A 54188-nucleotide genomic window follows, 5' to 3' on the forward strand; every position below is an offset into this window, starting at 1 on the left:
AGGACCCCCTCCACTGGCCTCAGCACTGTGAAGACAGAGGGCCCCTCCCACACAGAACACAGCCTCCCAGGGAGCAGGGTGGGGCCACGGCTACAGCCGGCTCTGTTCTCCCATCCCCGAATGGAGGAGCAAGTGACCGACCCCTGCCTGCTATGGATCCCACCCGGCTGGCCCCTTTCTTAGCCCATCTTGTTTACACACACATTTAGAACAAAAGTTAAAAAAAAGAAAAGGCTCACCCACATGTAGAAAAAGGGCATCATTTTATCAAATGTTGACAATTCCCAGTGGTCTGAGGAAACTCTGTCCGTGCCTATGCTCAGGGGGCCACTGGAGGAAGGGCACTGTGGCCAGAGGTGTTGGCATGGGGGCTGGATGCAGGCCATTCACCCAAAGTTTCCTTGCCTCCCAGGAGGAGCCAGTCTTCCCAATTCCAGTGAAACTTGGGATTTTGTTTGGGGCAGGAAATGGGAGGTGGCCGCAGCGGGTTTTACGCCAGTGGACAAGGGTGCAAGGGACAGACCGACCCTCAAGACCAGCAGAGGGACCAGCCTCGGGCAGAGATGTAGTCTGGAGACTGGACTGGAGAACAAACGTGTTAGGGACAAGCACAGAGCCCCTCATCCCTACCTAGAGCCAGAGACATCGAAAAACACTTTTTGGCAGTTGTCAGCAGAGCCTCCCAGGAAGGAGAGGCAGGGAAGGTGAGCCCCCCAGAGGACGGACCCTGGATGCGCATCCTCAGCACAGCTCCGAGGGCCTCCCCACTTCACCGGCGCAGCCCAGGAGTCCTGCCTCCCAGGCCAGTTGGTGACTGGGAGAAAGCAGCCATCCAGCTAGGCTTCCTGGGCCGCCAGCCCGGAGACTCCACCCTCTCCGCCGAGACTCCGCCCTCTCCGCTCTCCGCGTCGATAGCACGGGGGTAGGGGGTCTGGTCGTGTCCTCCCTACTCAGTTGGCCTCGCTCTCCGTGAACTCCTCTTTAATTGACTGTTTGCGGGACTTGCAGTCTGGAAGGTCGAAGCCGAAGTCGGCCCACTCGTCGGGCCCCGCGCCCCCGGCGGGGCCCCCGCGGTTGGGGATGGTGATGGTGTGGCGCACGCGGAAGTGCACAGCCTCCATGACCCGCTGGCGCTGAAGTTCCCCCGAGCCCCCGATGGCGATGGTGGCCGCGTTGCTGCTGGAGCGGATCAGCTGCTGGGCGCCGTAGTCGTGGCTCTGCTTCAGGTCCTGGAGGCCCCTCCAGATGGTCATGCGGTACTGGTCGGGGATCTTCAGGGTCCCCAGGTCCTGCAGGAGCAGCTGTCAGGCTCTGCCCTCCCCCCACCAGGGACATCACCTGCCCTGCACAGCCGCTGGGGGACCAGGAGGGAGGGGAGGAGTCCCCATTGTAGGGGGGCAGGGGTGGGGGCACAGAAGTAGACAGTGTCGGATGCCCCTGTGCCAGGTGGTCTGGCCACACCCAATTCTGCCCTCAACAGGACAGGAGAGACAAGAAATGACATGGGTAGGGGTGGGGTGCTGAGGTCATGGGGGCTGCATAGGGCCTGGTTACCCTGATCACAGTCAGAGAAACAGATGGGGTCCCCCCACACCAGGTGCTGGAGGACCCCTGCCTCCCAGCCTTAGGGCCAGGTCCCACCCTTCAGGACAAAGCAGAGCCTCAGGTTCCTGTCACCCCATTTCCTTCCACCCCCGCAAGCAACGCAACTGGTGAGGCCGGGTTAACAGGCCTTGAGCTAGTCCAGTGGGGCCACCAGGGACAGATCAGAGAAGATAGTGGACAGAGGGCAGCCTTGTCCTCTGAGCCACCGGCCCCGCTCCCTCTGGCAAACCCGCATCCTTTGGCCGGGGAGGAGGCCTCTGTCCCAGGGTCGACTGTGGAGCAGGACCAACAGAGACTCCAGGCCACTGAGTTGGAGCCCTGGGATCTGGCCCGACAGCTGTGTCTCCCGGCCTCCAGCTGACATACACTCAAGACAACTTCAGGCTGTACACTGTGCTAAGTCGCTTCAGTCGTGTCTGACTCTTTACGACGCCATGGACTGCAGCCCTCCAGGCTCCTCTGTCCATGGGATTCTCCAGGCAAGAATACTGGAGTGGGTTGCCATTCCCTCCTCCAGGGGATCTTCCTGACCCAGGAACTGAACCCGTGTCTCTTGTATCTCCTGCATTGGCAGATGGATTCTTTACCACTAGAGTCACCTGGGAAGCCCCATGAGTGCTCATTGCTGGGACTCTGGTTTAACCCAAAGACCAGCTTCTGTCTGTGGGTCAGGGGTCAGGATGCCAAGGGTGGGGCACTTCTAGCCCTGCACACCTTGGACCAGACATTCAGCTGCTATGGGTGCATGGTGAGCGGTTTGGGCCTCAGTTCCCCCCGTGTAAACAGTGCTGAGCTAAACCAGCAGCAGATCCCTCCTGGACTTCCCCTTCTGGAATTCATCATGCCTGGAGACAGCCCACCCCCAGATCAAAGGCCACAGGACAGAGACTCAAGTCCAGATGAGGGACTCGGGGCAAGTCCTTTCCAGCCACATGATGCTGGGTGTAAGCAAGTAGATTTGGCTACTTGCAGGAAGAAGTGTTTTCCAAACTCCCCAGCCCCCCTTACATGGTTAGACAGGAAATGGAGGGACTGCACCACAAGAGGAGAAAGTTCCCTGGCCTGCAGACAGGGCCCACGCTGGTCTGGGGGTGGGTTCTCCATGCCTGCCCCACTGGGCAGTTACCTCTATCGTCAAGTTCTGTAGGTGGTAAATGTTCTGTAAGCCCTGGGAGGTGAAATACTCGATGCAGTTTGGACACCCCAATCCTGTTAGAAAACTGCAGAGAATTGGGGAAACAGAGCAGCGTTAACTTGTAAAAACCTGGCTGTATGGCCCATCTCAGTGGAAACTGGCCACCCCCAGGTCTCCCCACCCGGCCCAATGTGGCCACAGCTTCCAGCCCACGCTCACCTGGGCACAGCCTCCAGGGAGCCCCTGGCTTTCTGTGCCCGCCTTCCGAGCACCTGCTGGAGGCTCACTACCCGCCTCCCCCTATCCGCTCTCCAGACAGCGGAGCAGGGACAGCACCAGCTGCAAGGGGCAGCAGGCAGAGACCCCTACCTCGGGCTTGGGGCCAGGCGGCCAGGAGCCACCAGGGCTGAGGTTACTGGGTTTGTGGCAGCACCCAGCAGCAGCCCACGTACCTGACCAGGCTGGGGTCAGCATGGTAGGGGGGTGGTGGGGTACAGTGGGACCCCGAGACCATGGACTGGGAGCTGGGGCCACCGTTCATCTCCCCGTTGGCCGGCAGGGTGTGGCTGTGGTTGTTGAGTATCCCGGGGCCTGGGCAGAAAGCAGGTGGGACAGTCAGAGGGGGGCAGGCCAGGGCAGGTGTCCCAGGCTGTGTGGGGGAGGCTCATAAGGCTCAGCCCTCCCCAAGACCTGGAGTGGACAGAGGGGACCGTGCCTCCTGCTCTCAGGCCAGAACTGCTGGAGGGCCCAGCCAGCAAGAGCCCCGAGCGGTCCTGAGCTGGGCAAGAGGGTCTGGAGCCAGGGTCCCCAACCCCCCACCCCAGCCACCCTGTCCGAGCCACTCACCCATGGGTCCCAGGTTGGGCCCAGCCGCTGAGCCATGCGGGGGAGGCTGGCCCACTAGCTGGTTGACTGAGGGCAGCTTGTTGACGGCCCCGTGTGCTTTGCTCATGGGCGAGAGGACAGGCCCATATGATGGAGGCTGAAGGTGGCTCCTGATCAGAAGGAACAGCAACTCTGAGTGAAGCCCCCTGCTGCAGGGGCCTGGAGACCCCGCCTACACCGGGGTCAGAGTGCATGCCTCTAGCCCAGCCTCCCTGCCTGACAGTGGCCACACTCACTCAAAGGCAAGACCTGGGCAATGGGTAGGAGCCAGAGGGGGGCCATTTTTGACCCTGGAACCAGTTCTGTTCTTGATGGGTCAGTGTCACCCTGACCACCCCTTCCTGGCCTCCACTCAGCAGACTTCTAGGCTGAGATGCTGCAGTTCAGGGAGCCTTCCTGGAGGAGGGGTACTGCCTAGTGCTGCTGTGTTTTCCCTGCTGGGTCATCCAGCCCCATCTTTCCCCACATCAGACAGGTGGGTAAGACCCGGAGGAATGGGGTTGGGGGCGGAGGTGGAGGGGCTGCACTCACGGCCTCTGCAGGAGCTGCTGCTGCTGCTGCCGGTAGGAGTCCACCAGCTGCTGGGGCACCAGCTCCATCAGCTCCAGGCTCTCCTTGACCTTCATCAGGATCTCAAAGTTCTCCCGGCCCCGCACCTGAGCACAGACAAGCGGACCCTCTGCCTGCCCAGGACACGTAGACACTGCCTGGCCCCAGAACCCCCCCACCTCCTGGCGCAGGGGAGTGCCTCTTCTTTCTCAGGGCTCCCCAGCCCCTGCAGCCATGGGGTCCCCTGGTCCTGCTCTCCTCTCCAGAAGTAGGTCTGAGCGAAGCTGGAGGGCTGGCTCCTGTCCATGCAAACCACACCCACCCCTTACTACCCCTGAGTCTTTGCCACACTGTCCCCTCTTCTTAGAGCTCAGCAGACCTGGGGTACTGGGGTGGAGGGGCCCTGGACAAACATGGGGCTTCTAGAACAAGGAACTCATTCTTGAAGGACTCAAGACAAGTCCTTGAAAGACAAACAAGCTCACGTCATGGAGACCAGTCCTAGCAAAGCAGGTGGGGGTTTATCTGTGCCGGGATGGCCGCATCACAGGGCAGCCTATACTCCCGGCTCGGTGATGCACTGGGGCCCACCAGGCTGTGGGATTCCTCCCACATGCTCCCTTGGGTGGGGGTCTGCATTGCCCTGCACACTGTATCACTGTATCCGTCACGAGCCCTCCTGCTCTGGGAGCTCCATCAGTGGACCTGCTCCCCTTGTGGCCAGTCCAGCTCTCTGGGCCCTGGTTCTCCTTTCTGGGATCCACAGATCTTGGGGTCTCAGCTGTCAGGGCATGCTGGATGGCACCTGCCACCCCCGGGGCCCTGGGTCTCCCCCTAGCACTGCCGTGCCCTGGCCTGGCCCTGCAGCCGTGGGACTCACGTGCATGTAGTACACGTCATCGTCACCATGCCGCCTCTTCTTCACGTTGGTGCCCAGGGCAGGAACAGTAGGCGGGCTCTGCTTGAAGGCTGGCAGAGGTCGGGGGCTTTGTGAGCAGGCAGGGAGGAGGCGGGGCATATGCAGGTGAGCCAAGCTAACCCCCTCACCTCACCCCACCACCCGGCCTGAGCCGACCTCCCTGAGGTGTCCCTCATGGACAGACCTGGAGACTAGTCACCCACTTGGATGAGCAAACTCGAGCGGCCACCCAGGCTGGACAGAGTCGACTGGGGTGGCAGCCACATGGGCGGGGCTCACTCTGTCCCCGGACACAGGCTTGCATGTTTCCCGAAAGTCTCCAGACCGGTCCAGCTCGTCCCAAGGGTGGCCTGGCTCTGACAGTCCAGAGTTGCCCTCCGCCCTTGCCCCTGCCCTGAGCCCCGCTCACCACGCTTGCTGGCAGCCCCGCTCTTGGCAGCACTCTCATTGAGGGCCTGCTGCTCACGGTAGTGGTCTTCATCTGCTTTGCGGTCTCGGCCAGGACAGGCACAGATGCGGCCCTCAAAAGACCGGCGGCCCAGCACCTGTCCGCTGTCAAGGGCACAGCCAGAACTGTGAGCTTTAGGGGCCCACCTTCCCCACATGCCTTGAACCCCACGGGACTGGCCTTGATGGGCCCAGGGCTCAGGGCTGAGAGCACAGCTGCTCCAGGACACCAGGTCTCCTGCCTCCCTCCCAGGGTGGTGCCTGCCCCTGCAGCCCCTCCCAGCACATGGCCTGCAAGGCCCCTCCCCAAACTTGCCTCCAGAGCCAGCACCCCTCCTAGGTCATGGCTGTCTCCCCGGCAAGACCCCCAGCAGCACTGGCCCAAATCCCTGCCCTCCCACCTCCCCACTCCCACCTCCAGCAGACTCACTCCCGCGTCTCCAGGGTGATGATGATGAGGATGGGCCGCCGGTTCATGCCCCCCACACAGCTGCTGTTGCACATGAAGTTGTACAGGATGGTGGTGAACTCTGTTCCCACCTGCACACAGGGAGGCGAGGAGGCTGTGGTGTCAGCAGGTGGCCTCAACCCACAGGCGTGGGGGCTCCTGGGCTTCCAAGCACCCATCCCTCACATCTCCGGTGGGCAAGAGGCTGCTGGGCCCTCTGGTCCTCTGCCATCTATCCACCCATTCACCATCCATCTACCCATCTACTTCCATCCACCCATCCTCCTATGCATCATTCATCATCCATCCATTTATCTATTCACCATCTGGCTATCATCCATGCATGTATTCATCCATACATCTATCTATCCATCCCTCAGCCCCTATCCATCCATCATCCATCTATCCATCTGTTTTCATCCACCCATCCTTCCATCTGCCCACCAACTATCCATTTATCCACCCACCATCTGTCCATCGTCTCTGCACCCAGGCGTGTATCCATCCACACATCCATCCATCCCCCATGCCCCATCCGTGCCTGCATCCACTTGTCTGACTACAACCCATCCATTCACACACTACACTGAGTGCCATATGCTGTGCTGGATGTGGGAACCAAGAGAGCCATGGTGGTTGCCTCCACCACCTCCCCACCCTGACACAGGCTGGAGGTTGCCCCGGCAGCTGGGTATGAGCACAGGCCCCTGTGGGCACAGGTGTGTGTTTTGCAGTGTGGGCTCTTCTGGGCACTGCGCTGGCAGAGGGAGGGACCACACTTGTCTGAGTGGGCTCCACATACACTGGTTGCTGAAAGTTTATGGACCTAGGACTTGTGACCCCGGGGGCATCCTAGGACCACAAAATGTGCAGTTGTTGCGGTCTCCCTGGGTCTGGAGGATGGCTTAGGAAACCTGGCCTTTCACAGAACTCCTAGCACGTGGCCGCCACCAGGGGGCGGGAGAGACCTGCTTTCCTGGCCAGTCCTAGAGGTGATAGCTGGGCTGGAGGCTGAGGGCTGGGGGAGGGAAACCAGGGTGGAAACCCCTCCCAGGGCCCTGGTCCCACTGACAGAAGGGCTGTTCCTTAGGGAAGCACGGGGGCTTCTGGGGAACCAGGTACAGGAATGAGGCCCGGAGTGGGAATGCCTAGAAGGCTGGCTACAGCACTGGGGGAGGGGTCTCAGATCCAGGGTGGGGGTGAAGTAGCGCCATGCCCCCGACTGCAGGTCTGCCCTCTTCTCCTTGGGGGGGCCCCCCACAACCCATTCCACCCGGCTGACTCCCCCTGACCCGAGTCCCTCCCTCCCCAGAGCACAGAACCAGGAAGGGGGACAAAGGGCTGGGTTGAGGCTCAGGGGTCGCCAGGCCCACCCCATGCTGTAGAGCTGGGGGTGCAGATGCCCAGAGAAGGTTAGAGGGGCTGCCCCCAAGCTGAGGGTCAGGCTGGGAGGGGCTGATGGACAGACGGGAAGACGAGGGAGGAGCCCACAGCTGGACTTAACTCTGGACACTAAGGAAGTGACGTGCGGGGCCTCTGCCCCCCCCCACCCGGCTCCCTACCTGCGGGGGCTCATAGGGCACCATGACGCTCTGCCGGCCGGTGACTGGGTCATCCACGTACTGCGAGAGGTTGTTGCCCTCCACGCGGATGAGGTGGCTGGCGGGAGCGGACTGTCCTGCCAAGAGGAGTGAGCCGCTTCAGAGACCGACCATGCCAGCCAGGGGCTGCACCCCTGTGCCAGGCACATCGTAGCTGCCTCGGGGCCTCCCAGGGGGACGCAGGCGGCAGGCAGCTCTCACAGATGCCCGGGGCATCTGACCCAGCAGCCCTACCCCGCTCCACCCGCCCGCCCACCCGATACCCAAGGCCCCGGGCAGAGCTGACAGGACACAGGACAGGCAAGGTGGATGCTGAGCCCACTTGTCAGCGCCCTCCCATTGGACCTGCTGCCTCCAAGTAGGAGGCCGGGCCAGCCCTCCCCTTCCCTCCAGGGTGCTGAGGGGCAGAGGAGGGGGCGGGGACACTCACCTTCATTGAAGTCCCGACCGAGCTCGTGGTTGGGGCAACGCTTCACAACCTCGGTCACATGCTCCGCCTTCTTATAGACAGGCATGGCGCGGATGGCGGTGCCTGGGGGCGGCGGGGCGGACACCTTGATCTGGATGGGGCACGTCTTGGCGATTTGGCAGTAGAGCTTCTTCAGCAGTGGGGAGTACTGCAGGGGATGAAGGTCGCAGTGAGGCTGGTTGGCCCAGAGCCACACCTCCGCCTGCTGCGCCCAGCCAGGAGTCCCCACCCTAAGCCCTGGGATGACGGCCTTCGCTGGACACTTCTGGGCATCCTTCCCTCCCAGCTTCTCCCCAGCCCCACTCAGCAGGTGCCGAGTGCTCTGTGCAGCCAGGAGGAGGCGCTTTCTGTCTGGATCTCACTGGTTGGAGAAGGAGGTGCCATTAGGTCCATTTTATGGATGAGAATTGGACCATAAAGAAGGCTGAGTGCTGAAGAATTGATGCTTTCAAATTGTAGTGCTGGAAAAGACTCTTCAGAGTCCCTTGGACTGCAGGATCAAACCAGTCAATCCTAAAGGAATTCAACTCTGAATGTTGGAAAGACTGATGCTGAAGCTGAAGCTCCAATAATTTGGCCACCTGATGTGAAGAGATGACTCACTGGGAAAGACCCAGATGCTGGGAAAGATTGAAGGCAAAATGAGAAGGTGGCAGAGGATGAGATGGTTAGATAGCATCACCGACTCAATGGACATGAGTTTGAACAAACTCTGGGAGATAGTAAAGGAGAGCAAAGTGAGGAGGAGCTGCTGGCGAGCGGGGCTGGGAGCCAGGTCTGGTGCCTCAAGCCTGTGGACCTTAAGCCTCTAGGCCGTAGTGGTTTGAGGAGTGAGGTGCAGCATCCCGTGCTGGGTTTAAAAGCCTGGAGTCAGGTCTTCTGGCATATGTGCAGAGAAGACAGGCACAGGGACTCCCTGGACCATCCTCGGAGGGGCCAGCCCTGCGGTTGGGTTCTGGCCACTGCCAGTGGGGGGCTTTGACCATGGAGCCCCAGGACCCCTAACAGAAACCCCTGACCCAGGGAGGATGGGATGATGCCCACGCCACCAGCAGGGACCCCCAGGGCCAGTGCCCAGAGGTCCAGGTGGCCCACCTGAGGACCCAGGTTGGCTCTCACGAGTCCAAAGTGGCCTTGATGGAAGGGACAAGTGGACACCCCTTGGAAACAGGGGTGTCCACTCATTTCTAAGCTGGCTGTTCTCCAGTGACTGGCTCCTGGGGGCCCATCGGGGGCTCCTCATAGCCCCGTCCATCCACAGAGACAGTGGGGAACATCGAGGTCTCAGAGTCACAGGATGCTTCCTGTCCCTGTGCCACACCCCTGGGTCCCCCCACAAGCCCGGGGGACTTGGAGTTACCCCAGCCAGAAGACTCGGAAGCCCCCAGCACACCACACCATGGTGTGTGGGGTCAGACTGGAGACTGGGCTGCTGCAGTCCAGAGGATGAGCAGGTCTGAGCCTACCTTTGCCAAGGAAGCTGGCGCCTGACACCATGACCCATAGATGAAGGCCACCCTGGCCACTTGCACTGCCTCCCTGGCCACCAAGGGACACAGTGGACCATCAGGGACTCCTAACCTCAGCCACTCCAAGTCCAGGAAGAGCAAGGGAGATGGAGCTCACCCTGAGCCCAGGGGAAAAGGGTCCCTGCCCCTCAGCGCCCTCAGCCCTGAGCAGCACAGCTGTCCTTCCTCTGATGAACTGAAACCCAGCCAGAAACGCTGCCCTGTCCCTGCGGTGGGTCTGGGGGGCTTGGGGAACAAGTGGGAGGGTCTCCCTAGTGGCGTCCTGGGGGATGGGGACCCTGCCCAACTCCCTCGGCGCTGGCTACAAGACGAGCGCCCTTGTACCCCTGTCACTGAAGAGATCGGATGCCCACAGGGCTTGTCCCCTCCCAGATGCTCTGTCCACTTGTGCCTGCAACCCCGCTGCTGCAGGCAGGCACACCCGCTATGGATGCAGGTGGGCCCTCAGCTGCCAGACAGCAGGCTCAGAGGCCACACGGCAGGGGGCAGCTTGCATCCCAGGGAGGTGACCGCTGACCTCCTGTGTCCCCATCAGGATAAATGCTGCCCCTTCACCAGTTTGGGAGATCGGCTGAGTGTCCTGTCTCGAGATCTGTGCCCAGGCAGCAGTAGCCTAGCCCAAAGCAAACCCCAGGTGCCAGCCGAGGGCCCAGTTCTTTTGTTCACCCACGTATGAGGCTTCAGGGACCGTCCCTGACGTGAGCCAAGTGTGCACTTAGTCTCGGGATGAAACTACCTGGTCATCGTCATGGAGGAGCTCCAGAGGATTACCCAGGGGGTCTTCCTGGTGGGGGAGGGCCCCACAGGGAATGGCAGGCCTCAGGTGGACTACAGGGACCTGAATACAAGCAGTGATGGAGGAAGAAGCTGGGATGCTGGGAGCCATCCACTCGGTGAGCCTTTGTTGAACGCCTAGTGTTTGCCCAGCTCTTGGCTCACTAAGGAAATGAGCCAAGCGGCCCTCCACCCCCAGAAAAATCTAGACTTAGCCAAGGCTCACAGCTCATGCCCAAAGGCCACGCAGCCTCATGGCCTCCTGCTGTGGCTGTTGGATCCCAGAGGGGGCTTCCTCCCCTGCAGGCAACCCACCTGCCTTCGGAGGGCCCAGGGAATGAGGTGACCCAGGACTGGGAGGGGCATGCAAAGGACTGCAAAGAGTTGGCCTGGACTACTGGGGGGTGGTCTGCATGGCGAGACTGCCTGAGGTCTGGGCACTGTGTCCGTTTCAGCTCTGGGCTGGACAGCTGGGACGCCTTAACCACTGGACAGACCTTTCTGTGACATGACCGTCGGCTGTGCAGGTCCCCCTCCGGGAGTCCCATTCACCCTCTGACTTGTGCTCCCACCCAAGCCCTGAGATGGGTAAGGTCTACCAAGACCAGGCATTCTTGGCAGCCCCACTGAGGAGGGAATAGAGCCAACAGGGTGGAGCCAGGCTCCAGGCTCAGCCTCGGGAGGTGCAAAACTGCTGCCCCCCTACCCCAACCCCCCAGGCTCCCTGATCACCCCCTGGCTTCAGAACCCCCGCCCCACCCACGCAGCCTTTCCCCCTGGGCTGCCTGCCCCAGCCCCACCGGCCACCTCCGCCAGAGCTGAGGACGCCCCACCCTCTGGGAGGAGCTGCCGGGAGCTGTCCCTGGTACCGCCGGGCAGCGGCAGCCAGGCCACCCTGGTGAAAGCCAAAAGCTGGCTAGGCTGGGAGCACACCACCACCTGGTGTGCCTCACCGGCCAGCGGTGAGGGTGCAGAGGACACTCTTCCCTCTGTGGTTCTAGCAAGGCCAGTCACTGGCTCTGCACCGCTCCCCATAGGGGTGCCCCCCCAACCCACTGCTGCCCTCCCTACTGGCTGCTCTTGTGGCCTTCGGGCACACACACAGGTCATGCCCCCACTCCAGCAGTGGGTGGATCCACAGATGTCCAGCTTGGCCAGAGTCTGGTAGCGTCAGGGAGAGAGACCTGAGGTCTCCGCACCCTGGTAGCATCAGTGGTGACACCTGTGGTCGCTGGCCTGCAGGGCAGGAGGGAAGCCTGGGAGGGGAGGGGGCAGGCCGGAGGGGCGGGGGGCAAACCAGTGGTTGGGTGCAGTGTGGGATCTGGAGGGAATGAAGGAGCCCTCCACCCCTCCTCCAGCTCCTCCCCCTCCTCCCAGAGCTCCGGGGCCTCAGGCCATCCTGGGCACGGGGAAGGGAGAAGGGCTCCTGGGTCCTCCTCGGTTCTGTAAGAAAGATCACGTGGAGACAGTTCCTCTCTCCCTCCTGCCTGCCTCTCCTTCCCTAGGACCGCTAGATGGATGTGTTTCAACAGATTCCGAGCTGATAAAATCTTATTTATCTTCGGCTGTTGACACGGAGCCGTCAGGACTTGCCTGTTCGGGGATGTGTGTGTTCCTTCGTGTTTGCAGGAAATGGTTCGCCCAAACGCTGGTGTGTGCCCATCCTGCCCCCACCAGCTCTTCCCCTCAGATCCACGCCTCCCCGTCCCCCGCCCAGCTCACGATGGGCCTGGCCTGGCTGGAAGCCGCAGGCCTGGCAGGGCTGGTGCGGGGGTGATGGGGGAGAGGGCGGCGGGTGGCGGGCGCGGCGTGGTGGCTGTTAATTTCCTCGCGCCCGCTCCTCGGCAGCTGGGTGCCCGGCATGGGCAGGTTTGGGCAGGAGCAGAGTGGAGAGGTGATAATAACTTGTCTGTCATTTTCCAGGGACGTGTAGCGTCTTGCAAACCGCAAATACCGTTAACCAGCTTGGGTGAATCTGTTACAACAGATTCTGGGAGACGGGGCCCTCAGTGGGGGCTTTATTTTTTTTTAATGATTTTTTTTATAGGCCACTTTTATCTGCTTTCTGTGTGTGTGTGCATGCATGCGCTGGTGCTCACACCCACGTTTCTCCCTGCTCTTGGGTTATGGACCCTTTGAGGACTTCCTCAAGACCACAGACCCTCACTCACCCTAGAAAAGCTCCTGAGTAGATCAGCAGAGCGCTTGGCAAGAAGCTTCGTGGAGTCCCAGGCAGCTTCCAAAGCTCATAAGAACCCCTGGTTCAGCCTTCTTTCTCCCCCCAGGGGAGGAGGCCTCCCAGGGTGACACAAACCACAGGGACAGTGCCCCCTACTCCTGGCCAGCCCCCCGTCACTGGCACAGATCCACTCCCACACTCCCGTCTTCACTCAGCCAAGAGGGACTGAGGACACGGGGAGCTCTGACAGACGCCAGCGAGGTGACCGGCCTGGGGGGTGTGGGGGCACCTATGACCATCACTGCAGCCTGCGTCAGGGCACCCACGCTCAGAAGGCAGCGAAGGTCTTTGCTGGAAACCCACACACAAGGAAACCCATGGCCAACATTCCACCCTGGATGCGGGTCTGGTGGCTGGAGGATCCAGGGAACCTGGGATGCCCAGGGTGGCAGACGGTGTCTGGCCAGCAGAGAAGGAAGGCCGCTATGATTCCTCAACAGCGCCCCACTTGGGATGGGGTGGTGTGGGAGATGCTTCTGCCGACACCCCCGCAAAGCTGGATGGCCTGGGCTCCCCTCACCAGGAGCCCAGTGGACCTGGAGGTGGAAATAGGCTGTGCTGGTGCTGAGGGACCCTCAGTACCATCTTGGGGAGGCCCTGGAGGCTGTGGTCTAGAAGCTGTCCCCTGGAGAGAGAGAGGGGCCTTCAGGGACACCCTCAGCGAGCTGCACCCCCAAACCAGCCCACTCCTCATCCCACTCAAGGCTGTGGGCTGCCAGGGGAAGTGGCTTCTGTCCTGGGCTAAAATCAGGGGCGAGGTGGACAGCAGGCGTGAGCTGAGCTGACCCAGGAGAGAGGCTCCAGTGGGCACCGGGCCTGCTGTGCAGGGTGGCCAGCGGGGCAGGAGCCGAGGGCCCACCCAAAGCCTGGCCAGACGTGGGGCACAGACCAGGGGGGTCTGGGGAGGCCATGTCTGCTGGTGTCGAGGCCGGGAAGCCCGTGAGTGGGCGCAGTTGCCCCGCACTCTCAACAGGGCTCCCGGGGCCATCTGCATGGCCACCGTTTACTGACACCTTCTCTGCGCTGGGTCCACTGGCACACAACCTCCCCCTCGAGGTCACCCTCTCACCCTGATGTTTTAGCAACGCAGAGCTCTGCCTCCAAAAGCTGGGTTGGTGCAGCCCTGGGCCCTTGAGCTCCATCCCCAGACCCCTTGTCACCACTGGGCTTGACTTGGGGCCGTGAAGACCACGCAGCTCAAAGAGGCAGGTGGACAAGGACACGGGGCCAGCTGTACCACCCTTCATCCCAGCTCGCTGAGCCCCAGCCTCTTGGGACAAGGGGACCAACACGAGAGCCTGACCTGCCCTGTCCTGCTGGGGAGGGGGGCGTCCCCCTCGACCGCAGAAGGAGCGTAAGACAGCCTCCTGGTGCAGTGAGGGGTGTCCAGGTGGGGATTGTTGGGGGGCAGCTAGCTGCAGGGGAGGCAGCTGGCCTGGATGCTCCAGCCCCCACTTTTCTGTCGAGATGCTGTGTGATGAGCCTCAGTTCCGACCCCAAAGGGCCGTGTCGAGTCACCGGCTCCCCCGTGAACAGTGCTTGCGGGGTCCTGGCACACAGGGGGTCCTACTGTCTCCTTTCTCACTCCGGTCCCTCCAGGAGGAGGGAGCTGCCCAGAGGCCGGCCGTGCCCGTGGCCCCAGTGACACCCTCAGGGGCAGGTGGGGACCCTGGGCTCCATCTGGTCCGTGTTCAGTGACCCAGACACAACATGTGGCCAGCCCGGACCCCGAGGAGGAAGGACGTGCCCCCACCCCCTACTCCCAGGGCACAAACAACGTCACCATCCGAAGCACCAAACTTCGGTTCTGCTGGGTCCAAACTCGGTTCCTCTGCCCACAAACCTGGCTTCTGACTTTGCCAGACTGTCTGTGCCAGCCTCCTTTGAAGTCTGGTGTCCCTGCCTGCAGTGGGCATCCCCCCCTGGCTGGCCTCATGGAGAGAGCGCTCTGGCCAGAACCCAGCTAGCAGGGCCGTGGCCAGGCCTCAGAACTGCCTGACATGAGGCAGCGTGGGGAGGCTGCCTACCAGCCCAGCTCTGATCCAGTGCCGGGAGGGCCCACGGGATGGCTGGGGGAGGAGGCCCCCACTATGCTCACCCTACCCCCTTGTGCCTTTTTGAGTTGTCGTGGCCTTGTCGGCATGGTGAAGGCAAAGGTCAGCGGCCAGCTTCCACTCACAGGACAGTCCCAGAGCCTCTGCCTGTGAGCATGCCATTCTGGACACTGGGCTGTTCAGTGCGGGCAGTCATTCCCCCAGCTCCCTGCAGCTTCCGGATGGCCTAGGGGCATCGGGGCCAGAGCTGAACCAGCTGCAGGAGGCTGAGGGGACGCAGGGAGGGGAGGCTGGGCAGTGGCCACGGCAGTGGCAGACACTCAAGGTGGCCTCCTGGAGGGCTGTCACATCGGTCCCAGCAGGAGCCCTAAGGAAGCACCTTCCTGCCTCTGACCTTCCTGCCACGGCTGCCACAGGTAAGCCCCCAGTTGGGGACCACAGTTAAAGCCACACCCTCCAGCCAGGAAGCAGTGAGAGCGTTTCTTCACTAAATAAACCCCACTCCCGGCCAGCAGGAGAGAAACCCCAGGACCTGCATGCCCTGGACATGGTGGGTGGCCATTTCTCAGCTTTTAGTACAGATGACCGCAATCAAAATTTTCGCTGGAACTTTTAACTAGCCAGTGAAGGGTCCGAGGCAGGGAGTACTGACTTCTGAATGTCCGATCCCATGCAGAGCAGCATGAGGCTCTCCTATGACATTAGCACCACCTGGGCTCATCCTCCCTGGGCACTAGAGGCACTGGCTGCTCCCCTCCCCAACACCAGGACCCCACATAGGAAGGGGGCCTCGCCCTGGTAGGTCTGTGATCCTGAGGACTCTGCCTCCAAGCCACTGAGTGGTTTTCCCAACAGCCTCTGATCATCTACTTCACTCAACCCTGTGTATATTTCACAGGGGCTTTCCTGCCCTAGAAACTCTGAGGGATCCATGAACTTGAACTTGCCTTCCAAGTTCTGGATCTGAGAAAACCCCAAAGCAGATTTCCCTGATAACCAACCACAGGGACCCACTTGGCTTGGACACAAAGCCTCCACTCACTGCTCAGCTGTGACCTTCATCCCGAGCTTCCCATGGCCAAGGTCCAGGGCACTCAGCCCCCTGCAGCAGTGGTTCTAGGAGAAACCGAGGCGGGGTCTCCCCTTCTGTCCTCACTTTCCCACCCAGAAAGGGGGCTAAGGGAACCTGAGAGTGAGCTGAGAATGGCAGGCCTGGCTGAGGTGTGGCAAGAGAGGAAGAGAGGCGGGTCCCATGCCCAGCTCCCCTGACCCCCAGGCTCTCCTGGCCTGTGGCTACTTTTACTTTTGAGCCTGGTCAGTCCCAATCGTTCTAATTATAAAATGCTCTTGAGGAGTTTTCATTGGTCAATAAGAAGCAGAGAGAGAACTCGGCCAGGCAGACTCCACCCGCCCAGGGGCAGCTGTCACTCACTTGCTGACAAACAGTGATCACAGACTTGCTGGGGCCCTGGGTGCTTCCTGCCATAGCCATTGGCAGGCTCTGGATCTCTGAGGGGTCAGCTCCCCTAACCACTGGTCCCCTGGGTCCTGGGAGTGTCTGCAGACCCAGCCCTCAGAGCTGGGAGAACGCTTCTCCTTAGATGCGCCCCCACAGAGGTACACAGGCTGTGCCTACAAGCTAAGTAATGAAAGCCAGAGGTCAGGCTGCTGGGGTTCCAACCCCTCTCTCCCTTTGCTGATGAGTGACCTTGAGCAGGGACCTGGCCACCCGAGCCTTTTCAGTAAAGTGGGGAGACCCTGAGAGCCTATAGCATGTACTGGGGTGCTCTTGGTGGGGCCTGCCCACAGAGGGACCCTGCAGGGGCGCTGTCGATCCACAAACCGGTCACCCCAAAACTCCACAGAGCTGTGTCCAACTCAGAAAAATGTTGCAGGAGATGAGAAATGATGTGGATCGCATTGTGCCCTTTCCACAGCCCCACACTTCCGAGATGGACCCCGAAACCCAGGGGCTCCTCTACAAGAACCTTGGGGCGGGAGGTGGCACCTGCCCTGGGAGCACCCCTCAGCAGCAGGGACTCGGGGCTCCTCTCAGGGGCCCCCAAGCTGAGCTCTGTGACCTCCAGGAGCAGGGCTCTCTGGCTGCTTGAGGGGACAGAAGGAGAAGAGGTGACCCCTACCTCGGGCCGCAAGCCAGGCATTGACACCCCAAGTCCAGCCACAGGAAGCCCTGCCCTCAAGCTCGATACAGGGTGAGGTTTGCTGAAGACCCTCCCTGAGGGTGGTGCACCCGATTCCCCTAAATAACCCGCATTTCATCTCCACAATGTACATTGTTAGGACTCTTCCTTCAGTTTCAAATACGTATAATTGCTCCTGGTGCCAGTAAAAGGTATTAATTCCACTTATGCATTCCATAAACTTTTAGGATAACGCAATTGATACCGCGATCATGTTGGGACACCTCCACTATTATTTTCCTGCTTGCAAACCTCCGAGGGGCTGGAAAGTTTTCTCCCAAATCCATTAGTGTTGACTCAGCCCCGTTCTACTCAGGAATCCCATGAAGTGCCTTTGTGTTTCCTGGGCCCCCACCATGTGCTTCTAGGAGGGGCATCACTTGGCCTTCGTGGGCCAGCTAGCCCCCAAGACAGACAGATGGACACATTCCCCACTGAGTCTGAGGGCAGCTGGAGGTCACTGAGGGGCTCTGCCCAGGCTGGCAGGCTGTCCATAGGTCCCCCAGGGACCAGCTGTGCCCTCACACTCCCGCGTACCCACACCATCTCGCCTCATGGCAGCCTGCCCTGTGGGCCATCAGCAGTGCCACCCAGTCTGCCCAAGGCGACTGTAGATGCCCCGCTGGGCCAGGGCTCTGGCCACGGCAAGTCGCCCTTCTGCCCTCGGAACCCCTCCCCAAACCTCCAGAACACTAAGGACAGCCCTTCCCTGGCTCCCAGGCTCAGCCTGGGAGCAGGGGGAGGCTGGGCTGGGCTGGATAGCATGCAGACGCCCTCACAGGGGCTGCTGCTGCTCTCTGCTCCCCGGGACTCTTGTCACCAGCTGTCCCCACACTGACAATGTAGGGGGCCTCCCAGGGTGGGAGTGGCCATCCGGAGGTCAACAGAGGGCGACCCGCCATGTCCGGGGAGGGTGTGGAACAGGGACCCGGGAACCGGGCACCTCCATCCCCAGCCTGGCTCCACCCACCCACCAGCCCAAAGAGCAACAGTGCCCAAGGGCACCAGCCTCAGTCACACCCATGAGCTCTCATGGTGCCTGTCTCTCTCCAAAGTGCAGAAGGACCCCCAAAATGGATAAGCCACAGCCAGGATACTCACAGGCAGCGAACACTGCCGGGGGGTGGGGTTACAGAACCTCCTGTGACAGTGCCCTGACTGGCCACACACCCACCTGGCCTTGGCCCTGCCCCTTGTTCAGTCTCAGGAAGAGCCCAGGCCCCTCCTCTGGCTGCTCAGTTACCTGCCACCCACCGCTCTGGTTCCTGGAGGAGGGGAGGGGCTGTCAGAACCCTGGGCAGCAACCAGGAGGCGCCCGCACACGTGCTGTGTTCAAGAACGTGTATGCATGCCTGCACATGTGCTCCCATGTGCGCACAGTATCTGCGTGCAGGCATGTGCACACGTGTGCTGTGGTGTGCATGTGTGTGCTATGTGTGCGTGTCTGCATGTGTGCGCACGTCTGCGCATGTCTGCATGTGTGTGCTATGTGTGCGTGTCTGCACACGTGTTCGTGTTTGTGCATGCATATCTGAGAGTTGCATGCACGCAGATGTGCACATATCCTATGAGCTCCAGGCCCGTCTGAGCCCTCCGTGTGGGTATGAGACCTGAAGTCTGAAGACCTGACCTGAAGTCAGGTCAGAGCAGATCCATCCAGGGCTGTGGGACTCGCAGCGGGGATTGGCCAAACAGAAGCCAAAGACCCCATTAACAGCTGCAGCCATGTGGGGGCTGGTGAGGGTGTTTTGCCTGAGCAGGGAGAGGAGTGAAGGCAGCAGTCAATCTGGAACTGCACTTGAGAAAAATGTGGATTATCTATCAGTTACCAGCAGGCTGGCGTAGGGGGCAGCAGGCGGCACAGCGGAGGCCGGGATGGCAAGCCCGAGCGGCAAGTCTGAGCAGTGCCTGCACAGCCAGGGCCCCGGAGCCGTGAGCAGGGAGGATGCCCGGTGGTCTCCGTCCTCACCGGGAGCTCGTTGCCCATCTGCCCCCTCCCTGGGCAAGGAGGAGAGCCTGTGGGGACGGGGTCTGCTCCCAGAACCGAGGTGCCAAAAATCTCATTATCAATGTTTGTCCCATCTCTACCCTGGCATGGAGAAGGGCTGGAGCAGGGGATTTGTGAGCACCGTCTTCCTCCACTCAGCTCCATGAGCCATGGCGGAGGGTGGGGGTGTGCGGGGAGGAAGGGAGGGAGGGAGGTATCCACTGCTTGGGCACTGGGGGTGGGGGGTGGTGAGAGGGGCTGGAGGTTGGAGGCAGAGCCGCTGGGACAAGCGAGGCCTCCTCTGTCCCCTGGACAGACCACCCATGCGACCACTTAGGGCCAGCACAACTGTGACCATGTCATGAGCCCCTCCAACCCTAAGGTCACACACCTGGCAGGGGATGGTAGAGGAAACCAGGCACCAAGGGGCAGCTCCCATCCCTCCCTGAGGACCAGCTCAGACCATTCCAGGCGCTCCAAGCCCCCAGGATGCGACAGAGATTCCACCAGCATCCTCAAACAGTGGAAAGGAAGGGAGCCAGGACCCCCACAAGCTGCCCACCAGGACTCCTAAGAACCAGCAACTTGGGCCCTAATGACAGAATGTCAGTGAAGACAGGCCCGGGATCCTTCCGCTTAGAAGAGAGAGAAAGGGCTTAAGAAGCAAGTGGGAACTTGGAATAAGAGTGGTAGTGAGCCTCCTGGTGCTTGAGGTGTGCAAGTGCAGTGACGTCTCGAGGGCCAGACCTCACAGCAGGGGTGTGAGGGGCAGGACCCCACAGGCCATAAAGAATCCCTGGCAGATGCAGCTTTGGGTAAACAACTTTGTCCAGGAGGACCAGGCTCCATGGCACCCCCATCATCTAAGGAAATTGTAAAGACGTGCCAGCACTAAGCCCCATGCAGCACAGGCACCATCCCATTTAAGCCTTATCACCTTCACCAATAAAGCAAAGGAATGAACATTTGCAGATGAGGCCATCCGGGCACCAACGGGACCGGGTGCTCCCTTGGCCACTGCAAGCCCTGGAGTCAGTCTGAGCCTTGACTCAGCAATGGGTCAGCATCTCGGGAGCCCACTGCTCAAGCAAGAACTCAGAAATAGCTGTAGGGGGCCCTCAGGCTGCCTTGTGCTCCACCCCATCTCTGGTTCCCCAGAGTGTGGGAAAACCACAGTCTGGGCAGTGGGCACTGGGGACAGTGGGAACCAGTTCTTAAAGTGGCAGAACCTTAGTGTCACCTTCTCAGCACTTCCATGGGGGCCGGAACCAGCCCCCCGGCACAGCCCAGCCTCCTCTGCTCCAGGGTCCTTTGCCAGGAGCTATGAGTGAGCACAGAGCTGCTGTTCCTGGAGAACGTGATGTGGCCCCATGGCCAGGACCTGCCAGGGGTCCACAGAGCATGAACCAGAGCCAGGCTCACTTTGCCTTCCTGGGGGCAGGCAGGAGACGTGGCAGGTCCTTGGGGTGCCCTTTCCTGCCCCATTCCCTGTGTACCCAATGCTCAGAGGTGAGCTGCTAGTGTATCCAGGGGTCTCGGAGACTGCATCCTTTACAGTGCCCCCACGGGGACAGCAGGCAGCCTGCTTCTCGCTCAGCCACAGTAGGGACAGTGCAGTTTCCATGCCAGTGCCCCATGCCCCCGCCGGTATCTGCATAACTCTGAGAAGGCGGTCTAGACTATCCTGCATGCATGCTAATTCACTTCAGTCGAGTTTGACTCTTTGCCACCCTGTGGACTGTAGCCCACCAGGCTTCTCTGTCCATGGGATTCTCCAGGCAAGAATACTGGAGTGGGTTGTCATGCCCTCCTCCAGGGGATCGTCTCAACCCAGGGATTGAACTTACATCTCGGGTTTCCCGCACTGACAGGTGGGTTCTTTACCACTACCGCCACCTGGGAAGCCCAGTCTTGGACTATAAATGGGTCAGTAACAGATTCTACCTTCTGGATTGTAGGCAGTTTCAAGGGTTAACATAAACTCCAAGAGCTTAGGGCAATAGCAATTCACAATCGCATTTCTGGGGAGCAGCAACCGTGGGTGTGTGAGATGTTCTCAAAGTTGGCAAAGTCTCGATGGTGGGGGGTAGGGACATGCAGATGTTCCCAAGGGCACGCGGCAGGGCCTGGGGTCTGCAGCCTTGGGGCTCCATCTCGACCTCCTGTCTCACACTCACGCTTGGAGATGACAACCCAGAGACAGAGTGGGCAACGCCTAAACACGCCTACGACAGAGGCTTCTTGCCAGCCCTGCACTGCCTGGAGGAGGTGGCCTCTGTGGACCCAGGGACCGAGCTCAGACGGCTTCAGGTGTCCGAAGCCAGGGAGCCTCCTGTCCACCCAGGACAGAATTCAAACCAGAGCCCCCACCTGAGCTCAGGGATGCTGGCCAGATAGTCTTGATGAGAACAGTCTGCCTCTGTCCTCATTGGGGACGAGGGACATGTCCATCCCCTCTGGAGCTTTGTGGGCGGCTCTGTGGGAGGCTGGCCCACTCTGGCCACGCGTCTGAGGGCTGGGCACGCCCAGACTGCCCAGCCCTGAGACCCGCCTCCTGCCTGATGCTCCTCCTGGCCAGCTGGGAACCCTAAGCGGACACGGGTGTATGTGGTCAACCCCTCCCTGCCCTGGGCGCCACTCACCGTCCAGGTGGCTGACTTGGCTGTGCTTGACTGCTGGAAGGTCACCTCGAAGTGGTGGGGGCCAGGGTAGTCGGTGTTGGAGGGGATGACGGGCGCGGGTGACATGGTGTCGAAGGTGGAGCTGGGCTGCGCGTAGGGCGAGTGGGTGGGCACGCTGGCGGCGTGCTCCGGGGTGTAGGGGCTGGCCGAGGCCGCGCGGCTGCTCATCTGGTCCATGGTGCTGCTCAGCAAATTGAACTGGGACTGGCAGGAAGGGGAGGAGGGAGGGGGAGACACACAGTCAGGCTGGAGAGTGGAAGCCATCCCGTCCGGGGAGGTGTCCTGTTACAGGAGCCTTAAAGGGCCAGCGGCTCAGTCATCCCAAATATTTCCTCGGTGCCCCCCCACCCCTGACAGGTCACTACTTGTGTTGGGATAAACTGACATATTCACCTCGCCCTCCTCTCTCCATCAGCCTCCCGGGTGCCAGGGCTCCTGGGGCTCTGCTGAGCGCACCTGGAGGGACCTGCCTGTGGGGGCGGCTCCCAGGGCTGATGCCCTGGCTGCACTCTCTGGGGGCAGAACCTGGCTCAGCATCCTCATTTCTTGCCACCCCAACCCCCTGCCCCCTTCAGTTCAAAGCGGGGAGACCTCGCCCCAGGGAACCAGGCAGAAAGAGGGTGCCCCAGGGTGCAGGGGGCACACCCCAGGCTCCGTCCAATGCAGGGGCTGCCCAAGAGGCTCTGGGGATCCAGCCCTGTAGGGTTGGGGGCTGGATGGTGGCTGAGCCAAGAGTCACTTTCGAAGGGCCCCTATAGGCTCCCTCCATCCATCAGCATCTGAATGCCCCCCCCCGCCCCCCGCAGTTCCCCCTGCTAGCATCTTCCACACCCACCGCACACAGAAGGAACTGGAACTCAGCCTCACTGTGTGGGCGTGTCCCCTGGGTCACCCTCTGCGGGGTCCTGACCATCAGTCCCTGCCAGGAGCTTAAGGGAGACCCCAGCAAAGGGAGGGGGTGCCAACCCATGCTTCAGTGCCTTGAGGGCAAGGTAGGGCAGAGCCCCGCAGGAGGGCTGGCACGGAAGCCCGCCCCTCCCGCTTCTCCCAATCGGGAGGCTTCAAGCAGGAGGTGGTTCAGAGGGCGACACAGTAGCGGGGGCCAGACCAGCTCTAACCACGAATGCTGAACTGCTCCCTCTCCGTGCCAGCTGCACGCCGCGGAGCTGTTCCTCCTCACCACCTGGGGTGGGCATTGCCGCCCCCACTTGCGGATGAGGAGACTGAGGCTGGAGAGCTGGTGATAACCTGGGGACCGTGAACTGGGGGACTTGCGTCTGGCCGGCGGAGAGCCTGGAGTCCCCCTAGTGGGGTGAGGGTTAGGGGTGGGGGGAGGACCAGAGGTGGCGGGAAGGACGGGACAGTGGGAGGAGGGAGGCAGGACCGGACAGTGGGAGAAGAGCCCTCCTGCTCTGTCCTTTTCTCCATAGTGAAAAATAAAAGAGCAAGTTCCTCCCATGGATGGTCAAGAGAAGCTCTGCCCTGGGGCAACCCATGCTCAGCACCCCTCTGCACATCAGGAGGCTGGGGCTCCATGACCCAGAGTCCCCTTCCGCTCTGTACTCCTCCCCAGGCATGCATTCCCCTGGGCCCCTCCCAGCCTGGAGAGGTGACTCCTCCCCAGAGGTCTGCCCAGCCTGGAGGAAGCTTGGCTCCTCTGGTGATGATGGAGCCGGGAGGTGACCGGTGACGGACAGCAGGTGGCTGGTTCTTAGCAAAGCCACTGCTCCCCACTCCTCCCGCCCACTGTGCCTCCCCAAGGTGGGTGCCCCGGCCCCGATGGCTGACTGCCACCCAGTGCAGATCGTCTGGCAGTGGGGCAGAGCCCCCAGGCCCACCCGTGCCCTCACCCTCAGGGACAGCCAGACTGGCTGAGGCCATCAGGGCACAGGCGTGACGCCCTGGCCCAAACTGCCACTGGACAGATCCCTTAAGCAGATCCCCTTTCCACTTGAACCTCCAGGGCCATCCCGTGCTCCCTGTAAACCTGAGGCTCCACCGCCAGTGGGACAGGGAGCCCTGCAGGGCAGACCCCACTTCACGGTCCCGTTGAGCCTCCTGCCCTGGTCAGTGCTGCGCCACCCCTGCCACAGCCTTCCTAACCTCTGTGCCTCACCGGTAAGACGAAGGGGGCCCAGTGCCCACTGCCCACCTTGCCAGCGGATGAACAAACTACAGAGTCTGCGTGATGGAACATTATTCCCCCACCGTCAGAAAGAAATGAGCTACTGATGCCACAACCCAGAGGAGAAACGCACCACGCGAAGGTGCAGACACAAAAGCTCAGACGTCTTCTCTCTCTATTGACACGACAGTCCAGGGGCGGCAGACCCGGGGGAGAGACACAGGCAGGGGGCGGCCAGGGCTGGGGGGCTGCAGGGTGACGGCTCAGGTGCGGGTTCCCTTCTGAGACCATGAAAATGTTCTAAAATGGACTGTGGTGATGGGTCCACGTATCTGTGCATTTTTTAACTGAAGTATAGTTGATCTCAGATGTGTTAATTTCTGCTGTACAATAAAGTGACTCAGTTATACACATCTATACACCTGTTTCGTATTTTTTTCCATTCTGGTTTATCACAGGATGTTGAGTATGGTTCCCTGTGCCATAGAGCAGGGCCTTGTTGTTTATTCACTCTGTACATAATAGCTTGCATCTGCTAACCCCAAACTCTCAATCCTTCCATCCTTTACCCCCCATCCCCTTGGCAACTCTAAATCTGTCCTCTATGTCTGTGAGTCTGTTTTGTGAATATATTCAAAGAACAGTGAACGGCGTACTTCAAACTGCATACTGCAAACACTGAACTGAACACAGCTGAGCTGGGTGGTAAGTAAATTGTAACTCAGTAAAGCTATTGAAAACAAAACAACAAGGGACCCTGTGGATCCTCACCTCTCCTGAGCCCAGGTTGTTCTGGGGATGGGAGGATTGACAGCCACCCCCTCCCAAGGGCCCATCTGGGGGTCCCAAGTGCACTCACACCCCCTTGCTCCAGGAGAGCTCTGCTCTGTGCCCCCCTGGTTTATGCCTCCCCACTGGACTTCAGACCCCACAAGGACAGACCTTGTCTCACGGGCATCAGTGTACCCCCACATGGACACAGAAAATGCAGCCGGTGTGAACTGAGCTGTGCTGTGAGCATAGAGAGCCGACTCCAAGGACTTAGTGCCAACGAAAAGAATAAAATAAATATCTCGTTCACAGTTTTGTATCGATGGCATGCTGAAATGAGCATAGTCTTGGATAAGTAAAATAAATTCTTGAATTATTTCCATTGTTTCTTTTCACCATTTTTAACGTGGTTACCAGAAAATGCAACATTATGTATGTGGTTTGCATTCCGTTTCTCCTGGACATTAGGCACAAGATCCTCAATCAGTAGCTGATGAGGGACTCACAGCTGGAATTATTGTTATTACTATTAATTATGAGGGACTTGTAGCTGAAATTATTGTTATTACTATTATTACTATTAATTATCAGCACACCCTTTAGGGGTGTAGCACTTTTCTCATTATGCTGTGGTTACTCAAGAGGGTTCCTCCCCTCAAAAAAGAGTGTTGCTGGACAAGAGAGTGAGCAGGCACAGGGATGAAGGGGTAGGTGGATGAATGGATGGAAGAGTGGAGGGACAATGGTGAAGGGAGGGATGGGTGGCTGGCTGGATGGATGGATAGAGGGAGGGAAGATGGAGGGAGGGATAGATGGATGGAGGGAAGGATGGATGCGTGGATGGATGGAGGGACGGATGGATGTGTGGATGGATGAACAGAGGAAGGGAGGAATGTGGGGAGGAGCAGAGGGGTGGATGGATGGATAGTTGGAGGGATGGAGGGATGGATGGAGGGGTGGGGGGCAGCAGGATGCCCCTCCCACCATCTAGATGCCCAGGAATGAGCATGGGATGTGAGCCTGCTCCCCCATCACAGGAGGCTGAGAGCCCTGTGGGTCCTGGGGGGAGTCCCAGCCTGCACTCATTGTTTTTCTTTTCTAGGCAGTAAGCATGGCCCTTCTAGAGGGTCTTCCCTGTCCCTCCACTGAAGGCTGCAGGGAGCCTTCCTCATCTTGGCCGCAGAAGCGTCCTGTGTCCTGAGCAAGGTGGCCCAAGCCAGGGGTCTCAGCTCTGTCCTCCCTGCTCCATCCCCAACAGGAAGGTGGCCCAGGCCAGTGGGGCAACAGCCCTTGCCTCCTAGTTCAGGAGAGGCGGGAGGCCGCCCCACGACAACGTGTTCAGATTTTAACTTGTCCACATTCTTTTCAGATCTGAGGCGGGTGCCAGGGAATTAGTCATTGAACCAAAAGGAGCCGGGCTGATAGGATCTACACGCCCAGCAGCCACAAAGCAGGGAGGGGGATGACTTCCAGCAGGCTGGCCCCTGTGCAGGAGACCTTAATGAGATGTGGGACCACCGAGTCCAGAGAGGGTCCTGCCCCCTCTGCAGGTCCTCTTCTTGCTCCAACCTAGGTTCAGGGGCTTCCTGTGGTCTGGGGTCTTGGGAAGCCCCCTCGCCTGCCCGGGAGCCCGAGGACAGTGGCCCTCCGGCTCACGGGGGCAGACGCTGTCCCTGGGGACTTTGGGGCTGCCCCTTCCTCCCTCGTGCTTCCCCAGGGACATCTTGCCCACACCCCGGAGCCGGCTGTTCCTGCAGCTTTTCCAAGCGGCTTTGAGCACAGCTGGGAACCTGCAGATTAGAAGCAAGGCACCTCCGCCCTGAAGGGCCCTTTCTTTCCTGCCCACAGGAAACTTTGCATTTCCTTCCTCCTGATGGGAGCCTTGCTGGGTACCCCTGCCCCCCAGACCCAGCTGCTAAACAGGAGCCTGGACCCAGTGGGGTGGTGGTGGTAGGGAGGGGAGGCTAGCGTGGTGCCTGAGGTGCAGGGTGGTGCACCCACCGGAGCCTGTGGAGGACGGGGCGTTCTCCAGAACCAGAGCTCCCCCCCACCCCCCGAGTCTCCGGAAGCTGAGACGAGACCCACTTGGCAGCAGCGAGGAACTTGGGCAAAACCAGGACTTTTTTGGTTTGTTTTGCTTTCAATAAGAACTCCCAAGAGAGTGGGCTGATCCGGACACGCCCGGCCCGCGGCGGCCCACAAGTGCCTACATGCACGTGCAAGGCTCTGGGCCCGACCCAAAGAGGGCTGTGAGCGGGAGTCAGAGCCGGCGGGTGGCCTCTACTCCTGCATCTGAAGAAGCGCCCAGCCTGCCTCTGAGGCCTCAATGCATTGGGCGGGTGGGGTGGGAGCACTGAGAGGAGGTCGGCCAAGCCAGCCCACTCCAACCCTCGATGCCTCTGGCTGAGCAGGACAATGCCCCAGGGGCCTCTCCCGCCAGGACCATGCAGCTCCTCCCAGACAGTCCCGTCCATCTGCTCCACAAATGTGTGTCCTCAGGCTCTCTGTCCACTTAGAGCAAGATGCTGAGCCGGGTGAGATGGGCCAGAGCTGCCCTCCGGGTGCCTGTGGTCTGCAAACCCACACGGGCAGGGCTTCTGGGTTTAGAGCGCCTAGGTTTATGTCCCAGCCCCTGAAGGGCAGCCGGGCTTGCTCCTGGGGTTAGTGTTTCTCCGACAGGAATCTAGGGTGGCCCCGTTTTTGCTCTGTGTGGGACCTCAGGGCCCCGGGGAGGGGAAGGTGTGTGTGTGCACGTGCTCACAACACATGGGGTTGGGGCAAGGGTCCCACTTCAGGCGAGTCAGCAGAGGGAGGAGGTTAGATGGGGAGGGAGGGGAGGGACCGAGGCAGCCCTGCCCCCTGGATGGACACCCCGCTTGGCCTCGAGAGTCTCAGGGAAAGGATGGGGTTCCCCGAAAAGCAGTGGGGAGAGGTCCAAAGGGGACTGCCCCTGGGTGGGATCCCATCCCAGCTCCTGCCCCACCCCCACCCCCACTCCCCTGTACCCAGGCCCCAGCCTCAGGGGCCTCCCTTCAGTCCCTGCTGATTGGCTGCGGGTTTTCCCCAGCACAGATTAGCCCCAGACTGGATGCTCAGAAGCTCTGGGTTGAACGAACCAGATCCTGAAACTCACAAGTAGACCCCCCAAATCACACATGTCCATTGTGCCTGAGTGTACCTTTGGAGCCAAAGGCAGCTTCAGCCCACAGCAGCCCTCCTGGGAGCCCCTGGTGGGAGTGGCCCCATGTGCCAAAAGTGTCTCTGCCTGCCCTGGGGCTGGGCTGCCTTGCAGGGAGAGCAGGGAGGCTTCCCCCACTGCGTCCTCCTCTTTCCCCCACCAATCGCCATCCTAACCAGCCTTCTCCAGAACCAAGGCTCCACTGGGTCCATCCTTCCACTGTGAGCTGTGTTCTATAGGTTTATAAGTATCCCATTTCACGTGTTTATCTATTTAGAATTTGTAAACCATCTCAAACGATTTTGGGGGTGTACCTGGAAAATAAACCGCCTTTTACAGCCTGTGTCCCCACCCCTCCTAATCTCGTGCCTCTCTGTGTCCAGGAGCATCTTCAGCAAGGCTCCAGGATGCTAAGATCAGACACCAACAGCACAGACCACACGGTCAGGAATCCAGCACAGATTTACAATCAGGGACGGCAAGCACTGATCTCTGGAGCAAAACATTTTTTTTAGTGAGCGTGGCAACAGAAAAACTTGTCAGGGAAATTTAAAACAACTCTGGAGGCTGAGCAGAGCGAACCGGGGAACACGGAGCTCAAACACTGATTCAGAGAGCATCTATCTCAGCTGCAGCGACACACCTGCACCTCTGGGCGGTGGCAGCAGCTCTGAGGGAGCCTGTTTCCAGCCTCCTCGTGACTCTACAGGGCCTTTGCCTTTGCTGCCTCCCACTCCCACTCACCCCCGATGCCAACTGCCTCCTCTGCCTGTGCCACCTCTCAAGCCTCACCTCTTCCCCGAAGCCCCCCAGGCTCTCTCCCCCTGCTTCTGTTTTCCAGGGCTTCCTCTGCTGCTCCTCTGGGTAGAGTAACTGATACAGTGACGAACACCTGTGTGTGTCTGCATCCGTGCCCACCTTTCACCAGCGGCTTCTGAGGGTCAAGCAGTTAAAAAGCTGAGAGAGTGCCCAGCACCCAGTGTGCACAGAAGCGTCTGCTCTTGTTCCTACCAGCTCTTTCTCCCTCACTTGCCCCAGGTGGGCACGAAGGCCACAGTCCTGAGAGCTACTGTATGGACAGCATCGTTTCCAGTTCCTCCTTGTCCAAGCCACAGGAAGGCCAGCTCACCCACCCTGCGTTCTCCCGCATTTCTGGCAGAAACAGAAGTTTCGTGCTTTTAAGGTTTCTCCTACTCATTTAAGGTCTGGTGAGGAGAAGACTGTCACTCAGGATGCCCTCCCAAGGCCCTGAGGGTCTGTCCCAGAAAAGATCAGAAGGGAGTCAGTAAGGGACAAAAAAGACAGGACAACTCAGAAAAAGCCAAGGAGCCTGTCAGGCGGGGAGCAGCAGGAACAGGGACCCAGGATGAGACACATCATTGCGGGATCCCACTGTCCAGGGAGCAGGGTGGGGAGAGAGAAACGTCCCCAGCGGTGTGGGAGCCTGACCTTAGCACAGGGCTCCTCCACCACGGTGGGCCGCCCATCAGATGCCCTTCTCCTGCTCTACTTCCTATTTCTAAATTAAAAGCCTGCTGAGTTTCCTGCACACCTGCAGCCACAGAAGCAGCTGGCCAGCACCCAATTCATGGCCCCCGAAGTGTGTGCCGTGACCCAAGTGCAGACCTTATCAGAGCCTTGAATACAGCCAGTATGTGGGGTATCTGGGAGGGAAAAGTGACAAGGAGCACTTGCTGACCTGGAGCTTCTGTCCCTGCAGGAGCCAAGCCTGCTCAAGGAGGGAGTGGGGGAGGGGGAGGACCTGCCACACCTTTGGCTCTTTAAAACGGCCCCCCTTCTGGCAGAGGGCAGAACAGTTTGACAAAGAGCCATCTCCCCCACAGGCCGGGTTGAAGTTCCACCACATGGGGCAGCGCCCAGGTCCTGCCTCCAGGGAGCACTGGGGGCCCCCGTCTGTCCCAGGGCTTCCAGACCCCACTGGCCCATCCCAGCCCTGCCTCTCCCAGGTGGCCTGGCTGCACGGCTCGGCCTCTGTTCTCAAGAGGCCACGAGCCCTGGTGACAGGGGCCAAGCAGCAGGCTATGTCCCAGGGCGCCCGTGTGGGCGCAGGTGTGCCCCCCAAGGGAGTGGGTTGGGGCAGAAATGCAGGATTCTAGAGAATCTAGAGAAGCTAGCAGCATCCTGGGAAGACGCTTTTCTGGGCTGCCCTTCGTCCCTGCTCCTTCAGGGAGAGGCAGCGGCATTTACGTTCCCAGCGGACTGAAAGGAAATAAAGGCTTTTTTCAACTGGGAGGTGGGGCTGTCCCTTCTCCTCTGGCTGTAAGCCTCCACACCTTTGTAGAACCCACTGCAAAGGTCTCACACCCTTGCCTCTCAGTTAGTTTTAGAAGCTGAAAGCGGGTCTCCCTGGATTCACGTCGGGCCAGGCGCAGGACTGCTCTGTGTAGAGAGAGCAAGCAGGCGACAGCTGGCCTGGGTGCCCTCCCCAACACCCCGCTAAGCTCTTCTTGCTTTTTGACCTGAGCTAGGTTCACAGGAATCATGTGCGGGACCCTCGAGAACCAGCGGGGAGGTCTGGCTGCCGAGTTGGCCCTATCCATGTTCCCCATCCTTTCTCCGAGACTCCTAACAACGGGCAGATAAGATGTTTCCCAAGAAGCCTAAACGCAGGTCCCAGCACAATCCACCGTGTCCTTCCCAGATGTGCAAGGCGGCGACCCACCAGCCCAAGGCTTCACAACTTCCTCATCTTCCTTCCCTCCCTCCCTCCTGATTTCCACCCTTCCCTCCCTCTCTCCCTCCCCTTCACTTCCCTCCATCACTTCCCGGTCTCCTTACCTCCCTCCCCTCGTTACTTCTCTCCCTCCCTCCCTCCCTCCCTCTCTCCTTTCTTCTCTTCCTCCCTCCCTCCCTCCCTCTCTCCTTTCTTCTCTTCCTCCCTCCCTCCCTCTAAACCTTGCTGGGTCCCAGCAGACTCACTCCTGCTGCCTCTGCCTTGCCTGTCTGCTGCACCCAAGTCCCCCAAAGCCTGCAGCGCCCGCCCTGCATCTAGCACTGCGCCAGGGGCTGCAGAGTCTTCACAGCCCCAAGGGAACAGGCTCTAGGCTGCCCTCGCCTGCACACCGCATTCCAGCTGTGCAAGGCTTCCCCACTGGCTGGCTGTCCCCCACCCCCCACCCCCACCCCCCCCACGCCCCCCGCCCCCACCCCCTCCCACCCCACCCCGCCTCCGCCCCAGAGAACACTTCAACCTTTCACCCCAGGGAAGCCCTGAGCCTTCCAGCTCACAGCAGGGGCTCTCTGTCCCCTCTTGCTTCTTCCTTACTCCCTCCAGGCCCTGCTCTAGGCCCACCTCCCCAGAAAGCCTTCTCCAGCAGCCTGGCCTGGCTGGTCCCTCCAGGCAAAGGGCCACAGCTGAGCCCAAAAGGCATGGCCCACAGACCCATCCTTTCCTTTCCAGGTAGGGCAACCTCTTGTCACGGGAGCCACATCATCCTACTGCACCTGTCTGTGTGGTCTGTTGGGGTAAATATAGTAAGTCCCCTACATATGTACAAGTTCCGTTCTGAGAGCTCATTTGTTAAGTTCAATTTGTTCATAAGTCCAGAAAAGTTAGCCTAAGTACCCAGCTAACACAACCAGCTATATACTGCTGCTGCTGCTGCTAAATCACTTCAGTCGTGTCCGACTCTGTGCGACCCCATAGTCGGCAGCCCACCAGGCTCCCCTATCCCTGGGATTCTCTAGGCAAGAATACTGGAGTGGGTTGCCATTTCTTTCTCCAATGCATGAAAGTGAAAAGTCAAAGTGAAATCGCTCAGTTGTGTCCGACTCTTCGCGACCCCATGGACTCCAGCCTACCAGGCTCCTCTGTCCATGGGATTTTCCAGGCAAGGGTACTGGAGTGGGGTGCCATTGCCTTCTCCAAGCTATATACTACTATACTGTAATATGTTTAAAATGCTTTTCACACAAATAATGCATAAAAAACAACCACAAAAATTAAAGAAAACATTTTAATCTCACAGTACCTTGGAAAATACAGTATAACAGCTGGCACACAGGGACTGGCATCGAGTTAACAGGCAAGAGTCATTGACTGGAGGAGGGAGAGGAGGTGGGAGATGGTAGAGCAGCAGGGTCGTCAACAATACAAGACAGAGGGCAAGCTGCAATGTCACTCACGCCCGACGTGGACGGCACGGATTCTGGTTCCTTGCTGCATTCAGTTCTATCTACCCTCCTGAAAAAATAGCCCAGGGATGACTGGAGAGCAGCCCTTTTTCTCCCATCTCAGATGACACGGCAGCACTGGATTGCACTCTGAACGGCTGCTGCAACCTTTGTGCACTGTTCTACATTCCAGTCTTGTGCCTCAGAAAGCAACAGTGTCTCCTCAAACAAAGAAAACCCCCGGGACTTCCCTGGTTGTCCAGCGGTTGAGAATTCCCCTGCCAGTACAGATCCGCCTGCCTGCCATCGCAGAGGACACAGGCTCGATCCCTGGTCCGGGAAATAAGACCCCATGTGTCCCGGGGCAAATAAGCCTAAGGGCCACCAACCGCTGAGCCTTTCTGGGGCCTTCGAGCCACAACAAGAGAAGCCACCGCAAGAAGCCCTCGCACGGCAACTAGAGAGTAGCCTCCGCTCGCCGCAACCAGAGAAAACCCACACGCAGCAACGAAGACCCATGGCAGCCAAAAATAAATAAAATAATTTAAAAATGCATTGAAAAAGAAAATCCGCTTGCCATTTCCTGCATTATGAGTCTTCTTAGCAGTACCAGCTACATCACTACTGCTTTTGCACTTGCTTCTGGACCTCCTGGGCTTGAAATGAAGCCACTGCACCACCATACTCGATACGGTAAAGACACGAACGCTCAACCACTTGGAGAGGATGCACACGCGTGACAGTGGACTCCAGACACGTGGATAACTTACGTGACTGCATCTTTGAAAGTTCGCAACTCAAAGGTTCGCAGTAGGGGACTTAACAGTAGCATTATCTGTGTCTTTCTCATGGGACCACAGCATGCATCCAGATCAGATGGGGGCTGGGTGCAAGGTGCTAGGCCCCCTGCCCTGTGGCCCCTCCCTATTTCCCTTGGGCTCAGATGTCACCTCCTACAGTGCGAACCCCAGCCTGTCATTCCCATCCCAGCTACAGTACCTCCTAACCCTGGTGACCTCCTTTATCTTGCTCCCCGCACTGGAGGAGGGTTAGAGTCACCCCAGGTTTGAGAATCTGGGGTCAGATCTCAGAGCCTCTGCGTGGGGAGGGTCAGCCAGGTGCCCCCTCCTCTGGCATGCTCCGTCTGCTCTGACCTCTATCCCCTGCTCCCCAGAGGAGGATACCAAGACTAGACTTTCAAAATCTAGAGCATGAAACTTCCAACTCCGCGATCTTCCCCGGCAGGCATGTCTGGGCTTGGGCACAACCTCGCCCAGAGGAAAGTGACTGACGGGCCGTCTGGGCTTCAGTTGGAGATAACCCGTCCCACTCAGAGCGGGACCTCCAGCCCGCTGCTATTTCCCACAGCGTCTCCCGGAGTCTGTGATTAAACGGATGGAAATGCCAACAAGATTCGACTTGTGCTTGGGGGGAAAGGCTCCCGCTCCTCCAGAAAATATGCACACACGCTCTCCTCTCTCGGGGCCTTGCCCAATCTTCGCCAGGGCCGTGTGGAACTTTCCACACCTCGCACCAGGGGAACGTGCCCCCAGAAGCTCCGGCTGCGCTGCCGCTGAGGGGAACGTTGTGTCTGCAGGACCCGCGGCCGGAGCCTCCGCCTGCAGATGGCGCTGCTGAGACAGTGAGGGCCCAGCCTAGACCGAAGCGCATCCGCAGGGTCCCGCTCGGGTCTGGGGTCTCGGGCTGCGCCCCTGCTGGGCTCTGAGGAGCTGCCCCGTGAACAGACAGGTGACCCACCGATGCAGAGTCTTCTTAACCACTGGAAAAGGGGCCCAGTCCACGTCCCACACCTCCCAGGGTGCCTGGAAGAAAGAGATCCTGGAGGAAAGTGGGGAGCTTGGTGATCCCTCATAGGCACAGCCCGCGGGGGTACGGTGGGGTGTTGGCTCTCCTTTCCCCCCAGCACCACTGAGGGGCGGTCAGCCCCCTTCCCCACTGCCTGCAGCCCCAGAGCCCGACCCATGTATCGTCCATTCATCCTTTTGTCTGTCTGTCCATCCTGAAGATGCTAAGCAGGAAGACACGGAGGGGCCGTCATCAGGGTGAACGCACTCCTCAGTGGAGAGACTGTGACAAGTGCAGTGAAGGGGCAGGGAGGCGGTGGTGGGAGGGGAGCCACCTGGGGCGCTGGGGAGGGACTGCCTGCACTTACCCAGGAAGTCCTGCAGGCCGACCCCAGCCCCGCCCTCCAGCTCTGAGGCCTGGTCCAGCTTCCCGGGGTGTGGGAGGCAGCTCAGCCCTTCAACCCTCATCTCCCAGCCACCCTCCCAGGCACTGGGAGACAGCAGTGGGTGGGCACCAAGACACGGCTGGCCCATAGGCTGCAACCTCTGGAGCTTAGCTCGGAGAGCAGAGAGCAGTAGAGGACGGAGAGAACCGGCAAGTGAGGCTTCACTACTGGCTGAAGACAAAGGAAGACAAAAACAAAAGCAGCCCAGTGGTGGCCCAGGATGCGGGGCTGGGGGGACCCGGGCCAGTGGGGTTCTGTAGGCAGGAAGTGGAAGATGCCACCGGCTACCCGGGTACTGGGTACCAGGACGTCTAGACTCAGACACTGGGGAGGGGAAGGGCCTTCAGGCCAGGGAGCTGCAGGGCCGAGGGCAGGACACTGGTCAGAGGAGCAGAGCTCTCCCTACGGGGGCCTGTGGGGCACTGAGACGGGGAGGGACGCTGCTCCATGATGTGCTGCGTGAAGCTGGCATAGTCAGGGTCAGGCTGGCTGGTTCCTGATGAGAGCGGGTGCAGCAGAAAGGGGCCCAGGAAGAGCCCAGGGTGGGTTTTCCACCAACTGAGATGGGACAGTCACTGTGGGGACGGTGGGGATGCCAAAAGCATGGGTGCTTTGGGGACAGACGTGGAATCAGGCAAAGGAGCAGGAGACAGGGCTGGTGAGCCCAGCTGATGGGATGTCCCCCAAATCAGGCTCTGACATCTTCCAGATGGTCAATCCTCCCCCTAGCCCCAAGGCATTGCAGCCTCGCAGCACGAGCTAAGAAGCCTAGCCCAGAGCCCGCCCCGCAGTTCAGCTCTGTCAGCTCCCAACCAGGGGAACACCTCCTGCCGGGTCCCCTGAGGCCCCTCCCTCTTCTGTCCTGGCCACCCCGCCCTCTCAGCAGCCTTCCCCACCCGCCTCCCTTCCCAAGCTGCCCCTTTTGTCTCGTGGCAGAGTCTCTCCCTCTGCTCAGCTCGTTTGGGGAGGTTCAGGGGAGTGGCTGGCTTGTCTCCAGCACGCAGCCCACCCTGATGCCCCGGGCTCCCCAGGGGCATCTCTGCCCACACCCTCCAGCACTCGGGACACCTGCCTCAGGTATCCAAGCAGCTCTTTCAGTCCATGGCTCAGACTCTGCACTGTCCTTCCGTCCGCAAGGTTCAAGAAGCCAGGACATTTTTCTCAGTGCCTCTCCTGCCCTCATTCCGAAGGTCATCTTCAACCCTCTCCTCAGCTGGCTGCCTCCCGCCACCTCCCCGTCTTCTCCTTGCTCCGTGTCTCAGGTCCCAGGCAGCGGGGTGGCACTGCTCAGCCCTCAGCCCCACCGGACAACCCCTCCCGCTTCCTCCCTAGGCTTCAGGAATTCTGCTCCTGTTTCTCCTCTTGTTCACCTGTGCAGTGGCCGAGGCGAGTCTCATACAACACAGCCAAAGCAGAACGCTTACTTTCACCCCAAATGTCACTTCTTCAGTTTCCCAGCTGCATAAATGCCGACTCCCTTCACCCAGTCGCTTAGGTCCAAACCTCCAGCCCATCAGCAGGCCCTGTCCAGGACCCCAGGGCTCTTAGTCCCCTCGCCTGCTCCCTCGGGTCCAAGCCTCCTGCATCGCTCTCCAGCCCAGTCTCCCGTGGTTCCCAGCCTCGCCCTGCCCTCCTGCGGTCTGCTCTCAGCACTGCAGATCAGGCTGTTTCTAGAACTCAGGAGGGATCCCGTCCTGCTCTGGTGTACCTGGTGTGCCTGGACAGGCAGTAGGCTCTGAGCAAATATCTCTTAACGCCTTGACTGGCCTTTCCCTCCTGAGCCCTCCTGTCCAAGGCTGCCCTTCCTGTAGGAGCTGTCCTGTCTGGGGGTGTAGGGCTTGGGGGCGTCCCTGCTCCCGGATACATGGGCGATCCAGGCGCTGTGCCCTCCCATGCTGCCCAGCACACAGCACACACCTACAGTGCCCATCCTGGGCCTGGCCCCCAGGACAGTGGCCCAGTCACTCATGAGCCGGCCATCCACAGCCTTGCAGGCCAGGTGGACCTGGGTCCGTCAATAGAGGAGGCACGGGGGAGCCAGCGGCGTCCAACATGCCCGTCTCATGCCGTGAGGGTCTAAATTGATACACAGTGAAACGGGGGCCTGGGAGGCAGCTGGGTGGGGCCCCTGGACACCCACCCAAAGGACTGTGGGACCGTCCGGATGGTAACGGAGCTCATCCCATCTGAGGCGGCCACCACGGTCCCTCGGCTCCTTCCTGCTCTGTGAGCCACTAGTCTCTGCAGGAGGAAAGGCCGCTCTGACCAGCACCAACCACACCTCGGCACCAGCTGAAGGACCCCAGTAAATGGGCCAATTGCAGGGGGCTGTCCAGCCCTGCTTGACCTGTGGGCGGTAGGAGGGAGCAGGGAGTCAGACATGTGCCCTCCTGGGTCACCCACTGGCACAGGGCTGCAGGTAGCTGCATCAGAACCAGAGCTCAGAAAGGCGGGTCCCCCAGAAGACCAAGTGGGGGCCCCGACAGCTCCATGCTTCCTTCCTGGCCCAGTGGGCTCCTGATAACCACAGGGGCGACCACATGACCTCCAGTTCAACCCCGAGTGTTCATACCACTTCCCCTCTGCATATAGTGAGCAGATCGGAGGTAACCTTCCCCAGGACAGAAGCGGAGGCACTTTTACAAATCAGAACCACCCAGCCCAGCTCCCTGGCCCCAGAAGGGGCTCCAGAGGCCCCCACCTGCCACCAGAGCTGCTCTGGGCACCTGTTGACCTAACGAACAAACAGATGGGCCACGGCTGCCCTCGGTCTGCAAGGAGGCCAGGCAATGACAGGGGTGGCGTTGCTGGTCCCCAGGGCAGGGCGGCAGCAGCAGGGATGATGCCAGGGGGTCCCTCACCACCACCTACAGCTCCTGCAGGGAGGCAGCGCTCCATGTCCCAGAACCGGGGTCTGTGCCCTCCATCACCGTGCCTCCGCCTTCTTAAAAGGCAATGAGCTGCAGCCTCAGCTGACTTACATGGTGATACCCACTTCATGCAAGAGGACAGGTTGTACCAGAGTCCTCTGTGTCCGAGGGGCTCCCCAACCAGCCAGGCAGGGACACTGGCTTCCAGGGCCCGGGACTCCAGGCTCTGCCTTAAGTTCTGTGTGTGACAACAGACCCTGGGCAGCAGGAGACAGCCCCTCCTGGCTCACTCACCATCTGCATGGACAGTCTGGGGTATGAGGCTGCTCCCCAGGAACCCACTGTCTGAGCCCAGTGACGGGGGCTGGTGGGTGAAGTGAGCAGAGATGGGACTCTAACTGTGGCCACATGGGGTTTTGCCCTTTCTCAGGGCCAGGTTTCAGATAAAAGGTTCCCACCAAAGGTGTGGAGACACCAGGGAGCTTCCAGATGTGGGAGCATGGTGTCAGCGCCCGGTCAGGCTATACAGAGAGGTCACACGCCCTTCAACCCTCCTGGGCCACACCCACGACATTACTCTTGCCGTGGTCTGCTGGGGACACCTACCTGCAGGCACAAACGCATATACCTGTCCCAACAGGGAATACACCCACTGTCACCCACAGGCCCAGACACACGCACATAAACACTTGCGCGCACACACATGACTGAGAACCTGCAGGTCTCTGTGGCTCTGCACACAGCGCTTGTCCTCCACTCACAGAGCCGGGGACACCCGGACTCTGTCCAGCTGTTCACCGCCCCCCTGCCCACTGCTGGGTCTCCCACAGGGCACACAGTACCCACGGGCCCCACTGCATCCACCTCCCCAGCAGGAGAAAGGCCTGAGAGAGCTGCTGCGCCCCACCTCCACCTGCTCAATTAGCAGGTGCCTGCTGGCCCCAGGGACCCGGCACGTCTGGAAATGAGCCCCAGTCCCCGGGGCCAGGTACAAGCTGCAGACCCGTCCTTCTCTCTGCCAGCCAACGGCCCTCGTGAAGGGCGATAGGATGGCCTCAAGGCCAGCTCGCGGCCAGCCCCTGACCTGCAAACTCAGCTGGCAGGAAACACCCCGTCACCGCGGCCAATAGAGCAGCGTCCCAGGTGAGGATGCTCTTGACCTGGGAGCGGGTGGTGGCAGCCTAACAGCCCGAGTCCCGGGAGCAAAGACGACCTCCAAGGTACACTGAGCTCCTGCAGGCGGAGGCAGAGCTGGGCAGGCGGCGCGGCAGACCCTGAGTTTGGACAGTCCAAAGCTGGGGAGCATGGCAAACCCCACATTTCTTGGCTGGGCCACTAGCTGACCAGACACCCACCCACCCTCCTCTTCCTGGCTACTGGTTCTGCCGCACTAGTGGGCACTTGTCCCCAGGGCGTCTCCAGGATGGGCCGGCACCTCCCTCCTGCCTCTGCTCCCCCTGGATGGCGGCACCCCATCTGGCAGCAAGTGCCCGACCAGGGGGATGAGGGCGGACAGGCAAGAGAATGCCCAATGACCCTTCCACCAGGCGAAAGCCCCACCAAGGCCCCCCGAGAAGGACAGACACAGGCATCCCAGTCGACCCAAAGGACCCAGGAGGTGCACCTACCGAGGCGAAGTGCTGCATGGGGTCACTGACAAACAGCATGGCGGGCGCACGGGGCTCTGCACACGCCGGGGAGCTGGCGTGCCGCGGGATGAGGCATGGGTGTGGGTGGCCCGGGGGGCTGGGGGCAGGGGTGCAGCCACCCGGCAGGGTGGACCAGGCGGAGAAGCTCGGCGGCTAGGGGACCAGAAGCGAGGGATGCTCTGGAGCATGTGGGCTGGCCAGGGGCACTTTGGCCCTCTCCATCTCCCCAGTGCTGTCAACTAGCTGCATCTAACAACAAAACGGGCGGCCCACCCCTTTATTCCTCATGACTATTCATCAAAGTCTAGGGCAGGCCTCAGCTTGCCCACTGCTGGGTCGGACCGCACCAAGGAGGCTGCGCAGGGAGGGGGCGGCACGCGGGGCCGCAGGCTGGCTCCACAATGGGGCTGCACTCGGCTCCTTCTGAGATGCTGCCCGCGGGAGGCCGTGGGGGCCACAGGCCTCCATTCCAGAGCACTGGGGGGCCAGTCCCAGCCCCTGAGACCTCAACAGGCAAAGCCAGGCCACCCCGAAGGGAAGAGATGGTGCCTTGGCCCCAGCGCCTGGGGCGCAGTGAGTCTTACTCTTGCTCAGGGAACACTGTGGTCCTCTGGGGCCGCCCCAAAGGGCTGAGCGGAGATGAGACGTACACGGGGTGACTGCGCTCCCCTAGGACCCCACAGGGAGCTTGGCAACAGAAAGAGCAGCAGGGTGTGGCCCAGTGCAGCCCAGCCGGCACCACGGACACTGCCCAGGCTGCCGCTGGCCATGCCCCTGCGGCTGCCGAGGCCCCGGGATCAGAGGGACGTGGTCCAGGAGGACCGCTGGAGCCCTGCCCACCACAGGGCTGGATGGCACTGCCCTTGGCACTGCCAGGGGCTCGGAGACAGGGACCTGCCTACCCGGGGGCTCTGCGGTGGTCACCACCTCTCCCTTCTGAAGGAACCATGTATTCTAATGTAACAGTCTTTGGCACAAAGCTGCCCCTGGCATAGGGGCCAGGATCCTCCCTGGAAGGTCAGATGAGCCCAAACCATGTGAAAGGAGATGTGAAGCTTCCAAGTCCCCCAAACCCAGCTGCTTCCCTCCGCAAGGAGAGCTTAAAACCCCCCTCCTGGCCTGTTCTAGCTACATGCTGGGGAACTGGGAGTGGCAGGGGCTACACAGAGGGAGGCTCGGCCCAAGGAGCCCGTCAGCATGTCCAGCCCCCCAGGTCCTCTGCAGGAGGGGAAGGGGGAGCCCAGGCAGAGGACGTGTAGCCAGTGGCACCCCTGAGGGGCTGGGCTGGGAGCCCCTGGCTCAGGCTCATGTGGGCCTTGGTGGCTTTAGCCAGAAACACGGCTCAGCACGCTTGGCCTGAACCCCAGGACTCTGGGTGGCTGGGGCTGTTACTCCCAACACACAGGCATCCATCACTCATAATGAGACAATCGAGGAAAATCGAGGTTTTGAGGTGTAGACTGGTGTTCAGGAAGTGGGGCTGCAGCGGGGCCCAGGCTGTAAGTTCCGGCCAGGATGCCTAAAGACACGAAGGCCAGGGACTGGGGGCAGTTATCAGTCAGTGAGGTTCCTGTGGGTGCACTCAGGCTTGCCCCCAAGAGGATCAGGGGCTTGGCAGGTGGCTGGATGGAGAGACACAGAGACAGGTAGTAGGGGGAAGGGGCTGGGGTCGAGCCCCCACCCCCCCGGGTATTGTGAGACACTGGGAAAATTTTGATCAAAAGTGGCGCTCTCCAGGTGGGCCTGACCTAATTAGGGAGCGGTTGTCCTGATGGCCTCAGGAGCCAAGGCTGGGAGGGACCGCGGAGGTGGGCAGAGGGGCGGCAGGTGATCTCTGGGAGCTGAGAACAGCAGCCCTGGGTCAACAGCCAACAAGAACTTAAACCTGAATTCTGCCAACAACCAGAGCCTGGAGGAGGTCCTAGCTCCAGACATGAAGGTGGTCCTGGCTGGTGCTTGGAGTGCAGCTGGTGGGGCCCTGAGCAGGGGGCCCAGTGGAGGGACACGCAGGACTCCCTACCCACAGAACCTGCGGGACAATAGACGTGTGTCGCTTTAAGCCCCTCTGTAGGTGGGGATTGGCTACATAGCACAGGTGACTAATACACCAGGGGAATGAGCAGGTGGCTGAAGACCTCGGGGAGAGGAAGGCCAGGGCCCTGAAGGACCTTGGGCCACTAGGACGGCTGAAGGGCGGCTTCAGTCTCACTCAGACCTTCAGGATACAAGGCAGGCCCTAGGAGGAGCTGGCCACCGTGTGTCCTGGACCAAAGGCTGCCCAGAGCAAGGCAGGGTCGAGTCTGAAGGTCTCCTCTCTTGAGCCCTGGTGGCAGCCCTGAAGGCAGAGGGGCCACACCCTACTCACACTGCGGGGACACATGGGGCCTGAGAACCAGCACTGTCCCCGTGGCCTGAGCCCAGGCAGGACTGGGAGTCCCAGGATGAATGAGAGTGTTTTCAGCTCTCAAAGTGCCGGGCTTCTCACCTGCCCCAAAGCATCACCCACTTCCTGTGCATGTATCCAAAGTCCTGGCCATCCGGGGATATGACCAGGGGGCCAGGGCCTCTGCCTCCAGGAACTCCTTCTAGCTCTGTCCTCAGCTGCCAGCTCTGGCCTCCCAGGTCACCCCCGGAACCCTCGGCACCTGCTCTTCTGAATTTAACTCACTGGGGGCTCTGCCCCACCAACCACTTCCGCACACTTACAGCAGAAGGATGGGGGGTATTTTCTTGCTTGGCGCACCTGTGCAGGAAAGGGTGAGTCACCAGAAGGGCGCAGCTCAGGGTCCCACTCCTCTCAGTCCCTCCGGACCACCCACAAGCAGGTGGCTCTGTCCCCCATGTTCTCCCACCCCAGGAGGTAGTGACCTGGCAGCTGGCTGTGCACTCAGAGGGTCTTCCTACTGAAATCTAAGGAAGGGCTGGTGGGGGCTCCCTGCCCCCAAGCTCCTGGCCCTTCCTCCAGACATTAGGCCTTCCCTCCGCCCACCCAACCCCTTCTGGGGGCCAGCTCAGTTCCCGCTCCTGACAGTTCCTGCTCCAGGGACTGTACACACCCCTCTTCTTCCCAGGCCCCCTCCCCAGGCCAGGAAGGCCTGTCCCAGGTGAGTGCTGGGGTCTCAAGCCCCCAAGAGTCTGCAGGTTTTAACCCTGGCATCTGTCCCTTGCATAGCTCGCTGGGCACCTGAGGAGGAGCGACAGGGCTCCGGGGTGGATCAGCCCCCAAATGTCATCCCCTTCATGGTCCACGACAGCTGTCACACGAGAAAGGCACCAGAAGAGGCAGGAAGGGCTGCCGGCAGGGGGCAAGCGTGGGCAGCCGGCCCACGAGGCTCCCAGATTCTGGGAGGATGGATGGGGGAGATGGGGGAGGGGTGGTCAGGGCCAGCCTCAGCATCAGCTGAGCTCCCCTTCCGTGCATCTTCACAGCTGGTCAGAGCCCTGCCCCTGTTTTGTCCTGAGGGACATCGAGAATCAGAAGGCCAGGACCATCCAAAGCCCAGGCCCACACCCAGCACAGGGTGCATACGGCCGCTGCCTGCTCTGGGCCCTACGGGCATGCACCACGGGGGGCTTCATCCTGTCCATGCTCCTCTCAGACTGGGGGTGGGCCTCCAGGACCAGGGGAGACCCTAACAAACTTCCCCTTGTCACAGCACCTGCCCAGGGCCCAGGGGCCATCTCGCTGCTCATGCCCTCTGTGCCACCCTCCTCTCAAGCCCATAGGAGGCCAGGTGCTCCCCTGTCTCCTTTTGTAGGAGGTGGAGCCCTATGTCATGGGTGAGTCACCCAGGTTCTGCAAGGACTAGAATTGGAGGCCACTGCCCAGGGCAAGAGCCCCACCAAAGGGCCCCCAAGGTAGGCCTGGGGCACCAGTCCTTCCTAGGCACCACAGGCTCTGGGGCTGGGGGCAGCTGCTCCCAGGCCCTCCCTGGCTCCACTGTTCCAGGTTCCAGACAGAATGGCTTTCTCAAACTCAGGCTTCATCCCTGGTGTCGCCATCACATCTAACATCTGCCATACCTTCTTACAGGCTGGGCACCAGCAGTCATCCTCAAAACCCTGATGGTTTAGATCTACATTGACTCATTTTATAGACAAGTAAACTGAGACCCAAAGGGTCAAACAACTCCAAGCAAAGAAGATGTGGGGGTGGGATGGGACCTCCGAGACCCCACACCTCTGCACATCTCGGCCCCCTGGTGCCTGGACCCTTCCTGCAGCAACCTCAGGGTGTCCACCAGGAATCTGTGCTCTGGGGCTCCTCCAAGGCTAGGGGCCCACTGCTTCCACTGGGGCCCTTCCCCTTTAACTGCCTGACTCAGCTTCCTTAGCTGCCCAGTGTGGCAGGAGGGTGGTCAGAGGCCCCACAAGGCTGGGGGAGCCTCTTCTGGGACCCCAGGCAGCCTGTCACCCCATCTCCACAAGTGAGGGCACCAAGGCTCAGAGACGTGGGGGAGTCGATCCTGGGACAGACTGGCTCCCCAGGTGAGGCCCTGCCCACTCTGCTTGTCAACACCGACCACTGACGCAGTGGGTGGGGCACCCGTGGGTCCCTGTGGCCCGTCTCCTGATAGAGCCGGGGTGCTGCTCAGGAACCTCTAGTCCAGCAGGAAGGAGTCAGCCTGTTCACCAGGGCAGCCAAGAGGGCTGGAGAGCCAGGGCCCCCAACCACAGTAGGTACCACCCCTGGGACCCAGGGCCCCCAATGCCAGGACTGCCTAAGTCTCATCTTTTGATGGACGAGCCCCACAACCCAGAGAAGGGGGTGGCCCCAGAGCCTGGGGATGGGGTGCTGGCGCCCACTGTCACAGAGGTCAGAGGCCAGAGGGAGCGCTTGGGGGCCCGCGTGTGTGTGTGTGTGTGTGTGTGTGTGTGTGTGTGTGTGCATGCACATGTGCATGTGCTCAAGTGCACAAGCCTTTACACGCAGCCTGAGTCACAGCTGCAGGGGGGCAGAGATGAAAGCTTTGGACTGTGCAGCCCCTGCTCTCTTGTGACCTGAGGCCTGGCCCGGGGAGCACCTGACCTGTCACCAGCCTGGAGCTGGGGGCTAACCTCACTGCCCTAGCCCCAGGCTTTCCCTGATGAGGGTGTGGACCTGCTGGTGGGTGGGGATGAAGCCACGGGGGTGGAGGAGGAACTCAGGACACCGCCAATCCGGGCATCAGCAGGTCTCCACCCTCAGCAGCACTCTGTCCTAGGGGCTGCGTTCTGGCCAGAGGGATCAGTTTCCAGGCTGGACTTAAACAGCGCCCAGTTCAGCTCTGCAGGGCTCCCTGCTGGCACCCTGGGCTCCGTGGGCCCCTCCGGGCCCCCAGAAACCTCGGGCATCGGCTCTTCCACAATGCAGCCTGGCAGTGTCCAGCTGCACCTCTGAGCCCCATTTTTGCCTCTGAGTGACCAGCCAGCCCAGACCTGCGGGCATCAGATGTCCTCCCTGGAGAGAAGTGTCCCACCCCCACAGGACCCTAGAACTGACCTCCCCTGATGCTGGGTCATCAGGGTCTCCCAGGCCCGCTGACCCTCAAGGGCATGAGCTGGGCAGCTAGGAGGAGGGGCTCATGGAATTCTGGAGATAGACCTCTTAGGAGACTGTGTTCAGGGGTCCTCCCACCCTGGAGCCCAGTGGCAGCTCCTGTTGCTCCACAGGGTGTGTAGAGGGTGGGTGTCTGCTTTTTGATTGTGATGTAAGCCCTAACACAGCTTTGGGTGGCTGAGGCACCCACTTCAAAGACATGAATCTCCAACAACAAACACCTTGCCAGCTACACAACTGGGTCAAGAGCCCGGCCACCCCACCCCTGACAGCCCCCTCTCAGAAAGCCCTGGGTGACCAGACAATGGATCTTGGAGTGACCCCACATCTCCCTGCCGTGCTTTAATTCCACTGTTGGGTTTTAAATTCACCAGCAAAGGGACTTCCCTGGTGGTGCAGTGGTTAAGAATCTGGCGTGCAACAGGCAACATAGGTTCAATCCCTGGTCAGGGAACTAGAATTCCACATGCCGTGGGGCAACTAAGCCCGTCAGCCCCAACTACTGAGCCTGCGCACCACAACTACTGAGCCTTCAGGCCACAGCTACTGAGCCTGAGCACCACAACTACTGAGCCTTCAGGCCACAGCTACTGAGCCCACGGGCCACAACTACTGAGCCCACGCGCCACAGCTACTGAGCCCATGGGCCACAGCTACTGAGCCTTCAGGCCACAGCTACTGAGCCCATGCGCCACAGCTACTGAGCCCACGCGCCACAGCTACTGAGCCTTCAGGCCACAGCTACTGAGCCCAAGTGCCACGACTACTGAGCCCGTGAGCCACAACTACTGGGCCCACAGGCCACAGCTACTGAGTCCACGCACCACATCTGGGGAGTCCATGCACCTTCACAGAGATCCTGTGTGCCACAATTAAGACCTGATGCAGCCAAATAAAATAAAAGATCGTTCCAATAAAATAATAATAAATTCACCAGTAAAGAGCGGAGGCCCAATCCCTAGGCACCCCATCCTGGGCCCCAGTACAGGCAAAGCCACCAGTCTTCTCTTTTTCTGCTCCCCTCTACCCACTGCAAGGCAGGTAGTAGGGTTCAGGTGAGCACCCCAGGCATTATAACCCAGAGCTTCACTACTGACAGGCTGAGACCCACCCATTTATGGAGGATGCAAACGTCCAGGAGGGGCGGACCTGGAAGTGAGAGGTCAAGACCCTTGGCCCCTGGGGAGGTGTTGGCCGACTGGGAAGGGTCTGAACAGACAAGGTGACACTACCTGGCCCAGCAGAGGCCTACCCTTTCCCAGCATCTGCCTTGGTTTCCTCACCTGTAAAATGGGAATACAACAGCTGTGTCTGCCCCAACAGTCTCCTGGGTAGAGACAGGAGGCTGGGCTGGGCAGGCAGATTCCTCCAGTCCAGCCTGAGGGGTTCCTCAGAGGCAAGGATGTCACAGGGGTCTCGCTGCCCTTGAACCCCCAACCCGGCCTGGCTGCCACTGTCCGAGCAGGTACTTTCCTGTCCCACTCGGGCCGGTGGGCCCTGGGCCAGCTCAGCATCAGAGACGGACGACAACAAAGAACACAGGGACCCTTCCTCCTCCCCTGCCCTTTCACCCTGGCTCATTCCCCTGACTGGAGCCCCCACCCCCACTATTCTCAAAGGGGTGTGTGCTGGGATAAGAGCTCCAGCTCCTTGGAGGGGTCTCTGGGGAGGGGGCAGGCTCTGCCTCCAGAGTTCCTGGCCCCACCTCTCTCATGCACCCTGGCCCTTGGCCTGCTGCCGGTGCCCCAAGGCTCTCATGCTGCTCTGTGTGAGGCTGGCGGCCATCCATGGAGCCCCAGTGAGCAGAGCTGAGCACAGAGGCTGAGCAGCTGGGCTTCGTCCCCAGGGGACAGATAGCAGGAGAGAGCAGAGCTGAGCCCTGCCCAGATAAGACACAGAAGACAACAGAGTCCTCTTTCTCGAGGTCAAGGAGATGTTCCCAACTACATACGCTCAGAAAGGCTCCCTGGAGATCAGAAAGGGAAGGGGTGTCACCCCACAGTGAGTGATGTCAACCGCCCCCCACAGACCTCTTCACTAGAATCCAACTTGGCTAAGAGATGTGCACACACACATGGGAGGAAGTGAAAGTGAAAGTCTCTCAGTCCTGTCTGATTCTTTGCGACCCCATGGACTGTAACCCGCCAGGCCCCTCTGCCTGTGGGATTCTCCAGGCAAGAACACTGGAGCAGGTTGCCATTCCCTCCTCCAGGGGATCTTCCTGACCCAGGGATCGAACCTGGGTCTCCCACATTATGGGCAGATTTCTGACCTTCTGAGCCCCCAGACACGTGGGGGACCCTGTGATAACCCAATCATGGACTCAGGACCAGGTAAAGCCTGATGACTGGCCACAGGAAACCCGCAAGAAATGCCCCATAAAAGTGGTTCAAACCCCCATGAGGGTGCAACACTGTCCCTTGGAGTCCACCCATGTGTCTATTCACATGTACCCTTTTCCTCCCAGTAGCACTTTTCTGCTTTCACTGCTTTCCTCTTTGTGGGAATTCATTTCCACACAGCTGGCGGGCCAGGCCTCCTCACTGGTCCCTGGCCCCTGGCAGCCTAGCGGTTAGGGTTCAGCACTCTCACTCCCGCAGCCCGACCTCAGTCTCTGGCCAGCAGCCAGAGCCCTGCTTCAGTCCGCTGCGGTCCGAGGCCACCTGAGATCAGAGCCAGGTGCTTCCCTCATGCTCTTAGCAAAGGTCCTGAGACAAGTGCCCACCTGAGGGAGCCCTGGGCAGTGAGCCCACAGACAGAGCTCAGCAGCCCCAGGTCTAGCAGACACTATGCCGAGGAGGTGACTGTGTGTGTGTGTGTGGGGTGGTTCTGGGGCATTGCTGGGCTTCCCCAGGGCTGGGGGTCCTTACACACCCTTCTTGTGTCCTGCCTGCCCCCCACCTCCTGGAACCCCAATGCCTGGCAGGAGTATGGCCAGCTACTACAGCCCTGCCTCCTGCCAAGAGGGCCACCCAGCGCAGCAGGGCCTGAGACGTAGCAAGACAGGCAGGTGTCGGGGCCTTGGGTGCTCCTGCAACCCCCCTCCCACCTCCCTCCTCTGGAAACAGCAGCTCCATCCCCTTCGGGGGCCTCTTCTCCATAAGTTAGTGCCTGTGGTGGGGGAGCCCACAATACTCCACTCCATCCTGACCCTGCTTCAGGGCACCCAGGTCATCAATGACACAGGGATGGCTCAGGAATAGACACACGACATATTCAGAGATGGGCGCTCTGGATTCTGGGCAAAGAGGGTCCTTCCCCACAGGGAGGGTGCTGCTGCTGGAGCCTCTACCATAAGAGGAGACGCTGCCTAAGAACAAATCTACCATTGGGGAGGCAAGGCAAGAGAATGAGAGGCAGCTGTTTGAGCACCTGGACCCAGCCATGCCTGAATTCATTTGTACACCTAGGTTCAGCCATGCCTGAAGGTCTCTCTACACCTGGATCCAGCCTTGCCTGAATTCATTCATACACCTAGATCTAGCCATACCCGAAGGTCTCACTACACCTGGATCCAGCCAGGCTTGAAAAGCTTTGTACCCCTGAACTGACAGTTACATGAACTGATCCAGTTTCTACTTTGTGACCTGAAATGTGCTAAAAAGCACACAGAGGAAACTGCACCTGTGAGCCTGCCCCCTGGTTCTGCAGGCTCCCGAGACAGTTCAGATTGACAGGCCTCACCCTGAGTCCCCCTCAGAGGGAAGCCCACTCACCATGACAGGCGCGGTCATGCCCGGCAGGTGGAAGACATCCATGCCAGCCTCTGCACCACCTGCCACTTCCTCATTCCCCTGGCCCGGCTGGGGAAGATCGAAGTAGGTGCTGTCCGGCTCCCTAGACACAGGGAGACAGAGCAGGCAGCAGATTGGTGAGCCCAGACCGCCCAGGCCCAGAGCGTGAGGACAGCCCGCACCTCCCCTTGCCCCTCTGCTCCTTCCCCTAACCAGCTCTCAGAACCCCCGGCTTCCTTGCCCTACCAGCCTCTCCAGGGCTAGTGTGAGTGCCAGGGAGGTGGCCACCCACAGGCTTTGTCCCCTGGACCTCTCCCTGTCCCGAGCCCTCTGGAGGGCTGGTCAGAGGAAGAAGCCCAGACTGTGGAGCCTGCGACGCCAGGAGGAAGCCCAGGACAGCAGCTCCTGCCCAGCCCTCTCCCCGCTGCCCAGGGCCCGACACTCACAGAGAACTCCATAGGTGCTGGAACGTGGCCCCCTCATCGGCGGCGGCGGGCTGGGTGGATTGGGACATCTTCCAGCACAGGCAGAGGGCAGCTCACTCTGCAAGAGGAAAGAACAAGAGGGTGGGTTGGGAGGGAGCCTCCGAGCCCTTTGGCCAGCGTCCTCAAGCACAAGTGGCAGGAGGGGCCAATGACGACCACTCAGGGACACCCTTGGGTCCTGGCCGGGTGCAGTCCCCCACCTGCCGCTCCTTTCATCCTGCCCTTTCTGGGGGTGGAAATCGAGACCCAGGGGTGAGGGCAGCCTGGCCTCGGACCTTCTCAGAGCCATCCGCTGTGAAGCGAGGGTGACAACAGCACCCCCCCATGGGGCTGCTCAGGGCCCTTGGGACCACTAATTTCAGGTCTCTGCTAGGTGATCATACTAAGTGAAGTGAGTCAGAAAGAGAAAGACAAATACCACAGGGTATAAGTCATAAACTTATCCACAAAACAGACTCATGGGGGACTTCCTTGGTGGTTAAGACTCCGAGCTCCCAGTGTGGGAGGCCTGGTTCAGTCCCCGGTTGGGTAACAAAAGTCCCACAGGCCACAACTAGGTCCACACACTGTAACTACTTAGCCCGCATGATGAAAAACTAAAGAAGCCCCACGGTGCAACAAAGACCCAGCTCAGCCAAATAAAAAATAATAATAAAGAATGAAAGAGGAGAAAAGAAACGGACTCACACACATAGAGAGCAGACACGTGATTACCAAGGTGGAGAGGGACGGGGAGTTTAGGGTTAATAGATGTAAACCATTGTATCTAAAATAGATGGACAGCAAGGTCCTACTGTACAGCACAGGGAACTATATTCATATTCTGTGATAAACTGTGGCAGAAAAGAATATAAAAAGGAATGTATATATGTGTATAACGGAGTCACTCTGTTGTCAGCAGAAATTAACTCAATATTGTAGATCAGCTATGTGCTGTGTGCTTAATCACTCAGTCGTGACCAACTCTTTGCGACCCCATGCACTGTAGCCCACCAGGCTCCTCTGTCCATGGGGATTCTCCAGGCAAGAAAACTGGAGTGGCCCTCCTCAAGGGGCTCTTCCCAACCCAGCAATTGACCCCAGGTCACCAGCGTTGCAGGTGGGTTCTTTACCCTCTGAGCTATCAGGGAAGTACAGATCAACTATACTTCAATAAAAACTAAATTAAAAAATAAATACGAAACAAGAAAATAAAGTCTCTGCTGTGTCTGGGTCACAGTTACACTGGAACACGAATGGTCATTATTATTATGAACTGTGTCTCTACGTTTAGCCTGGAGGGGAGACTCAAGCCAGGTTTCGGGGCTCCTGATGCCCCAGCAGCCAGTGACAGATCAGATCCTGTGTCCCCCTCAAGGAAGGGCAGGTGCAGGGCCCACCCGAAGCTGGAGCTGAGACCCAGGTAGGAGCCTGGCTGTGCCCAACTGCTGCAGTGCTGGGTGGTCTTTCACCTCTGTGGTGGGATCCTTACTGGCAGCCTGGATGCAACAGCAATGCCAACCCAGTGAGGCAGACACCAAGGCCGAGGTGGAGAATCTGCTCTGTCACTGGAGGGGGGTCACGGCACAAATGGCCTCCCCTCACAGGAGATGCCAAGGGCTTAGGGCCCCAGCCTCGTGTCTGCTGGCCTTTGTCCCCCCCCCACCACCCCTCCTGAGAGTCCCCATGTCCCAGTCACACCCCAAACAGCCCCGTCACCATGGCAGTGGCCACACCAGGCACATCTGGGATCCTTGTCCTTCAGGGACGGAGGGGCAGGGAAACCAGAGCCCACTCTGCCCACTGCCCCCACCCAGGCCCAGGCGATGCCTCCCCTGGGCTGGCCTCCAGGTCCTTGGCAAGGGGCCACAGGAGTCAGCTCGGCCATCGCCTGGCAGTACCCAAGCGGGCAGGCCTGGACCTGCCCACAGCCATCGAGGGAGGAAGGGTGCGGCCCGCAATCTGTTGCTTTGTCTGTCCCCAGGCAGTGGGCCCGGATTGAGGCCTGTGGCATGTTCCTGGGGCTGCCACGTGCCAGGCCACCGTCCCTGGAGCAGTGGCACGAGCTGGAAGGGGCTGGGTGGGGGAGGTTAAGGCAGGGCCAAGTGAAGGCGGCCAGGACAAGTGGCTTGGAAAGTGCTAGCCACAAATCAACTCCCCAGCAGGCTTGGAGACGGTTCCACTCCCTCTCAGGAGAGGGGGCTCAGAGAGGTTAGGTGACCCGCCAAGGTCACACAGCACAGCTGAAAGTGTGGGGATGACAAGTAGTCTTCTCAGAGTTGGAAATTAACTTAGTCATGCCTCCTGCCCACTCTACCTCAAACCTTTAGCACATGACCCACAGAGTTTTTATAAGAGGCTGGCCAGCACTCACTGGCATGCTTCCTGTGCTGGGGAGGTCACTCCCTTCCTGAGCTAAGCTGTCCAAAACCCAGTGCAGCTGAGTAAGGCCTGGAGTTGGCCATGAGGTAACACAGAACAGGGTAGAGTTGGTAGGAAGCAGAATGCGCTGGCTGGAGCAGGCGTGGAACAGGCCGCCAAGCTGAAACTGGATGGAAACTCACCCTCACCTGCTCACCATGGGTGGTCCTTTCTGGGTGAGCAGAGATCAGTTAGGCTGGCCTCTTGGTGTGGGCAGGCTGCGCCAGCTCGAGACTTAACTGGCCCAGGACATTTGGTCCCACCCCTTCTACTTTGCCAATGGCCCAACTAAGCCCAGAGACGACAGTGCCTTGACTAGCGTCACACAGCAAGTGGACAGCAAGATCCCGTCTCTGGTCACAGCACCCACAGCAGCGGAAATGTGGAAATAGCCCCCAGGAGCATCAGCAGGTGAATGAATAAACCAGTCCTGGTAGGTCCACCCGTGTGTGCTAAGTCACTTCAGTCGTGTCCAACTCTGTGCAACCCCATGGACCATAGCCCGCCAGGCTCCTCCGTCTGTGAGATTCATCAGGCAAGAAAACTGGAGTGGGCTGCCATTTCCTTCTCCAGGGGTCTTCCCGACCCAGGGACTGAACCTGCGTCTCTTGCGTCTCCTGCGTTGGCAGGCAGATTCTTTACCACTAGCATGACCTGGGAAGCCCCGGTGGGTCCACTCTCTGCAGTATCACTCTATGAAAAGGGTGATCTCTCACACCAGCTACATCACTATGCCCTCAGAACCTCACACTGAGTGAGAGGCCACGTGTCTTAAGAAACATCTAGAAAGGTGAATCCCCAGAGGTGGAAGGCAGCTTGGTGGTTGCAAGGACTGAGGGAGGGTTTGGAGTGCGATGGGGTGGGGGATGGGGTGACCGCTGAAAACAGACCGAGTGATGGTTGCTCAGCCCTGTGAATGAGCCAAACGCCACTGGATGGCTCGCTGCAAAGGGGTTAGTTTTATGTTAGTGTGAGTTTCATCTCAATAAAGAAATGTTGAACTTCAGAGAAGGAGCCTGAGGTAGTATGTTGGGGGGAAATTGGCACCACCGAGAATGTCAGGAATATGTCACTCTGCCAGTTATGTGAAAGTTAAGACAGTTTCTCTCCCGAAGCCTAGTCCTGGTTCTCAGCAACTCCCGCTGCCCAGCATCTGGGGCAGTACATCAGCACTGGGAATCTCCTTAAGTCCCCCTCCCCGCGCTTACACACCTGCCTCCCCCCAGGAACAGCCAGGAGGTGGGACAGAGAGTCCCCACCCTGGGAAACACAACCAGCATCTTCTCTAACCACACCCCCTGCTTCACCCCAAGCTGCTGGGGTCACAGGCACCTGCACCATCACGCAGGCGAGCTCTGGCTCATGATAGACCTGCAGGTGCCCAGCCCTCTGGGGAAGCAGAAGGCTGCAGGGGTCCCACCCCAGCCCTCATCACCAGTACTGCAGATTAGACAGTTCAGCCTTACTGAAGGAAAAGGAGGTTCAGGCTCACCAAACCCCACTGTCTTCAGCAGATCCTGCTGCATCTGCCCCCAATACACCCCAAACCCCGGGCTCCATGTCCACTTTTAGCCAGCACCACAGGACTCACAGAGATTCTGGGATAGACCCCTCTGCCGAAAGGGAAAGCATCACAAAGGGCTACCTGGCCCACTAGGGGAACCCCTTTGGTTGCCAACCTGAGGATGGCGCCAGTCTCTGAGGGTGACTGCCATGCTGATTCTCCATCTGCAAAATGGGTCCAGAAACCTGCCCTGCCTGACTCAGAGGATCCGGGGGGACTCTACCCAGGAAGTCACGCAGCACCCAGATCTCCAACATCCCTGGAAAACTCAGAAGAGCTGGCCACACTGGGCTATGTGTGACGGAGCTGCCGACCTAGTGCCTACAGGTGTTTGGGACCACCTGCCACCCAGGCAGAAGCTGGGGCCAGAGGAAGAGGCAACACCGATGCCTGGCCTCAGGCCATCTGCCCACCCCGCCAGAACCCCCTGGGCTCAGTGGGCACAGCACCCTCTCCCCTGGGCAGGGATGATCTCTTCCCTTTACCCACTAGCAGCATTTCGGCCAAGGCGGCCAAGGTTCACAGGGGTGAGAGAAAGAAAGCAATTCTAAAACCACTTCCTGCAAATTGAATCCAATTTCCCCGGCACACTCTGCAAATCTGGAAATGTGCTCACAATGGAAACTGCTTTTGCAAATTATGTTAAAAATCGCATGTAGCGGGTAGAGACCAACTTCCGATGACATCCCCTAGGTGGTAGCAATGATGCCACAGGGCGCAAATGCATGGTGTGCAGCTCTGCTTTGCCATCAAGATGAAGTTGCTCCGGAAAGGAAGTGCATCCTGTCACAACGAGAGGAGTCCAGTCCTGCTCAAGGCTGGAGACATGGATGCGAGAGGGTGGGGAGTGGCGTGGGTCGGGGCTGGACTCGAGGAATCCCTGAGCACCTGGCCCGGGGAAGCTGCAGTCACGGCAGCCTGAGAAGGGCAGGGTATGGCCCGCTCTCATGGCAGCTGGCCCAACGCTCAGGCACCCCCGACTGTGGGCTGTGGCCCCCAAAACCACTTCACCTCAAGGAATTTCCAGCGAATATCTGTGATTCTGAGGGGCGGGGGCTGGTGGCCCAGAGACCTCAACCCAGGCTTGAGTGGAGACACAGCCCCACACCCTACCAACTTCTCTACTTGGGGACTCCCCGAGGTCTCTGAGAGCCACCTGGTGGAGCGGACGTGGCCCCACATGCTGCAGTGGCCCCCCAGCAGAGAAGGTTCCAGCCCAGAGGCCCAGGGCTGTAGGGGAGAAGCCAGCCAGCTGCTGCCAGGGCCACCAGGCTCCCACATCGCCCTGTCAGGCAGTGACTGCCAACCCTGGGCAGGTCTCAGAGGCCCAAGAAACATGCCCCAAGCTACCAAGGGTCCCAGCTGCAGCCCAGGTGGGAAAGACCCAAAGAACCCCACCCTGTTCCCCACCCAAAAACATCTGAGGGCTTTGCCCCAGGCGTACAGCCCCTCTGCCCCAGGCTGGTGGAAGCTGGAGGCCCTAGAGGGCTGACTCTTCCTTCAGGAGCTCTGCTCAACCCTCTGACCCCATTCTCCAAGATCCCAGCGAGAGCAACAGCCTGCCCTGGGCTCCCAGCCCCGTCCCCATGCACCCCAGCTAGGGCTGCCTCCACATTCAGCCCTGGTCCACTGTCCACTCCCTACCCCACCCTGGTCCTGCCAGGCCAGGCCTTGCCTCCTCCAAGAAGCCACTGACCTCCCTGACTCCAGATCAGAATGCGCCTTATCCTGCCCCCATCACCTGGCTGGTGGCAGAGCACAAACAGCCCTGTGCGGCCCAGACAGCAGCCTCGCTGGTTGAGCAGGACTTCAAGACCTTGGGCTTCTCCTCTCCTCTCCCTCCACCCGCCCCTGCCCAGGGCTCCAGAACCAAGGCCCATAAACTGGGGCCCCTGTGACCCTTCCGAAGGGACACCCCATTCATAGAGGGGGGCCCCCACCCATCTATGGCGGGTGTGGACAATT

At 59.9% G+C, this 54188-nt stretch overlaps 1 protein-coding gene across 1 annotated transcript; it reads right to left on the minus strand.

Moving 5' to 3' along the window:
- TP73 (tumor protein p73) lies at positions 245-48289 on the minus strand. The gene is made up of 13 exons (XM_013970305.2): positions 48221-48289; positions 47757-47877; positions 21485-21727; positions 8020-8206; positions 7551-7666; positions 5971-6080; positions 5503-5645; positions 5055-5143; positions 4157-4281; positions 3587-3735; positions 3193-3331; positions 2732-2825; positions 245-1289 (listed from the first exon to the last, which is right to left on the minus strand). Exons 1-13 carry the CDS (start codon positions 48286-48288, stop codon positions 951-953), a joined length of 1923 nt encoding a protein of 640 aa, XP_013825759.2. The 5' UTR covers position 48289; the 3' UTR covers positions 245-950.

Source organism: Capra hircus, chromosome 16 (assembly GCF_001704415.2).
Source record: "Capra hircus breed San Clemente chromosome 16, ASM170441v1, whole genome shotgun sequence".
NCBI lineage: Eukaryota > Metazoa > Chordata > Mammalia > Artiodactyla > Bovidae > Capra > Capra hircus.

Coding starts and splice junctions, on each gene's coding strand:
- TP73 (XM_013970305.2), bottom strand. CDS start 48,288: ATGTCCCAATCCACCCAGCCCGCCGCCGCCGATGAGGGGGCCACGTTC. Junction 5,144..5,502: donor CGGGGCTGCCAGCAAGCGTG/GTGAGCGGGGCT, acceptor GACCTCTGCCAG/CCTTCAAGCAGAGCCCGCCT. Junction 4,282..5,054: donor ATGACGTGTACTACATGCAC/GTGAGTCCCACG, acceptor GTCTGTGCTCAG/GTGCGGGGCCGGGAGAACTT.